The following is a 66066-nucleotide window of genomic DNA, read 5'->3' as shown; positions in this document are numbered from 1 at the left end:
AAGTCACAGTGACCGTAGTGAGCCAAGCAAGACTGCTGTCAGCTCAGAGAAAAGTCAGAGAAAAGGGGACTTTGGAAGGATCAGGGGGTTAGCCTGGGATGAGTTGCCACTGCTTGCTGCTTCCCTGGTTGCATCAAGTCTTGCCAGGATCATTAGGGCTTAGGAGAAAGAGAGGAGAATTACATGGCTGGGAAAGAGGGAAGAAAGGTGTGGGCCTGCTCCAGAGGGAGTCCTATGAGGGCATCCTTTGTCTTAAGAGTTTTTATCTCTCTTTTGTGGACAGGAATCCTAGGGGAGGTCTCAGGGGAGGTTTTCAGCAGAATGTTTATCAGCTTTAATGTGTGTTCTTTAATATCTTGATGTACCAAAATAAGCACATAGAGGAACACAGGGTCATTTTCTGGTCAGTTTCACCTCTATCTTGAATTTGTTTGGCTCTAATTGTTTTTGTTGTTGTTATTTATTCCCCTAACTTCATTCCCCTAACTTGGGTTTGGCTGGCACAAGTGGCACTAATGGCACTAATTGGGTCTCTGTCCTCTAGCTCCCCAACCAGGGTGATTTAAGCTACTCACTCCTGCTTAGGGAGGAGAGGTGTAAACCATTTGCTCTCAAGTGTCCTTAGTTAGGGAAGATAAGATCTTGCAATTTACTTGCTGATTGTCAGTGGCTCAAATTGTTTGGCCCCATTTGTCTAACAATCTGCCTCAGTTTCTTTTTTCCAACTTGTCAAAAATTCTCCTAACATTGAACTATTCTGCCTCAATAAGAACCAAATTAGTAATATCTGAAACTTTGTTGTAAAAAATGCATCAGTTATTGGCAAATACTGATCCCACAGCCATGCAAAGCATGAGAATTTACCTTAAAGCATTGATCCTCTGTCAGCCTGGTTGTCCTCTAGCACACCCCAGTAGTCTCTGTCCCAGAAAACATAAAAATTAATATGTGTCACCAGTGGAATGTCACAGGTAAGCACAGAGTCTAAGGGGACACATTAAGAAGAAAACAAAATGACACTTAGAGAAAATATGCCAGAGAAAGGTGATGCCCAAACCAAATAGTAATGAGTATGGGTGGTTCCCTTGGCTAAAAAGTATTTTCCCTAGCAAAGAAAACCATCAACAAAATGAAAATACAACACGCTGAACAGGAGAACATATCCACCAATGATATACATCTTATAAGGGGTTAATACCCAAAATTTATGAAGAACTTACGCAACTCAACACCAACACCCACCCACCCCCAAAAAACAATCTAGTTGAAAAATTGGCAAAAGACCCAAATAGACACTTCTCCAAAAAGGGCATACAGTTAGCCCATAGACATATGAAAAGATGTTCAACGCCACTAATCATCAGAGAAATGCAATTAAGACCACAATGAGATATCACCTCATACCTGTCAGAAGGGCTATCATCAATAAATCAACGGACAAGCTCTGGCAACATCGTAGTAAAAAGGGAACCTTTGTGCACTGTTGGTGGGAATGCAGACTGGTGCAGCCACTGTGGAAAGCAGCATGGAGTTATCTCAAAAAATTAAAAATGGAATGCCTTGTGACTACTAGAATTCTACTTCTGGGAATATATTCAAAGAAATTGGAAACATTAATTTGAAAGAATATGTGCACATTTATGTTCACTGAAGCATTATTTACAATAGCCAAGATGTGGAAGCAACCCAAGTGCTCATCAGTAGTTGAGTGGATAAAGAAGCTGTGGTACATTTACACAATGGAATACTACTCAGTGGTTAAAAAAAAAGGGGGGGAAATCTTGCCTTTTGCAACAGCATAGATTGACCTGGAATATATTGTGTCAAGTGAAATAAGCTAGTCAGAGAAAGACAAGTAACATATGATTTCACTTGTATGTGGAATCTAATGAACAAAATAAACTAACAAATGAAATAGGAACAGACTCATAGAAACAGACAAAAGGTTGACAGCTGTCAGAGGAGTGAAAGTTTGAGGAGTTGGATGAAAAAGGTGGAGAGATTAAGCAAAAAAACCCCACAAAACCTCATAGATGCTGACAACAGTATGATGACTACCAGAGGGAAAGGAGAATGGTGAGAGGTAAAGAAGGGATAAATGGTGATGGAAGGAGACTTGACTTCTGGTGGTGAACACATAGTACAATATACAGATGATGTGTAGAATTGTACACCTGAAACCTATAGAATTTTATTCACCAATGTCCCCTCAATAAATTCAGTAAAAAAAAGGGGGGAGGACAATTCAGATTAGTCTCAACAGAACAACAAATCTTATTTGCAGGGGAAAATTGCATCATATTAGAAAGTGGTTAAAGTTTTAAAACACTTTCTGTTGTGAAGGTCCTAAGGCTGCAGTACAGACCATCTAATTTTAAAAACAGCCCAGAAAACAAGCTGCTACATGCAGAACAAAAGATAGTATAATAATATCTTGCAGTTTGCAATATTACCAAAGTCCTAGCTCTTGAGAAAGCTGGAAAATTCTAAAATAGATGATAGAAAAATTTATAAACAAAGAATACTCTTCTTACAAAGAGTAAAAAACAACGTGGCTCAAATACAGAGTTGAACTAGATGTATGACTTGGAAAGATTTAACTTTTCAATATTCAATAATTTCACTGTAAATTTAATAAAAAGTCATTTTATTACCCTTAAAAGTGAATATGAATTTGATAGAAAAGAAGGTTTTTAATGGAAAAGAGCAGCATGTGAACATAGTTCATTTAGGCAGAAGCACAGTATGTAAGGGGCAGAGAGAAATAAGAGGGGAGCAGTCACTTCAAAGAGGAATCTTTCCTGCTCTCTGTGAAAAAACTTCCATTGAACTGAACCTAACTATCTATTAAGTGAAAGGAAAATGAGTCTCAACCCTAAATGTTGGAAGAATTGCTCCTACCTACTCCTGAATGATCTTGATGTCTCCATGAGGGTGGAGATCACCCTGCAAGAATCTTCTTTCCCTTTTTATGACTCAGGTGTCCTGCTCCATCCTGGAGTCTTTCCCATACCTTGTACTATGAGGCTGACAAGAGCCTTGTGTTCTTGGAGTTCCTGAGAATGGGCAAAGAACTCGGGAAAACAGGCAGCATTTGGATAATCTGCTTCTTTTCTTGTGCTTTCCCCCTGAGTATAATGCCTGAGATACTGCTGTTCTGCCTTGTAAACAAAGGGGCTTTTTGATTCTGAAAAAGCTGCGTTATACTGCCCCTTTTTCTGGTTATGGGCTACTAAGCTATCAGGGCCCACCCCTCTCTCCCTGTGGAAGAGTGTCTTCTGCAATGTGATTCCTGCCTTAGGCTGGAACAGGCAAGCTTCAAGTGCAGGACAATGATATTGCAATGCTCCAAGGCACTATAAGAATAACAGGGGCTGAAAGCCCAAGGAGTGGATATGGAGGGGTTGAACCTTTCATCTATCTATGAAAAATCTTAATGCACTTACCTATAGTTCCTTTCATTTCTAATGGTTGAAAAATGTTCCATTTAAAGCCAAGTCTTCACTTTTTGCTGATGAGTTTTGTGTACAAATTGTCAATTTTTCTGTTTTAATTTCTGTCTTCCCTGGATCCTGGCATTAGCCTAAGTGTGGGGAAGGTGAAGGTTGAAGTCATTGGATTCTAACCAATCTCTTTATGGAAGGGTATGATATATAACTTCAGTTTCCAGTGGAGATGCTCCAAAATGTGGATTGGTTGATCCAGACACCAGAAGCCTAGCTAGAAGCAGTGCCTGCTAGAGAAAATGGGGAGGAGATAAAACCCTAAGAGAGTAATAAAGACAAAGAGAGAAAATAATACTTAAAAACCCAGGGGAGCTCTGCAATTCAAAGGAAATTTCCCAGATTCTGGTCCTGATAAATTTGAAAAGGAGGCTAACCCTTCATTCAACAAGGAATGACTAGGAATGTTCTTACCTTCATTTATCAACTACCCCAAGCTAGGCCCCTGTAAAAGTACTGGGATAATAAAGTGGGAATGAGAGAAATATGTTGTTTGACCAGCTGTAGGAGTTTCACAGTCATCATCCAACTTTCTACTGCATGACACTCAAAGGAAATGTTTATTTCCCAGGTAACACAGACATAGCGTCTTCTCCCTGAAGACTTACAATGATGTTGGGAATACCTTCCCCGTCTTGTAGGTTGGGAAGTAATAGGAGCCCCAGGAGTATGGTAGGATAGAGGAAGATACCCTGTATCATCTCCAGTTTTTTTCTCCTTATCCCAGCCTTGTACTGTATCCTCTAGTAATAGAATATGCCATTCCACCCAAACACCCAAAAGTTTGTTTAGAATTCTTACCCATTGTTTATATTTTTCCCTTTCCATTCACTCTATTCCCCTGACCAAAAACTTGACTAACTTCTATTCAGACTCAGTTTACTCTGTTGTATACAAGTTCTTCTGAGCAGTTTCCTCTGCTCACTCTACAACCTGACTTTGGCATGTCCTGCTGACCTCAGTCTCAAGGCTTAATCCATTGCATTAAGTTAATTGTATTAATTCTACATTTTTATCTGTAGCCTTTGCCAGACTCTGAATTCCTAGGGCATGAATTATGTTTTGATCTCTGTATTTCTAGCATGAAGCACATGGCTGGCACACATTAGGTGCTTAATAAATTATGTGTGCTAAAATGCTCTGAACCCTGGACATAAAGAGCAGCTGCTCTTGTGAAGTGAACACCAGTTAAATTTTGAGCTGAGAGGAAAAGTACACACTTCTCTCTGGAACTCAAGCTGAATTCCATCCTTTCTAGACATAATCCTTTTTAGAGGGGGGTGGGGAAAAACCCTAAGTGGAAGCATGGGTGAGGCATGATTACAGTCATTACTTTAGGTTATGAGGAAGGAGTGGGAGTGAAGACTGGCAGAATTAGCTGAACTGAGATGAAAACACTAAACCAGAAACTGAAGCTCTTATTTGTTGAGCTATGGGGAGAAGAGGTCTAAGCAAAAAGAGAAACCATGAAATCTGTGAACTAGTAAATCACATTTAAAGCATACATGTTTTTAAACTTTAAAGCAAAATGCACCAGAGCAGTTCTAAGAAGGAAATTCATAGCGATAAATGCCTACCTCAAGGAAAAAAAGTCTCAAGTAAACAACACAACTTTATACCTCAAGAAACTAGAAAAATAACAAATGAAGCCCAAAGTTAATAGAAGAAAGCAAATAACAAACATTAGAGCAGAAATAAGTAGGCATATACCAAAAAGATCATTGAAACTAAGATGGTTCTTTGAAAAGATACGCAAAATTGACAAACTTTTAGTGATATTCACCAAGGAAGAGGACCCGAGTAAATAAAATCAGAAGTAAAAAGGATGTTACAACTCATAGCAGAGAAACACAAAAGATTATAAGAGGCTACTATGAACAATTTTGCCCCCCAAAATTGGACAACCTAGCAAGGATAAATAAATTTCTAGAAACACAGCTTACCAAGAGTGAATCCTGATGATATACACACACAAAAAAAAAATCTGAACAGACCAATTACTAGTAAGGAGATCAAATCAGTAATCAGAAACCTTCCAAGAAACAAAATACTAGGACCCGATGGCTTCACTGGTGAATTCTAACAAATATTCTAAGAAGAATTAATACCAGTTCTTCACAAACTCTTCCAAAAATTGAACAGAAGGAAACTCTTTCAAACTTGTTTACAAGGCCAACATTACCCTGATATCAAAATCAGACAAGGATGCCACAAGAAAGCAAAATTATAGGCCAGTATCCCTGATGAACAGATGCAAAAATTCTCAACAAAATATTAGCCAACCAAATTCAACAAGACATTTAAAATAGAATTTGTTCTAGTGATGCAAGAATGGTACAACATCCTCAAATCAGTCAATGTGACATACATTTACAAAATAAAGGACAAAAATAATGTGATCATCTCAATAGATGCAAAAAAAAAAAGAACAATTGACAAAATTCAACATCCATTTATGTTAAAAACTTTCAACAAATGCAGTATAGAGGCAACATACCACAATATATCAAAGGCCATAAATGGAAAGGCTACAGCTAATTTCATACTCACTGTTAAAAAGTTTTCATCTAATATTAGGAACACACCTTCCTAAACATATCCTTCAACACTTCCTTGACTCGCTCATTGTGCAAGGCATAGATGAATGGATTCAGCAGCGGTGTCACAAATGTTGTTACCAATGTCACTGCCCAATTAGTATCCAAAGAGCCACTCTGTGATGGCCGCACATAGAGAAAAATGGCACTGCCATAGAAGAGGGTCACCACCATCAAGTGGGAAGTACAGGTAGAGAAGGCCTCTTGCTTAAAAAATGGGCAGAAGACTTGAGGAAACAGTTTTTCAAAGAAGATGTACAGATGGCAACGGGTATATGAAAAGATGCTTTGTATCATTAATCATCTAGGAGATGCAAATCAAAACCAAAGTGAGAGATCAAGTCATACCTGTGAAAATGACTCACCAAAAAGACTAGAAATAGCTTTACATGATGGAACATTACACAGCTGAAAGGAAGAGGGAGCTCCTACCCTTCATGACAGCACTGATGGAACTGGAGAGCATTTTGCTAAGTGAAATAAGCCAGGCAGTGAAGGACAAATACCATATGATCTCACCTATAAGTGGAACCTAACCAACAAAACAAACAAGCAAGCAAAATATAACCAGAGACATTGAAATTAAGAACTGACAGTAACCAGAGGGGAGGTGGGAGGGGGTAATGGGGGAGGGGGAGGAGAAAGGTTTTCAGGAACAACTATAAAGGACACATGGACAAAACCAAGGGGAGGTGGGATGAGAGGAGGGAAGTAGGGATGGCTGAGGTGAGGGAGAGTGATTGGGGAAAATGCAGACAAGTGTACTTGAACAACAATTTTAAATTTTTTAATAAAAGATTTTTAAAAAGAAGCATAAATGGTAGGTACAAGATACACAGGGGGAGGATAAGAATAGTATAGAAAATGGAGAACCTGAAGAAATATGTATAAACCATGGACATGAACTAAGGGAGGAATGCTGGTGGGAGGGGGGGTGAAGGGCAGACTAGAATAATGGGGGGGGGTGATGAGACAACTGTAATAACATAATCAATAGAATATATCTGAAACAAAAACCAAAAAAAGGCTAGAAATAGCAAGTGCTGGCGAGGATGTGGAGAAAAGAGAACCTTTGTATACTATACTGGGAGTGTAGTTTGGTGCAGCCATTATTTAAAAAAAAAACAGTATGGGAAGGGTTCCTCAAAAAAATTAAAAATTGAACTACCATGTTGCCCAGCAATTTTGCTTTGGGGTATTTACCTGAAGAAAACAAAAACTTAACTCAAAAACACATATGCACCCATTGTTCATTGCAGCATTATTTAGAATAGCTAAAATATAGAAACTACCTAAGTGTTCACCAATGGTTGAATGGTTAAAGAATATACATAGTATAAAATGAAATATTATTTAGCCATCAAAACATAAAAAGAATGAAATCTTGCTATTTGCAACAATATGAATGGAACTTGAGGAAATTAAGTGAAACAAGTCAGACAAAGACAAATATCATATAATCTCTCATATAAAAAATCCAAAATAAATGAACTAATACATAATCTAGCTTATAAGTACAGAGAACTGATTTGTGGTTACCAGAGGCAGTTGGGGAGCAGGGTGAAGAAATGGATGAACTGTTTTTGTTTATAGTTTTAATGTTTTAAAAATGAAAAAGTGTTTTTAATTTGTTTGAACTATAAGGATTAAGGCTACAACAGAAAGAGATGAGATCAGAGTGAAGTGATTTTTAAGAATCGCATAACCATTTGTCCAGGTGACAATTGTTAGGATATTCAGCTTATAGTACTTTCAAATAGATCATAGGAATATCCTAGTTTTTGCATGAAATAAAGCGTGTATGAAGACATATTTTATCTATTTTTAAATATAAAATATACATTACTCAAAAATAAAAATATAATAAGTTACAGATTAAAAAGTCCTAGTCAGCCTATAACCATCCCCACTACATTCCCTTGCCTAATTAACCATTTTTATTACCTTATTATGCCTCTTTTCCATGATTTTTTAGTATATATTAACAAATGTCAAATAAATGTTATTTATTTACCTGTGACTGTTTTATGCTGTTCTGCACCTTGTTTCTTGCTTTCAGGATATACTAGAAAACTTTTCTGGTTTGTACACAGAGAGCAGAAGGAAACTATTTAAACTATGGAGACTATTTGCTTGACAGATCTGTTTTGAATGGATGGATTGTAACATTCTTGACTTACACTTCAGCTTTAACCATTGTTTGATATCTCTTTAACTTCAGTTTTTCTCATCAGTGAAAATCTCACTGTGGTAGAAATAGGATCCAATATTTAATTATCAATTTGTAAGTAAAATAAGTTATACAAAATGGGATGATATCTGAAATTTGATTTAAAATAGAGTGAGTGGGGTTATAGATCAAATAGCTTAACTAGGCACTGGTAAATCATTGAACTACGCATTGATTATGCTGTGATTCATTATACTACTTTATGTTTAGTACATTTGAAATTTTCCATAATGAAAAAGCCTTGGAAATATATGTAGTGACAATCAGGTATCTATTTAAAGACTTTAAGTTTTTAGAAATACATGATTTCTTCAATAAAATTTAATGAATGTCAGAAGAGTTCCCTAAAGATGGCCACTCTAATTCCACAAAATTAACTATCCAGCCACTGGGGAATGTCAAATACCACGTGGGCTACTCAGCACCAGGAAATGTAAAACTATAATGAACTTCTGACTCCAAGAGGAATTCAACTCTCTCAGCAATATCCAGCTTTTTTATCCTAAAGGAGTGGAGGCAATATACAAACACACAGAATCACAGTTCAAAATAAGGAAATGAGCTTAAAACTATCCATTAAGAGCGAAAGCCTTCCTTTTTCATTATACCAAATTGCTTAACATGATTTTTTTTCCTTTTTTTCCCTTTTCATGTTCTGAATAAGGAAACAATATAGAAAAACAAGACAGAGTGCCATACTAAATCTTTACATAAAAGATTCTTCCAGGAGGGAAAAAAAAGCAAATGGAAATGAATTAAGACAACAGAGAAATTTGACCTCTGGCCAAGATGGAGGCATCGGTAGACATGCTATGCCTCCTCACACAACCAAAAGAAGGACAACAACAATTTAGAAACAAAAAAACAACCAGTAGTGGCAGAAAATTGAACTGTATGGAAGTCTGACAACCAAGGAGTTAAAGAAGAAACATCCATCCAGACCAGTAGGAGAGGCGGAGTTGGGCAGCTGGGTGGAGCAGACTCACCACAAAACGGCAGCTTGTAGACCCCAGGAGCACAGGCCGTGGTTGGCAGATCCCAGCCATGTAGGCGGCAGCGGGCGGACGCAGATTGTGGAAGGCCTTGGCACACAAGGTGGCTGGCAGGCAGGGAGGTCCCACATTTATGTGCAGATAAACCAGGGGAAATTGGGGAGTGAGGCAGACTGAACAACCCAGGGCTCCAGTGCAGGGAAATAAAGCCTTAATACACCAATTGAAAACATCTGTGGGAGTTAAGGTGCCACAAAAAACTCCCAGCCTCACAGGAGAGTTCGTTGGAGAGACCCAAGGGGTCCTAAAATGTACACAAACCCACTCACATGGGAATCAACACCAGAAGGGCCCAGTTTGCTTGGGGGAAGTGGCAGAAGCGACTGAAATCCAGCAGAGAGCAGAACAAGTGCCATTGTTCCCTCTTGGACCCCTCCCCCACATTCTACGTCACAATCCAGCGACATGGGTTGCCCCACCCAGGTGAACACCTCCAGCTCCACCACTCACTATGTAACAGGTGCGTCAAGACAAAAAAAAAAAGGCCCAAAAGAAAGAACAGATCAAAGCTCCAGAAAAAATACAACTAAGCAATGAAGAAGTAGCCAACCTATCAGATGCACATTTCAAAACACTAGGAATCAGGATGCTCACAGAATTGGTTGAATTTGGTCGCAAATTAGATGAAGAAATGAAGGCTATGCTAAGTGAAATAAAGGAAAATGTACTGGGAATCAATAGTGATGGGAAGGAAACTGGGACTCACATCAATGGAGTGGACCAGAAGAAAGAAGGAAACAATCAAACAGAAAAGAATGAAGAAACAAGAATTCAAAAAAATGAGGAGAGGCTTAGGGACCTCCAGGACGTCTTTAAATGTTCCAACATCCAAATTATATGGAGAAGCAACAAGTGGAAAACTTACTTGAACAAATAATAAAGGAGAACTTCCCCATTCTGGCAAAGGAAATAGACTTCCAGGAAGTCCAAGAAGCTCAGAGAGTCCCAAAGAAGTTGGACCCAAGGAGGAACACACCAAGGCACATCGTCCTTACATTAGCCAAGATTAAAATGAATGAGAGAATTCTAGAAGCTGCAAGAGATAAGGGGACAGTCATCTACAAAGGAGTTCCCATCAGACTGTCAGCTGATTTCTCAAAAGAGACCTTACAGGCAAGAAGGGGCTGGAAAGAAGTATTCTAACTCACAAAATCCAAAAACCTATATCCAAGATTGCTCTATCCAGCAAAGCTTTCACTTAGAATGGAAGGGCAGATAAAGTGCTTCTCAGATAAGGTCAAGTTCAAGGAGTTCATCATCACCAAGCCCTTATTATATGAAATGTTAAAGAGACTTATCTAAGAAAAACAAGATTAAAAAACATGTACAGTGAAATGACAGCAAACTCACAGTTATTAACAACCACACCTAAAACAAAAACAAACTAAACAAACAGCTAGAACAGGAACAGAACCACAGAAATGGAGATCACATGGAGAGTTAGCAACGGGACTGGGCGGAGGAGAGAGGGGGAAAAGGTACAGAGAATAAGTAGCTTAGAGAGTAGGTAGAAAATAGACAGGGGGAGGGTAAGAATCGTATGGAAAATGTAGAAGATAAAGAACTTGTAAGTATGACACACGGACAAGAACTAAAGGGGGGATGTGGGTGGGAGGGGTATGCACGGAGCAGGGGAGTGAGGGGGGAAAATGGGACAACTGTAATAGCAAAATCAATAAACTATATTTTAAAAAAGAGAACAGAGAAATAACTGCAAGTCTAAAATAGAAATAGGAGATATCTACTCTGTAGTCTTTAATTCATAGATTTTAACTGACATGATTTTAAACACTCAAAAATTTTTTCTAACTGAATGACATGTTCAGGTCCAAATATAGCTCTAAAAATTACAAAATTACTATACATGTATTAGTTTTTGCAATATATAATTTTTGAAATTAAAAAGATGAAGTTTATTTTTTAATGTGAAACCTGTACTTGAATTTGATGCAAAAATTGAGTCAAACTTGATATAAGCATTTATAAATTTAATTTTCAACTGAAATGAAATGGTTTTTGTCCTTGATATTTATTCTAGTTAAGCAGAATAGGCTTAGTCACACAGGTAAGAAATTGATATTACAACTGAATATCAATGAGTTTCCTCTAAATATTAAAAATTAGAACTGTCCAATGGGCAGATCAGTACATCTCATCTTGTGTGTAGGATCAGACAGTGGCTGAAAGTCAAATCCTCAGACTGAACAGTAAGTAGAAAAAGGGTCCCTCATTCAAACATTTGTTTAGAAAGGGAAGAAAATAGTTTAAGTTTTTCTATAGTTCATCCAGGTTGTTTTCAATAAATGATGATATTCTTACTCAATCTCAAATCCAAGTAGCAGTGGAAACATTTCAAGATTTCCTTTACAATATGATTTCCCCAAAGATTTAGTTTCTTTTTACATTCAAGGATCTTATTACATGAAATCAAAATATTTTCTCTGGGGCCCTCCAGAGAAAATATTTTCTAACCCTGATTTCATGGGATAGAAAGTATCTGCCAAGCAGGCTTTTTTGTTTGTTTGTTTTCTTCTTCTTCTGCAGCCACCTTCATTTTTGAATCACAGGCAAACCTTGTCTTAGTAATTTCTGGAAATTACTATTTCAATTCATCTTTTTTGTTCAAATGCTTCTAAGTTAAAACTCTACTAAGCTAAGAGATTTAACCATGTAACTGGATATTTACATGCTCTCTGTCTAGATTGTCACACAATTTTAAAAAATTATCAAATGGACTGACCTTCGTTTAATAAAGTTGACCATTTTTTAAGCATTATCCAGAAATTTCTACATTTCTTCTTCAGAGCTCTGGACAGTAGGACCTCTCTAGAAGAAAACAGTATGTCCTGAAGGGGCATTTTATTTTTTACAAGTGTCCAAGCCTCACCTGGAGACACCACAGAGGGGACACTATCATTACAGACACCAAGGAATTGGCCCCAAGATACACCATTTGTTTTCAAATATGAAGGCAGAATATTATTTTTTATGTATAAATCTTTCATTGATTTTTTAAGGTCTGATTTGATTGCTCAAAGTAATTTCTTGCTTTTTTTAAAGAGCAAAGAGAGGGACAGAAACCTCTGTGGGAGAGAGACTGGTTTCCTCTGTAGGCGCCCGACCAAGGCCAAACCCTAACCCGCCATCTAGGCAGGTGCCCAGATCTGAACCAAACCTGCTACTTTTCACTTTGCCAGACCTGGACCAACCAAGTAACACTGCTCTAGGCTCTTTTCTTTATGTAGATATAAATTTTCTTCCTAATAAGTTAGGGAAATATGATGACAGAAGGCATTTTGGATGATAAAAGCCCTCATACATGCAGAATCCTATCCCTTTGATTTCTGACCTTTTCCTTGTTTAGATCATCCAGTAATTTCATAAGAATGTGCAGGAAGTAAAATTTGGAGACTTTGTAGTTTTTGTGGCAATCTTTTTGTAATTTTTACAGAAAAATGTAATTATCGAAATCTTAAGTTTATCAGACATTTTAGAAAGTCTGAAAATGTATTCTACACAACTACTTAACTGAGAGTTTGGTTATAGAATTCTATGTTAGACAATATTTTCCTTTAAAATTTTGAAGCATTTTATTGCGGGCCTTTTAGTTTTCAGAGTTGTTGTTGAGAAGTTCTAAGCCTTTATGAAAATCTTGAAGTCAATGGAGTAAAAACTCAGCCTTAGAATCAAACACCTGGAGAATTTAAGACATCTATAGGGGTATATCTCAGTCCACACACTTCATACATTCTAAACAGGTCCCACTCAAGAGCCTATTTCAGGTGATCCAAAAGTTGTTTGGGGGTACCAGATTTGGGCTTTCAAGGTACCGATTTGTGATCCTCTTCTCTTCAGCTGTTCCCGCTTCAAGGACCTGCACCTGACCTGACCAGTCTCAGCCTTGGCCCAGCAGTGAAACTGCCCTTCTCTGACCTGTTTTCTTGGGAGCGGGACCTCAGCCTCCAACTCCTGTGTCACAATCACCGAATTCTGCGTGACCCCGGTCCCTGGCAACCCCTCCGTGGCTCAGCAGAGGGGCGGGTCCTGTGAGGAGCTCGCTTCCCTTCAGGGGCAGTTGGGAGCTCCCGGAGGTGGTTGCTTTCCAACCTCTGGGACAGCCAATGCCCGGTGCAACCCCGGGTGCATCCTTTTCCTCGCCCTGTCCTAATTCTGCCTTCTTCTTTCCCTCTTAATTGTTCTCTTTCCATTTTGTGGCTCTCTGGTGTCTCAGCTTCGTCTGAAAAGTGCAGGAATCCTTGGCTTCGACCATCTTCCCGGTAGGAGCTGGACGTCGCCCCAGCCCCAGCTCAGGACTCCCATAGGTTTAGTAGCAGAGTCGCTGCAACATGATGGAGGTCAGGGTTAATTCAAGGGTTAATGAAATTTAGCAACTCTAACCCCACCTACCCCCTCACCCCCATCGGTGCTGACTACTTTCAAACCACTATTTCCAGTCTCAACTCCCCAACCTGAATTACAGGCCCATGTAATCAACTTCTGTGGACCTCTCACCTGCTGGTTCCTCAGACACTGCAAACTCAACTTGTCCCAAGGCAAATACATCACCCTTTCTACAACCTTGATGCTCTTCCATGTTCCCCATCTTCATAAATGGCAGCAACAGTGGCTATACCAGGTCCTTTCCCAAGATTCTCCCCTGGTGGTGTACATACTCTGTCATACTATAACAGGGTGCAGACAAGAGGGGACCCCCAAATGGGGATTTGTAATGGGGGCCAGAACTCGAGGTGTCCAGGAAATATTAGAAAAATATACAGGATACCCTCACCCCCACCCCCCACAAGGCTAAGATGGGGGATAGGACACATGGAGCTGGGCCATTGGGAACTGTGTTGCATAGCAACAGCTTTGCAGCTAACCTCTGGCATGGTCCTTTAACTGGTTTCATAGATATGTTAAATAGCTGCTTTCATACATATGTTAAATAGCTCTGTTTCATAGATATGTTAAATAGCTGTGGCCATGCTTTGAGCCAGGGGGATGAAAGTGACTTCCACTCAAGATGTAACTGGGGGGCAGCTCCCCCTGGTTATAGTGCCTGCTTGAGAGCTTGGAGAAGATTGACTCCACCCCATGGGGCCATACCCCAGACTTACGGTGGCAGCCTAGTAAAGCTGGAAGAATACAGGAATGCTGGCAGGTGTAAATGATTGTAGGAGGAGTCAGAAATGGGGCTGCAGAAGATTGGCATGGGGATTTAAACCCAAGTTCAGCAGCCATGCGGAGGAGAATCATGTGGCTTTGGTAGAGTAGAGACCCCGTGGCTTTGGGGTGCTTGCTTTTGCCACATGGCTTAGGAAGCAGGAGAGAATTGGACTGGAAGAAAAGGGGTGAAAGGACTCTTGCTGGTGGGCCATGAGAAGATGCCATATAGCTTTGGATTAACGGGAGAGCATGCTGGTGACATAGCTGATGGTGCCAGGAGCCTGAACCACTGACTTATACTTCTTTTCCTGAGATACGGTACCCCAGACTAGGGCAGGGGGAGAAGGAAGGACTGTGTGCATCTGTGGGTATTCTAAAGGATTTTAGTATTTTAATGAAGACATTAAGTCACTACTCTAGGTCTATAGAGACTTTAAATAAATATTTCCTTTCCTTTCACAAATTACTGGCACTGAGAGATGTCTTTCCTCTGGCAGTGGGCATAGCAAACCTAGTGGGAGTCCTTTCGGGAACAGTATATCTTCCCCTGCCCAGGTCTGTTCTGTAACAGTACTAATCCAATCCTTTTCATCTCCAGCCCTAGAGGTCTCATCAATTATCACCTGGTCCATAGTGCTCTGTGCTTCCAGCCTGATCCTCAACCCACTTTTTTCACACTGGGGGGAACTAGCAAAATTTATCGAACAGGCTGATTGGATCGAGTTGCTTTCTGGCTCTAATAAAAAAACAACAACTTTGAAGTAGCTCCACGTGCTAAGAAACAAATCTGTGCAACACCTTTGAGTGAGAATGGAACAGTGACCTGAGGGTTCTTATAGAAACCAAACTATACATTCCCCTGCTCTATCAGCTGAGCTTTCAAAAGATGCATACTGCAGGTTTTAGGAAAATTTTTGTTCACCACAGACAGGAACATTTTTTGAAAAGATGCTTGGAAAGGCTTTCATCTCGCACTCATTAGAGGGGTACAGATATCAGTGTCCATTCAATCATCAGCCACCCAAATTGGTGAGAAACAACATTGTTCAAAGACACCATAGATTTGAAAAGCTTCAACAGTGGTGAAAAAGGCCCAGGTGAGGTCGAACTCTGGAAGCTCATGGGTATAGTGAGCTTCCAGAGTGACTGAGGGGTCAGTATCCTTACTAAGGGCCTTTAATTGCAATGATCATCCCTTGTCAATAGTCTTCACCTAGTGCTGCTTCCTCTCTTGCTTGCTTGCTTATTGTTCTGATCTGGTGAAAATGATGGAGGAAACAACCTTCGGCCCTGAAGGAGTAGAAGAGCTGTTTGCCCAGCCAACCTGGGTCAGAGCTCAGCACCTACATGCAATCCCCACTGCAGTCTTGCCCACGTACCGTAGGCTAGTGGGTCACTCAACAGTCCCCTGGAGGTGTCTTCTTGCAGAAGGTACAAGTTTAATAGGCCTCTAAGGAGTGATTGAGATATTAACTTTGACTTCTGCAGGGAGAGCATAAGAGAGGCAGGATTTGTTGATTTGACCTAAAAGGCTTTTTGCAAAATTTTCAGGAATTAACCCCCTCAGGGTCAAATGGCATCCTGAACCAGAAAGTCCCCATATTAATACACATGTGAATGCCAATCCCAATAACATCCTGAACCAGAAAATCCCCAGAAGAGCTGCTGCACTGATTACTTTTAAGGGTATCCACTGATCCTGCCAGTGGCAGTTTCTCTGGGGCTTCCAGTACTGCCTTCTCCAGGGGCTCAACGGGAGGCTCTCTAGAACCCCAAAGACCCACAAACCAAAGTGCTATGAGCTCTGATGTTGCCTGGACAGGTGTTCCTCTGATGCTGCATTCTCTTCCTGCTTTTCTTCAACCTTAAAACCATACCCACCCAGGATTTGATCTTGTCCTTTTCACCTCCAGCATGAGCATTGTTGACCTTAAGTCACAGGGAAAGAAGCTGCCCACTCCTCAAAGGAGTCAGCTCTGCCCGAGGGCTCCATACCCCATGCTCCACTATTTCCACTCTTTGGCTATGCTCCCACTTTCACTAGTTCTCAAATATACTTTGCCGGCCCATGAGGTCTCAGCTCCTTCTGAAGACCAGATCTGACCCACAGTCTCTACATATCATGCCTGACAGAAGTGAAAGACCTTCAGAATTTGAATAGATTTTCAATGGAAATTTCTCAATTTCCCTTTCCTGCCAAATCTGAGGAAAAGACAAACTCTTCATCAAAGATATATGCTTTTTGTCTCTTGGCATTGACAATATTTCTGCCTTCATCAGCTCTGACCCAAGGCAAGAAGCTAAAAAAAGTATGTGCAATGAAAATGACAATGAGAGTAGAAGTAAATGGAGTGGAAGTGAACATGGAAGTATACAATATTGTCAACTTTTTTTCTGGTCATCACTCTACCAAAATAATAAGCATATTAAGTGATAAAGCCATGGTATCTTCTTTGAACTCACAAAGATTCTAGAGAAATCTTCCCTTTGCTTCTGGGGTGCACAGCAATTGGATCCACAGGAATATGCTGAGGTAAGAAAAAATTGCGTGCACAAACCTGATCTTTGCTTCCTGCTAGTTATGGACTTTGTGTGCTCTAGTGATACCATATATAGTGACACACAAAATCAGCAATCTCCTGGTTTCCGTTTATTTTTTTAATATTGTTCTGTGTCCACTCCATTTGCCAGATCACAGATTACCACCCCTGTTCTAAATCTCCACTAACTCCAGTGTATTGACTCTACCTGAAGACCTCCCATATTTTCTACATATTTTCTGGCTCATATTGTAAGTATTTGTTTCCATCTCCATGTCTCCTACAAACAAAAAAATATTTTAAGGCAAGACTTATCTTTTAATATCTACATCCCTGGCATAATTCAAGGGGCAGATTAGATGTTTATTATATGGTTTTGTCTAATACACACGTGATTGCCAATCCCATAGAACAGAAGCTCTTTTGAGTCAACACTGTCTGGGTCCATGAGTGGGAAGAGGATGCAGAACTTACGAGGTCCCTTACTATGTCATAAAACATGACTTCCAATGGAATGTGTTTTCATTCTGTAGTGGATAGAGGGAGTGTAGATAAGTGTCAGAGTCTTCTAAAGATGGTGTATGAGAGGTGTAATCTTAGACTATACCTGCCTCTGTTCATAATTCTAAGAGCACATTTCTTAGTAGTTAGGGAAAAAACTCTGAACATAGTGGTTGATGTAAGGAACCAGTACATGCAGATACAATTTTGCAATGTCCAAAAAGACCATCATTGGTGGAAGAAAGCAGTGGGTGCATAAAAGTGGAGAAGAGTCAGGGACTGGCTGGCTGGGTCTGTGCGTGAGGTAGGTGAGCACCTGGGACTATTTTTCACTGAAGGCTATGTGTGTGTGGCATATAGGAAGAAGCAGCGTGTTCACTAGCAACAGCACACTCACAGGGTGGCAGCACACAGGATTTTCCTGGATTTGTCCTGTGCTACTGAAGATTTGCAAAAGTAACAGGAACTTCCTTCAAGGGAAATTGAACTAGCAACCTAAGGATCTGGAGAACATGTGACGCTGTCGAATAAGCTATGGAAGGGCACACGGCAACTGCCCTGGGGCATGACATTTTCTGGAAGTAAAGGAGGTGGGCACACTGAAGTACCCCAGGCCCAGCAATGCCTTGGGGTGCTGGAGCACACACCAGGGCTTGGGAGTGGCTTCACATTTAGGGTGTGGAAGCAATTTTCCAGATGCCACAGCCAAAGCTGTCCCCAGTTGTCTTATTTCCCCTGCTGCACTCCTTTTCACAGGGAAAGAAATAAAGGCTAATGTCCATGGCTAGAAAGGGGGTAAGAGGGTGAATGGAGGTGGGCAGCATTGGTGAAAAGCTGCTTATATCAGTTCCAGGAGGGCTTGCAGAGCAAAGGCAAGGGAGAACCCACTTGAATAGGCACCAAGGGGTGCCACATTTTGGCACCCCTTGTGTCTGGTGGAGCACCTCAGAAAGTGCTGCTTCTAAGTACCTAGCCCTCCTCTTCCCCTGCTTCTAATGTTCCTCTACTGCTTTCCAACCCATCCTGCTGCCCATCATGACCTAAGCTCATTCTTCAGGTACAGGGTGGCTTATTAGAAAGTGATGGAGAAAAAAATATCAGGCCAAGTGGGCAGAGAACACCAATAGGTATCTAGTCTTCCTGGCAGTCTGGGAGCTTGACTCTCCTCCTCCGTCCACCTACCTGGTTTCTTTGGGCAGAGGCCACTTGTCCCTGAAGTGGCCCAAGGTTCTGTGGCTTCCTAGAGAGGCACTTGAGAAAAGGAGAGGGGCAAGAACAGTGGCGGCTAAATACTACCACTTACCCTTGCTCTATGTCCTTTACAGACGTTTCATATCTCACCTGGTATGTGCTGTTTACCCCAAGAGCGCTCACCCACTTACAGAGACAGGGCAAGCCATACTCAAGATCCCTACTTTTGAGTGAGTGTGTCACCAACTCCAATAGGATCCTCCTGAAAATCACCTGTTTCATTGAGGCTCTGGAGTCTGTTTGGGTCCACAAGGCCAAACCATTGCTGTTGAAGGGGTTCAGAACAGGTATCCCCACACAATGTGCTACTTTGGTTCATGAATTATTTTAAGCTGATGGCAATCCAAACCCTGCAGAAGAAACCCACAAGAAACTTTTACCTGTCCCTTAATCTAAATTAGAAGCCTTGCCCATAATAAGAGCTTTCACCAGAAAGAATTTTTTATGTCCCATCTATAGGGCAGAACAAGGTTCTAATTACTGAACATGTGTTCATCTCATCCTGAGAATGACCTTCCTCCGCTCTTAAGTCCCAAGGTGGCTTACTGAATCCTTTTCTCAGAATGCCAGATATACCTCATTTATTCTTCTGTCAAATAAGTATGTGGAGTCTCTGAGTCTGTCATGCATAGGGAGTTCCCATATTATGTAATAATTAAATTTGGTTATATTCTTCTTGTTAATGTGTCTCATGTCAATTTGATTATGAGACCACCTGAAAGAACCTTGGAGGGTAGAGAAAAGTTTCTTTCTCCCAACAGGGACTGGAGACTTTCCAGAGGCACCAATTGCTCCGTAGCTATGGAGAGTTCCCAGCCTTGAATGTCACCATATAAGGAGACCAGCTGACATGAACCAGACAGAACCTTAGGCCTTCCTTGGATTCTATGCCTGAATGAATATGGAAGTTCAAATCCTTGGCAATGTAGCTTTTTGTTCTACAGGAGAATGGAGTGACACAATCAAGGGAAGGCTTCTTGGTTGTGATTTGTCATGCCTCTGTGGGTGAGTAAGCCATCTTGGGGTGGCAAGCACACATCAGATGAGATCTGAAATGTTTGTAAAGGATCTGGAGCCAGAGCAAGTGGTCCTATCAGAACAGCAATGCTCTCTGGCCTTCTCCATTTGTCTCCAGTACCTGTCCAGGAAGCCACAGAACCTTGGGCTTCTTCAGCTGCAGCCTCTGTCCAATGAATGTAACTTGGGAAGCTGTGATGCACCTTGCAGGTCTGGAATTTCCAGAAGTAATAACCTGTTGACTCCAAGCATCATATGGAGTCATGTGTTCAGGCCTTGTTTGGGCCTTGTTCAGACCCAGCTGTTTCTCTGTGCTCTAAAATCTAGAGTTGCAATTGTTTGCACATAATGGACAAGTCTCAAAGCTAGATCTATTTTAGTGACTTATGAACCTCTCAATTTAGAACCTCTTTCAAATGGTGCTGCTAGTGCAGTTGTGTGCTCAAAAGTTTGTGCATGGTAAATCAGGGATTGTGTGTTCAAATCCAAATGGGGCTGAATTGTGTGTAAACTGCCCAGTGCTTCCACCTTCTTCATTACATTCTCCTGCTGAGAACCCAAAAGCATGAAGTAACCTTATTCAAAGAGAGTTTGCAATTTAGAATTTTGGGTTGAAAAAAGTCACTTTAGTACTCTTGCCTTAATATAATGAAGCAGACTGATTTAGGTTGGTAATACTTGGCTCACAATTATTATTTTTTTAATATTTATGGTATAGAAAGCCAGGGTCATCAGTGCAAATGTAAACAAAATTATTTTCTTCCCTTAAGAGAAATGCATGAAATGGAGAGAAGAAACTAAATTATAATATTTAATTAAAAGGTTAAGTACCGGTAGCCAACTCATACTCAGAAGAACTCAGAAGAGTCAGCTGTTACCATAGTTAAGGGCTTGCTTAATACAGATGAAGAATTAAAAGCTACAAGAGCATGTGGTAAAACAGTGTGTTTTGGCACCTTATCTAAAGTCTTTTCATTGTCTGAGGCAATCACTTATAGTAACTATATTTGCTAGCTTATTAAAACTTAAGTGGAATATTTAAAGTGTTAAAAGAAAAAAAAAAATCCCATGAGGCCCTGGCCCGGGGTGGCTCGGTTGATTGGAGTGCCATCATGTAACTAAAAGTTTGCAGGTTAGATCCTCCGTCTGGGTATGTAAGATGCCTGGTCAACTGATTTATGTTTCTCTCTCCCCTCCTCTCTTACTTCCCCTTTTCTCTCTCCCTCCCTCTCTCTCTAAAAGCAATAAAAAATATCCTCAGGTAGGGATTAAAAAACAAATCCAACCAGCCTAGAATTCTGTATCCAGCAAAGCATCTTCAAAAGTGATAGTGAAATAAAGACATTCTCAGACAAACATAAATTTCAAGGAATCCATAGCACATAGAATTGTCCTGCAATAAATGGTAAAAGTTCTCCAGAGAGGCTCTCTTTGTAGGCTAGAAACTCAGATCTGTATAAAGAAAGAGTGTTAGAAAAAGAATAAATAAAGATCTATTATTTTTCCTCTACTTAATTGCTCTAATGGATAGTTTGCTTATAATAATACTTTAAACTTATATCTTAAGCTTACCTAGTTATGTATGTCAATAATATCTCAATAAAACTTGGAAAAATTCCTTCTGAAAAGTAATCAAATTGAACCTTTAAATTAAAATTACAATTTATAATTGACTCAGGCAGTAGATTTAATAACTGATTAAACATAGCTGTAGAAAGAATGACTGGATTATGAGTAAGAGCATGTAATTCAGAATGTAACATGGAAAGACGGAATGTAGAAGAGAGGTTAAAAAATAGAGGACAAGTTGTGAGTCTACTATGTTTAATTTCAATTTTATAAATGGAGAGGAGAAAAAGGACAAAAACAGCAGTTGAAAAAAATAATGCCTGAGAATTTTCCAGAACTGAAGAAAGACAACAATCTACAGATTTAAGAAACCCCATACCCAAGAATCTAACACCTTAACCATTGGAAAAACATGGTATTTCCCTATAGGATCATTTATTCCTTTTTTGCACTTCTCAACTGAAATCTTCCCTTGGATACATCTGATTGGTAAAACCTAGGTCACATGCCCACTCCCAGCTCCAGGTGGGAAAGCAACTTTTCTAGGACCTAATATGTGAATATGTGAAATTACCAAATGTAAGGAAAATGTTTTTAAAAATGTTAATTCAGAATTTTCCTCATCACACCTCTGCTGTTTTCTCCTTGTATGTTTTTTCTTCAAGCACACGTAACTCTTAGCTCTAACTCAATGGATGATCGACATCAATGTTTTCAACCAGTGTGCTGCAAGGATTTTTTAAACACGCAATACCTGTCTATGTAGTCAGGGGCAGTGACCTCTTTTCCCTTAGTTATTAAAAAACAAAAACAAATAAACAAAAACAGCCAACACAACAATAGATGTTTGTGTGAATAAATCAAATGTAAACCTAATTTTTTTGCCAGATCAGGAAAAAAAAAAATCACTGCTCTATGTCATCTGAGCTAACCTTGACCTATCAATCTATGGAACTCTAGACGGAAGAGTATTTTAACTATTGTACAATTCCCATAAACTCCTCCCTCCTCACCTCAAATTCAGCCCATCTAAATCTTAGCACCCCTTTGCCCTCTCCAGATACCCATCTTCCCTTTAAGATGTTTTTCCCTGCAACTATCATCCTGCTTCTTCAGGCTATATTTGAGAAATCTCCCCAAATTTCTCCTCTTTATTGTGTGTTATTTCCTCTTTATTCATATCTAACTTCAGCAGAATCTGTCCCATATCTCTTTTATTCATGTTTCCCCTTCTGAGTGTATAAATGTTACCCCTTTGAAGCTTTATTTTGGAGCATTTGCACCATGGCCAATATCTCATGTTCCCTTGACACTAGTTTCTCTTTCCTTCATTCTTCATATCCATGCCTAGTGAGTTTCCATTTTCAATTTTTCAAATGGCAAAACTTCATTCTAGAAATACCTTTGTCTCCTACTTACCTGTCTTCTTATGTTCCCTCACTTTCAGGAAGGCAGTGGGCTGCCTTGGTCCTTTAAACACCTCCAGGAGTCTGTCAGATTTTATCCTCCCAACTTTTCTACCAGAAATCAGTCCACCCCCCGCCTTGTGCCTTAATCTATTTTCAGAGTGCTGCTCAAACCCATCCGCTCCAGAAGGCCTCTATCTGTGATTACTACAAGTTCGTGATCCTCAGCAGACTCCACTGCCCCCTTACACCACCATAGCTACTTTTTATTATTCTCTTTCATGAAAACTAAAGTTCATTTATTCCCTAAAACTATGACAGTGCCTTCCAGGTAAAGACCATATCTGGGTGCGTAGTTCCTAGTGCAGAGCCTAGCACAAACTTGGAATTCAGTGTTTATTGAATAAAGAAATGAATTAAATGAATGCCTGCTCTGGTGCTGAGACTCGATCTGTTACTAAGGGTCCCTACATCTAAGGAACTAAAGGAGGGTGGTTGCAGGTCGGTGGACATCTTGAGTCAAGTACAAAACTGAGTGCAGATACCCAAGTTTCAGCTAAGAGACCCGTGGTAGGCAACTTCTCTCTTCTATCAACTTCCCTTCTTAGTTTTGACAATATGTAGCTTGGGGGGGGGGGGGGGGGGGGGCGGGGGGGCGGGGAGAAGCTTTCACTGTGTTAGATTGTGTTGGGTCAGGCATATTTTTCTGGACTTAAAATAGTGGCTGTCTCTGTCACTGACCCCCATATTGCGCTATTCCCAGGAAAAGCCTGCAAACGGAATTTCAATGGTTGGGAAACATCAAAACGACATTCAGATTTCGTTTGCTTCCAACATTCAGATATTGCAGTAAAGACGCAACATAAAATTTTTCCTTCACTACCAAGAACAAAACATTTCAAGTGCAGGGCCCTATAGCTCAGGGGTTAGAGCACTGGTCTTGTAAACCAGGGGTCGCGAGTTCAAATCTCGCTGGGGCCTTCAAGGTGTTTACTACTGTTTTTAATTCTTCTCACTACTACCCTCTCTCCTATAACTTTAACCCACCCGGATAGTCGCGTCTGACCGGGCAGATCCGCTCATGAGCCTGGATGGTCGCCCAGCCCAAGCCGGAATGAGGACTGTGGAGAAAGACAATGGGGTCGAACTCTCACCAAGCGCCGCGGGCAGGTTTATGGAACCCAGAGCCAGGCCCTCCTGCCCGCGTCGGCCTTCCCAGTTACGCGGTTGGGGGCGGTTCTCCTGTTTCGGTGGTTTTCCAACACTTCAGTACCTCGGTGCGGGGGATTCGGGCTGAGACTCGGATGGCCATGGTATTGACTCAGAGATCGTGGCTTCCTCTTTTGGAAAACCTTAAAATGGTTTCACCAAAAGTAGAAACACTGGGCTTACCCGCATACTTTGTATTCCACGCCCTCTCCGGGCCCAAGTCTGCAAACGTGTAAGCTGAGAGGGGCTGGGGCGGCCGGCGCCGGTGCGCACGGCCCCGAGGCCTGGGCAGGAAGAAGGGAAATGAGACCCGCGCCCCTCGCCCTGGCTCGGAGGCTCGGAGCAGCCTGGGGAGAATGTTTCCCACTGCCTCGGTCCCCCGTTCCCCAAACCCCAAACGGCCGCTCCCACTCCAGGCACACGCCGTGCCGAGGAAGCCACGGCCTAGCGCGCTCCGTGCAAACAATGCCCTCCCCGCGGCCTGCTTCCCCTCCTTCCCCGTCTCTGCGGAGCGAAGACCCCTGCACCCTCGGGGTGCACGGGTTCTGGCAGTGCCTGTGATGGCGGTGCCTGTGACGAGCATGGGCTGGCCCTGTGTGGACGTCCCTCGGTGAAGCAGCAGAAGCCAGCTCTAGAAGGGCTGTCCCCAAAACTGTGCTGCAGGAAGTTCTCACAAGATGGTTACTCCGCGGTATCCAACTACGGGAGGGCGAAGAGTAGCTTCGCACCCTGTTTAGCTCTGACCTGAACAGGGAATTCCACAGATGCAATCTTCGCACTCCCTTCGATAGCTCAGCTGGTAGAGCGGAGGACTGTAGAGGGGCCCTTCCCAGTCATCCTTAGGTCGCTGGTTCGATTCCGGCTCGAAGGAGGAGCTGCTCTTTTGGGCTGTTCCGGTCCATGGCGTGAACCACGGGTCTGCCTGGCAGGCTCGGTTAGGCAGTAATTCGGGACTCACCGGCCTGCTGGGGAGGCTCTGCGATACCTTCTGTAAGATGCGCCCTGTTTTTTCGCTTCTGGTTGATCCTAGGTTGCTGCCTGAGGACCAGACGTCGGAGGCCAAGGACCACTTGTTGGTACAGAGTATTTTACATATGCGTGTACGTGCTCGGCCATCTTCGGGGCATTCATTTGCAGAACAAATCCCTTAAGTGTGACCTGCAGCCTGAGTGTGGGACCCCGTTATACACACACATCCGTGGAGAAAGAGAGACTTTCCATTTGTTTAGCCGTTTGTGTATTCTTATCGTTCCATGAAGGGATGTCGAGCCGCAGCAGGAAGGAGCGCTGGCACGTGACGGGAATGGGGATGAGCCGGGGAGAGAGACTCCTAAAGCGAGAATCCGTCTGAGCGGAGGCGGGGAGAACTGCGCTCACCAGGGAAACCGTGGAGGGTCTGGAACAGTGCCCCCCAGGCCGCGCGCCCCCAACCGGCTCCGGCTCCGGCGCCAGGCTGGTCCCTCGGATCCCGTGCCCGCGCCGGGAGGTAGACAGACCTCCCGCGCGTTTGTCCGGGGCTCGGACTGAACGGCTTTGAGAACGGGTTCGTCTGGCCCTCCGGCTCCCGCCCGTTTCCCTCCAGACCCGAGCTCGCGGCCAGACCGTCCGGCAGGGCTCGCACCTCCAGCGGGGCCTGGCCCCGAAAGGCCGCCCCCCGCCCCCCGGTGGGGAGCCTGGGCGGGTCCTGTATGTGGGTCGGAGAGAATGAATGAGGACAGGGCCGGAGTTCGCGTGAGAGTTCATAACGATGGGAATAAAAGTTAGAGAAGGCGAGAAACATCAACGCTCACCACAAAGGGAGAAAAACGCCGGGGTAGCCTGGCGGGGAAAACGAAATTCAGAGGAAATAGATGCAGACATTTTCTTGTCCTGGCTCGTTGGTCTAGGGGTATGATTCTCGCTTTGGGTGCGAGAGGTCCCGGGTTCAAATCCCGGACGAGCCCAAGTTTTTTTATTGGGTTTTTTGTTGTTGTTGTTTTGTTTTTTTTATTCCTTTAGGATCTACCGAAAAAACTTCTGTTCCACACAGGTTTTCTCCTGTTCCAAACTGTTCTGCAACGCGAGGCAGATGGGAGCTGATAACCTGGAGAAACCAAATTGCCTGGCTTCCTGTACTGTAGGGCCCCTGGGAGCACTGGCCCGGGTCCCACCAAGTTTCTGGGGTCGGAGCAGGCCGAGCCTTCACTGCTGTTGGGTCTCGAACCAGCTCTCCAGGGACTCTTCTGGGCGGGGCGGGGCGGGGCAGGGGCGCCCCTGCTGGCTTGGGGCTGGGGCTGGGGCTGCCCGGGCTGGGGCCAGGGAGGCGGTCCGGCCGGAGGGGCCTCCTCCGCGAAGCAGGGCGCGGTCGCAGCCGCCCCGGGACTCACTCGCCCGCGCTCTCCCCTCCTCGCCGAAGCTCCAACCGGTTGGTGTCCACGCACGACACTGACCCCACGCAGATCCAAAGCAGGAGTCAAAACAACACTTTGCGTTTTCCACCATCATCATACAAAGGACGAAGAAGCGGGTGAGAACAGAAACTTCTCTTTCCACTGTCCTGCACTTTTCCGTAACTTTGTTCCAAGGTCCAGAGGGGTTCATACTTCTTTACTTCTCCTCCTCCGTGTCGGCAACTTGACTAGGGGCGCTTGGGGCGGGGGAGTCCCTTCTCAGCGGAGACAGTGTGGGTCTCTTTTGGGAGAAGTGTTTGGAACAGGACTAGAGGGGCTGAGGAACGGGGAGGAAGGTAAAAATGTAGTCAGGTTAGTGACTCTACATTCCCACCCATGTTTACTTCCCGCACCGGGGCAGAGATGGCAACACGAATGCCTACTGCCCAGAACGTAGAATTCGAGGGGACCACTGCACAGGCGAAACCAACCAACTTGCTCACACTAAAGACTCTTTACTTGGTACTCAGGGTGATTGGCGGATTTGTTCAGTTTTTCCGGGTGGAAATGACATTTGGGGACTGGTGTTTTCATTTTATGTTCGGTCACCTCTGTCTCCTCATTCTTAACCCACACACAACCCATCCACAGCCAGTGGTGTGAAATCCTTGGAGACACTGACAACAGCCTTTTCTTTAAGCTTTCTTAATGGAACATTGGAATCCTCAGTTTTCCGACTCTGAGACAACACATCAAATGATAACAGCATAGGGGCATAACAGGACATCTTTGTTTCCGAAGGACAGTAAACAAAGTTTCAGCACCTTTGTGGGGACTAGGAAAATCTTAAATTAGCGGAGACCCTCCCTTTGTATCTTTAATAACCTTATATTCAAGTCACAAGTTTCATCACTAGAAACCCAAGCACTGTAATTATCTGTATGCCAACAGGTGGCCAACTTCCGGGAAACAGCCTCAGGTATTCGAAGAGCTATTTGACTTCACAACTACTAACTAATTAGTTCAGAATTATAATTGTGTTATTCTTTATTTCAAGCAACTTTATTTTTTACACATAAAATATTTTTGCAATTTATGGAAATATTCAGAGTAGGTTTCCTTTAAATAGCAACTTTCACAGGCACCTTTAAAATTAACTTTTATTTTCTAGAAATTAGTAGTATAAAATATGAAAGCTGCGTGGTGCATTGGAAAGCTTCTACTCCTAATGCATCTAGTCCTAGTAATACTAGATGTTCCTTGGGCCATACATGTTCTCTTCCTCTGTTCCTCAGTTTCCTTATCTGTAAAATGAGGGGTTAACAGATAGTCTCTCAGGTCCCTCTCCCTGTTTTTCTTTTTTTTATACCCTCCCAAGGACATTGATTTTTAGACAGAGTGGAGAGGGAGAGAAACATCATTTGGTTGCTTCTGGCTTGCACCTGGTGTCGGGACTCACCTAGGCATGTGCTCCAACTGGGATCGAACATGAAATCCTTTGGTTTACAGGACCATGTTCCAACCAACTGAGTCACGCTAGCCAGGGCTGTCCCTTATTCTATTAACAGCATGGAGTGGCCAGGTATTACATCCAAATTCATTTTTTAAAAAAAGTACTCCAATAATAAGAACTATCATTTGGCAAAGAGGTTAGGAAAATCCATCCCAGGAAAAGAGAAGTGTCTCTAACTCTTGTTGAAAGTGCAGATGTCAGGTTAGGGGCAGGCAAAGGTAAAAGGCTTGTCAAGTTATTGTTGGAAGTATTTAGCAGTGTGATGCATAAAGTAGATGGCTAAGAAAGTGGACCAAAGCAGACTGGCAAAAACCCTCTTTAGGAGATTTTGTTATACTGTAGTTGAGCAAAAAGCAATCTCTCTAAACAGTTATTCTCAGAGAACACTTCAAAACATCTGGGAAAGAGAGAGTGGGCACAAAGCCCAGAGTTTGTTGAAAAGTGAATAATTAATTTTTGTTCTATTTGGAAATAGAGCCATGTCAGCAGGCCTTTGTCCTCATTCCCCTCTATAAATACTGTTTCCCCTTCCTGGAAGGGGAAGCATGATCCTTCTTTTCACGTGAACTACATCCTCTTTTAACCATTACTTCTGTTACTGAGTAAGTTTCATGCGTGTAAACCCAAACTATTTAAGAGTTGTAAAGAAATTTAGAGATTAACTCCTTCCCTCCATCACTGAACTTTATAATTAGTCTTCAGGACAGAATGAAGCATATGTATAAAGGGGGAAAGTACACCAGCAGTAGGGTCCTTAGAAGGAGAACCCGAGTGTCCCATGTCTACGTGCAGGGAGACATTGGCTTGAAGAAGCGACACAGAAAAACCTTTTAGAAAAAGGGGAATAACTTTCAAGTTCAAGCTGTCAGAACACTTTTTAAGTATATGAGTATATTTTTTAATTGGCAGTTGCTTCACAGCTATTAAAATTACCGACAAATTGTAATGTTCATTAATCATAGACTATAAGTTCTTACTGTATTTTGAAACACAGATGAGTAAGCACCGAGATGCATTTTAATAAAATTGTAAAACTTTTTCCTCCAAAACTTTATTTTCTGTTTCATCATAACCTCATTGTGCCAAGCTGAAAATAAAAACAATTCGAATGAAAACAACCGTTCACCATTCTCCTGACTCTACGTCGTCAACTTTGTAGGCAGGTTGTGAATTCTCCCGAGGTTGTTAAGTGAAACCACAGAGGCAGAGAAGGGACGTGGCTCTGTTCAGAGACTGGAGGCTGCTCCCAGCATCACTGTGTAACTCTAAAATCCGAGGCTGGTCTGTTTGTGTGAGTTGGTGCTTGAACTAGTGTTTCAGGCCATGAGACTGTGTGTGTGTGTGTGTGTGCTGTTGGAATGAAGTACCTTATCTCTGTTGCTAGGCAATTTATTAGAGGAGGGTCTGGTTGAGCAACTTGTTTTGATCCCCAAAGGCTGTGGGAGTTGACTGCTGATTCAGTCTTCTTGGACTAAGGCAATCAGGGTGTTGCAATGGGCCTGGCAGCCATTTTCCCTAACAAATGACTAATGGACTCAACTTTTTTAGAACTCACCAATTCAGTGTCCATTTAAAAAGTGCTGTGTGATTCATTTATAATGGGTACCACTCTCAAAGAGCTTGTCTGCCCACAGAAGGAAAGTGAGCATTTGGGTGCTCTGCTAGATGTCAGTAGAGGCTCCACTCTATGGACCCCATGTCCTATTCTCTTTGCTCTTAAAAGACATTGAACTTAGATGTTTGGCAGAACAAATGTACTGGCTAGAGATGTGCCTGTTTCTTTCCTTTCCAGAGGCTTCAGTAACCCTGACACACCAGGTCCTGAGGGAGAGGCCGTTTATGGCGATTTGCTTGGTCCTCTTCTCACTATCCCCAACATTTTCCCCTTTAGCTCAGGATTTGGCTGGGGATACAAGGAAGAAGGGAGAGGATGGGGAGGGGAGGAATGAAGCCCAGGCAGGACAGTCTGTCCCAACACAACTGAGAGTAGTTAAAGTTTCTTTTGTGAGGGGTTGTCCATGCTGCCCATTGTCACAGAAAGGGACTGGGACTGGACCGAGGCAGGTCTGCCCTGTCATGGCCTGGGATGTGTGGGTTCTTGACTTTGTGCAGGAAAAAATTCAAGATATGAGTTGAGGTGATTTTGAGAGTATGTTTATTAAAGTTTGGTACAGTGAAACAAAGGAAGGGCTTAGAATAAAAGCAGCAAGACTACAGTAACAGAAGTGAGCCGAGGCAGGGCTGCCTTTGTCTCATGCAAAGTTAGGCAAGGGAAGAGCCCTCAGAGCTTAGGAGAAGAAAGCAAAACTGCATGTTTGAGGAAAGGGAGGGGGGATGTGCTCAAACAGGGTTGTGCACCGGGTCCTTTGTCCTGATGGCTTTATCTGTTTTCTGGAGGCTGGAATTTTAGGGGAGTTATCAATCAGAATATTCATCAGCTTTTTAGGTGTGTCTTTTAACATGCTGATGCATCAAAATGAGCGTATAGTGGGGTTTGGGATCATTTTCTTGTCAGTTTATCTTGGATTTATCTGGCTTTAACTGGGGTTTTTGTTATTCATTCTCCTGACTTGATCCATTCTTGGCTTTGGCTGACACTAATGGCATTAGCTAGATCTCTGTCATCTGTCTCCCTGACTAGGGTGATTGCTGTTCACTGTCCGGTCAGGGAGGAGAAATGTAAACCATCTGCCCCTAGTATCCTTGGTTGGGAAGGGTAGGGTCTTGTGATTTATTAGCTGGCTGTCAATACTCAGCCATTTGTTTAACTGTTTTGTCTCCATTTCCCTCATTTCCACTTGCGGGGCAATTTTTACTAACCTACCTCACCCACTTTTTTTCCACCTTAAATTCTCAGGCCCTTCCAGTTACCAAAAAAACTGTTCTTAAGGTAGGCTCTAGAGCACATGCCCAAGCATGTGTAACTCACTGACAGCTGTGAAAGAGTCCATCTCTCCTAAGAGAGATTGCACTGGGATGGGGACCAACACCTCAGAAATGAAGGTATCTCAGTGAGTTTTAAGGACTTACCAGTAAGCTAGAAGCAGAGGTTTTCTAGGACTCTTGGAAGCCTTTCTGCTCTACCTGCTTTTATTGGTAACTGTTACCAAACCCAGTTGTGTTGGTGAGTCTTAAAGAGAAGTCAGGAAAGTTTTCAAGGTTGGATCTCCAAAGTGAGGTCAGAGAATGCACTCCTGGACCATGAGGGATAAGAAAAAAACTTGGGTCCTAGGTGTCAGTCACTGTTTTAGAAACTAAGACTGTAGAAATTAATAAGATAATGATTCTTCTCTCAAAGGGTTCTATCTAATAGAGAGACAGTGAGATCAATTAACATCAAAGGAGTGATGGTTATCAGTGTTGCAGTTCTGGTGGAGATAATCCATTTTGCTATGAGGAACAGCAGATTGAATGCTCAGGCTTAGTCTCTTGTGAACAGCTGAGGATGAAAGGAAGGAAAAGCTCAGGAAATATGGCAAAAATATTTCTGAAGTTAGTAGCTAGAAGGTTGAGGTCAGGGGCAATGGGTACTAATAGCTGTCACCTAACTTTCTTTAGAAGTGCTTTCCTGGTTCCATGAAATCTGTGTAATAACCTACTTATTGGCTTGGCATCCTTTCATGAACCAAATTATGTGGGTAATTAGAAGGTACAAAGGAACAGCATCCTTCTGGGAGACCCCATGTACTCCGCAGGCTTCTTCCAAGGCAGTTCTTAGAGCTGGCCCATAGATCAGAAACAACATCTTTGGGATCCAGATCATTATATGTGAACACTGAAACCTCAGTCCTGTCATGGGCAAGAGCAAGAACCACAGACATCAAAAAAAAAGGGTGGCTTTGGGACAAAGGGCCATACTTGTATGTATCAAACTTTGCCTCCCACTGGGTTAATATTTGACATAGTCATGCCCAGGGAAAAGGTGAAGGACTTTCTTTGTTTGTCCGAGAGCAGTGTTCTTGGTTTCCATAGCTCTGCCAGGACTGGGGATTTTTGGAAGTAGTCTCCCCACCCAGTTCATTTCATCACTATATAATCAGAACCAGAGTGGGGCCTCTGGCTTCACACAGCTGCAACCCGTCTCCAGGAACAAACAGTTGGAGGCCATCCCAGAAGCCATCTTCAGTTGGAGGGAAACTTCCAGAGTTTTGTAAGATTCTCACCCCTGAGCAATATGTTGCTCTATTTGTTTTTATATATAGTATACTATTTCTAGCCATCTGTCCACTTCAGTGAAGTTATTTTTCCCCCTTTAAATCTTCTGGGCCCAAGCTGATGAATTAAGGAAATGAAACGAATCAGATTCTAAAGTTTAAAATGAAAACAAATTTCTTTTGGAATAGCCTATATGTGGATGAAGGGAAATTAGTGAGACTGGGGGCAAGTGGAGGTTGAGGAGGGATTCTTGAATTGGAATAAAATACCCAAAGATCTGGGGAAGTCATTTGCTGAAGGGTGTCTGGATGCCCCTGCTGGACACAGGAATTAAATGTGGTGGAGCAAGAAAAGAAACCAAAAATATGCCTTTAGCTCTGTTTTCTTGTAACCTTCACTACTAATTTTTCTTCTTAAAAAACATTTTGATTGCTTTTTAAGAGCCAAGTAGAACACATTCCAAGATCAAATGAAGGTACACTGGCAGGCTGAAGGAAAGAAAGAAGAAAAAGAGATAAAGGGAGGAATATGTATTGTATGTTTTGCTTTTGATTTGGGAGTATTGCCCTATAATATATAAAAGTGTGAAGCTACATTTATGGAAATTATAACCATAGTTACTAATCATAGACTATCAAGTTAACTGCCAGACACACAAAGTTGGATGGATCTCCTGAACACAAAACATTGCCTGTGGAGAGAGGAAGAGAGTGTTAATTCTTGCAATGACTAAAGGATTGGTTTGAGGCAGATGATAAAGTTTGTCTAATGTCAGTTGGGACGAATTTCACTGACGAAAAGCTGGCTGACAGTTATGTGCTTAAATATGGGAAGACACGTGTGAATGAGTTTGACCACCAGATGTGATGCCCGCACCCTTGGCCTGGACAGGTTCACTTCCACACCACAGATTATCTATCTCATACTTGTTTTCTCTCAAATTTACTTTACCTCTTTTTGGGATATTTAGGTTTGAATATATGAGTAAGGAAGTTGTATGTCATGGAGATATTAAATACTGGTGGCCATGGTCTGTACTGGTTGGGATTTGATTTCTGGATGTCTTGGAGGAGTTAATATTACAGTAAGCCTGAGCAAAATTTAGCTGAGTTTTAACAAAATGAATGTGCAAATTCTGCAGATTAAAAACAAAGATTCTCCTTTACCTCTCCAGACTGGGATGTGAGACCTTTAACCTCCAACCAGCAAGTGGCTTTGCAGGATGTGAATCCCCTGTGTAGCATTAGTCCAGTGACTAAGCTAGAGTTGGTCTGTGGGCTTGGCTTATCCACTGAGCTTTAAGAAATGATACATCTCAGTGAGATTGGGTCACAGATCTTCTTATCATCTATTTCTTTCACCTGGTGCCTTCTGCCACCAACTAAACTTATACAAACTTGTCTCTTTAATTCCACTCAACTCTGGCTAGTAAAACAAGAAAAGATTCTCCTATGCTTAATGAGAATCATGGAATTTCAGGCATTAGAATTAGCAACTCTCTCATTTTACAGATGAACAAACTTAAGCCTGGAGAGGAAAATCAAGTCAATCATTTAAAAAATATGTTGAAGGTCTATTGTGAGGCAGGCACTCTGATTCAAAGTGAGTAATAAGGGCTCTGCCTTCCTGTAACTTATCAGTAGGAAATACCGACAAGTGAACAGGTAATTGTTTGTCTAAGAGCACGTGGATAAAGGCTTGGAAATGGCACCCATTAAAACCGACAACAGGTGTATCGTGTGTGTGTGTGTGTGTGTGTGTGTGTGTGTGTGTGTGTGTGTGATATCCTTATAGGCAGATCCTGAGCTTTGTGACTTTTGCTTTGACACTCATATCTAGTGGGGTGTCATTGGTCTTCAGATGTAAAGCAAAGAGTGTTTAGACAGAAACTCTAGACAGGCCTGCCAGCTCAGACTCCCTTCTGTGACAATATCCCCACAACCTGTACAACTCTGGCACCTCCTACAAGGACCCAGGGCCTGCTCTACAGCATAAAAGTCATTGGCAACATTTCTATCCACCACTGCCACCTAGTGACCCTTTTGGCTACTACCAGCTCTGGTTCTACTTTCTGATTTTAAAATATATATATATATATATAGTTTATTGGTTGTGCTATTACAGTTGTCCCATTCTACTTCCTGGTTGAATCTGGGATTCTGGCCCCAAGGCAGAGAGGTGTTGACTCTGTGACCTCGAAGGTCCTGTTTGTTCCATCTTGGGAGCCTGCAATTTTACAATTGCTTTTGACATTAGAAGGCAATATTTGTCTATCACAGAGGAAGAGACTGAATTGAATCCAAATCAATAAAACTTTGATGAGGTCTTCAAAAAAGTAACACTACAAGCCTAGTGCTGGAACCCATAGCATTTTTAAGTGCTATAAAAAGATTTCACCTGAAAATAACATTTATTGACCTATACAGAAGAAAAGCACAAAATAAAAATTAATAATTTAATGTTTATGAGAATGTGCCATTTGTTTCTAAATTTAGGATTTATATGAATTACATTCTACTTAGGCATAACTTGAAGGTCATATTTTTCTCCCATTGGAAGAATATGTGTAATGATTGCTAAAAGCCATAGGTAATCAAAAAGTAAATGAGTCATTAATAGACAAAAAAAATTGAAAAACAAAATTATAAAACAGTTTCAAATATATAGTGAAAAGTCATTTTCATTATTGGATGTGGGAACAGTCACACATATTTGATATAATGTGGGGTAAAACTATAATGGTTTTTAAAGGCTCTGAATATTCTTTAAAATTTTCTCCAAAGAACTAAAAGTATAGTCAGAAACTACTTACTACAAACATCAAATATTTTTTAATTCTTAAATCTTCAAATTTCTTGTCATAAAGTTTTCAAGTTCATAAGAAATTTGTTTTCTATTTTGTTATAATCTATACTTGTTTAATTCTATAATATTTTCATACCTATCATTGGGTGTGTTTGAACATTTGTGACACACTACCCCTAGGAAGTGTGAGTTCTACACTTCAGACTGAAAGTCCTTAAGAGATGACGGCAGCAATTCTCTTCTCTTCCTTATTCTTTTGAGGAAAATGTTAAGAAATCATAATAGCAAATTCTAAGGGCTTTGACTTGAAGAAAATTTCTGAGGAGGTTGTATTATTTGTTTTTTATCACATAGTAACATCATTTGCCTGTTGTGTAACAGTCTGTGTATATTTTCAGGAAAAACTAGAAAATATTCTCTAAAAATAATCCCTATTGTTCCCAAGGTGAGAAGTTCCTAAGAATAAGCTTGAATTTCTCATCGCCTGTAAAAGTTGACCCCATATCCACTTCCAAGCATTACATCGATTCCTTTACTCTCCTCTCAGTTTTTTTAATGGTATATAATAATTACATATTTGATCACAAGCCACCTAATTCTTTAGGAATTGGGTCTGTCTCCCTTCTCCTTAGGGTTAGGCAAACAACTGCTCTCCTCATAGCCAGTTGACTTACTGACTTCAATACCTGGAATTCTGTCTTCAACAGTCCTTAGACTGACCCTTCCCTGGGCTCAGATTTCCCTAAAAGTGCCTCTTTTTCATAACTCTTACCTCCTATCTTACTGTCTCGTCTTAGTGAACTGGAGTGCCTGTCCCTTCCCCATGGATGCTACATCTCCTTTTAGGGAGGCATTTGGTGTATTTTCATAGTCTATGTGTTCCAGGATCTAACAGTGTCTGGTACCCTGTAGGGAGGGGCTTATGTAATGCTTGTTACTAAATTAATTAATAACTGTATTAAAGAGTATGAATGGATATTGTGATGCTATAACTAATAGAAAGGTAAGTACTCAGTAAATCTTAAGGGATAAGGCTGAATGGTTGGGGCTGGAAGCCGTGTTCCGGAAACTTAGATTGCTTTTCCAAAGGAATGGATTGACAAGAAAGATGAGATTAATGAAGAAGAGAAAAGATATAATTAGGTGACTGGGGACACCTGACTCATGATGCTCTGTTAGAAAAGTCCCTGTCCTTTTAGCCTAATTTGCTCTACCATACCTCCTTTGCCCTTGGCAGGCACCTTTGTTGGAAGAAATGATGATAGGCCTGGGTCCCCTGTTGTTGGTCTTCCTGCTGGGTCTGAGTCTGACCCCATCCACCCTGGCTCAGGATGACTACAGGTACAGACACTTCCTGACCCAGCACTATGATTCCAAACCAAGTGGCCGGGATGACAAATACTGCAACATCATGATGGCCAGACGAAACATGGATTCACCCTGCAAAGACACCAACACCTTTATTCATGGCAGCAAGAAAGATATCAAGGCGATCTGTGATGATAAGAATGGGGTGCCTTACAGAGAAACTTTCAGACAAAGCAAGTCTTCTTTCCAGATCACCACTTGCAAGCATATAGGACAGTCCTCCTGGCCTCCCTGCCGGTACAGAGCTAATAAAGGGCACAGAGTCATTGTTGTTGCCTGTGAACGTGGCTTTCCTGTCCACTTTGATGAGTCCTTTATCCGTTCATAAGAAGCAGGCCACTGGCCCAGAGTGGGCTCTGCTCTCCATTCCTTGCATTTCTCCTACACACTGCAGAACCGTGGCAGCAACATTCATTGCCAGGGGCCCAGGAAATGAACGGCCTGGATCTTTTGTTTTCAGTTTTACAATATGTTAATAAATAAAAATGTCTCTGAAATCAGTAAGAATCAAAATCTTCTCACCAATTCTTGGCCTGTTGATTTTTTCCTATTTTCTCAATGCCTCCCTGAGAGGATTGGATGGAATGCAAGTGTGTTTTTTCCCTTCTCGGTCATTAGAGTAGACTTTACCTTTCTGTGAATTTAAGGATGTTAAATATATTTTATAGAGAGAGCCAGGAAAATCCCAGTGCTTGCGGTTGCTAAGCAGAATTTTCAGGAGGGGCAAATTGTTTTTTGCTGTCAAATAAGCCAATATTACTTTTACAGATGTTAAACTTTGAGGAGTAGAGTTTAATCAGATTAGTTAATCTCTCTTTCTCTCACTCTCTCTCACAGACACATACACAATCCTGCATAAATACCAAAATTCATTCCTGATAGCTACCTCTTCTCTTAGGCAGGAGGTTATTTTGAGATGCTTTGAATAGATTGCTCCCAGGGTATTCTCATGATTCCTTTATATAAAGATTAAAAAATTGATCGCATTGTTTTTTCTTTAATCTTTTACTTTATCCACCAATGTCTGGCAACTATGAGGTCTTTAGGAATTTATGGAAAGATTCCAAGCTTATCCCTTATTCTTATTCAACTAGATTTGTTTCCAAATAAACACAAACTTAGGTAAGCAGACACCTCTTTTTGAAATATACTAATCAATTCACAGATTTAGTGGTAACTTCTTTCTACCTAATTTCTATCAACAGATGCCAGGATATTTTATTTAGAAAGTGCTTGTTAATAAATTAGAATTATAAATCGCTAGTTTTGCTGTCCCGTGAATCTATGACTATGTTGGTCACAGTATTCCATATGGTGGCCTCTCCTGCTGTCTACACTGCCCTGAAATGGGCCAAAAGCCCTGCCTCCTCAATAACCAGGTTATAGCCCTGGCTGGTGTGGCTCAGTTGGTCAGAGCATTGTCCTGTAACTGAAAGGTTGCAGGTTCTATTCCTTGCCAGGGTACATACCTAGGTTGTGGGTTTGGACCCCACTCCAGGTGTATATGGGATGCTTCTCTCTCACGTCAATGTTTTTCTCTCTCCAAAAGCAATGGGGGGAAAAAAGATCCTCACGTGAGAAAAAACCCACCCAGGTTATATATCAGCGTCCAGGTGCCACCTGGAAGAGCACCCAGTATTTAAATTTATGGAAGAAGAGTTGGAGAAGTAGGTTACTAGTGCACACTCAGCACACGAATCTTTCTACCTTGAGTAAGTCTATTTCAAAATTGAAATCACTATCATTTCCTGAAAAAGTAGGGAGAAACATTTTCCAAACCTCTTTTACTAGAAAATTTGCCATATTGTAAAATCTCAAAAACCTCTTAGGAAGTGAGAAAGTTGCAGTTTTTGGTGAAATATTTGGACCCTTTGGCATGTTCTCCAACCAGTACCATCTCCTTGATGCGAGGCAAGGTGACTTCCATACAGATCATTGACCCACCTGAGGTGTTGATGGGGAAGGCCAAAGGTATGAACCATTATTATATGGAGTATGCCATAGCTGTGAAAATGCATGTCTTCTCCAAACACCTGCTGACAGTACTATCATTGCATACTCTGCTCTAGTGTTAGGGCAAATCACTTGGCAGTGGGATGGGGCTGCTTCCCGACCTGCTGATGGAACTAGCTGCTGGGTAGCCAATCCTAGTACTTCTTGCTCTGGGTCTCTTGTTCCTTCACAACTAAAAGAATGAAATGTCATGTGATGGGCAAGTCAGTTTTTATCTCAAGTGAATTATTTGAGGAACTGAAGTCCTGGTCAGCTGTGCTTTGTTGACCTTTTCAAGGAAAAGAGAAGAAAAACCTGAATATGCCAAGTCCTTTCAAGAATGGTGACATGGAAGGAAGAAAATTCCACTCAAACACAAAGAAGAAAATCTGTAGGGACACAGCATAAATTCTAGTAATTGAGATATTTCAACTTAAAAAACAGCCTTCGGACTTTGAAAGAATGCAGGTACTCTATGAAATAAAGGGCAGGAGAGCAATAACATTCGCAACTTGGTGTAGTCATTCAATATTTTATCCAATTTGAAGGAAGCAAAGGAAACCAAGAAATATGGAAATTATAAAAATTATAATTGCCAACATTTACCGAGCATTTACTATGTATTAGGCATTATGATATGCACTTAACATTCACTTTATCACTTATTCTTTATAACATCCCTAAAAGGTATTTTTATACTCACTTTCTTATGAGGAAATATGCTGAGACAGGTTAATTTCTCCCAGATCTTACAGTTATGTGGCAGAATTAAGTTTTTGGGATCATAGTATCAAAAGAAGTTCTTACTGAGAATCATTGCAGTACAGTGGAGAAAGACTTTGGGACAAGCTCTGACTGAAAAGGATGCATTGGGATGATTTGGGTATCATTGCATTTTCTCTTGTAGCTACAGCCTTGAGATGTACCAATTGATGTCTACATTTAGCTTCCATTCACAAATACTTGTCCATGTCTTGTTAAATCACTTCATTAGTATGGCCAAGGCCATGGACTTACCATTGCATGAATAATTTAAGTCTTCTCTATAGCCAGTTATTTTTCTAAATTATAACTTGGATACAAGGAAGCACAATGAGAAAAAATCAGATAGAACTGTACAAAATTAAAGGGGCAAGAATAACCATGCAAAGTTACATTTGGGAAAAACAACTCAAAGCACATTGTTGTGATGATGCCCAAGTGCTAAGTATACCTTCAGAAGTCCTGTGCATGAGTCTTAGAAGAGGAGTAAATCAAGCATCATTTCTCCTTGCTACTCTTCTTCCCACACCATTCGCTTCTCTCTCTAACTCCACATCTCATATATACAGCTGCAGGCACTGGAATGTGACAGACCATTGAGTTTCCTGTGCTCAAGCAAGAGTGGCTGTGAATATAGAAGGTAGCATTTAAAAGAATAAAGTTATGTTTGATACTCGTATGCATGTCCCTCATGAGCCATTTCAGTCACTCAGTCAGTGTGATCTGCCATCATGAAGCAGCATCTTTGAAAGGATGGTAGTACCCATATACATCAAACCAAGAGTTCAACGATGGCCAGCCCTTGAACTGCATATGTGAGAAGAGGCCTGTATGACTCTCAAAAAATTGTCCTTTCTGTTTTGAGTTGCTCACTTCCTATTGAATTAGAGATGATTTTCTTTGTTTGAATGCAGTGATTTTCAACTGGTGTGCTGCAAGAATTTTTAAAATATGATGTTTAGTCAGGGATACTGACCTCTTTTCCCTTAGATTGTAAAAAAAAACTTTGATAATAGTCAACACAACAATAGCCATCTGGTGTGAACAAATCAGAATTATACCTATTTTTTGTCAGACCAGAAAACATTTTTTGGTAGAATTTTAGTAGTTACTTTATGTGTGCCATGAGATGAAAAAGGTTGAAAATCACTGCTGTAGTGAGTCAGTCCTGCCTCATTGACAGTAGATACACAGTTCATGAGTTCCTGCCAAAACCAGGAGTGACAGCCAGATGGCAGCATCGAGCTAGTTAGTGTTGGTGAGGGATTTCCACTTCCACTCCCACCCTATTCTATCCCTGATTAAACTCTGTTGCTAGAGAGAAGCAACTCTGAACATAAGATGTCTTTAATATCCTGGGGAGTGGAATGATTGAGACAATAGAAGATGTGGAGAAAGCACAGGTTTTAGAGTCAGATAGGTCTCAATTCCTTTCTTCACTCCGTCAACAAAAATAATATTCTCAAAGCAGGGATATCCAACCTGCAGCCACTGGCCAGATACATTCCAGAATGACTGTAAATATGGCCCAACACAACATCATAAATTTACTTAAAACATTATGAGATTGTTTTTGTGATTACATGTGACAATGTATTTAAGGTGTGGCCCAAGACAACTTTCCTTCTCCCAGTGTGGCCCAGAGATGCCAAATGGTTGGACACCCCTGCTAAGTCAATGCTTCCTTTGTTGTGGCTCTGAAAGTTTTTGTTTTTTTATTTTTTAACTCTGTAAAACATGTTTATTTTCCACTGCCAAAAGTGCCAACAAAATGATTCTGCACCCAGAGAAGACAGAAAACTACCATCAGCTATTGACAACACAGAGCATCAAGGGTAGATGCACGGCAGTGGAATATATCACCAGGGCCTAGTTTTTAGGTTGTGCACAAAAACAGCAAGGAAAAAAGACAGTCCAAGTCCTCTTTTGTGGAAATTGTGCTGTTGAGATTTGTTTGGTTGTTTCGAGATTTTATTTATTTATTTTTAGAGAGAGGGGAAGGGAGGGAGAAAGAGAGGGAGAAAAACATCAATATATGCTTGCCTCTTGTGCATCCCCTGCTGGGGACCTGCCCTGTAACCCACGCATGTGCCCTTACTGGGAATCGAACTGGCAACCCTTTGATTCACAGGCCAGAGCTCAATCTGCTGAGCCACACCAGCCAGGGTGAGATTTGTTTCTTTTAAAAAAAATTTTTTAATCAATTCCACAGCCTGGGAAACACCTTCAGTCTCTATACCCATTTTATTTCATTTGTTAATTAGGTCATTCATTTCATTTATTAGTTCATTCGACAGATATTTATTATCTGCAAAAGCTGCAGCTGGGTACTCTGTTTTAGACTTTGTTTTTTACAGGCTTAGCAAGATTTCCAAAAGGACCTGATGTTAATACCCTTAAAAGAATAGCCACATGGTTGAAAAAGGTGAAGGAATCAAGAAGTACAAATTGCCAGTTTTAAAAATAGTCATGGGGACATCAAGTAAGCATTAGGAATCTAGTAAAAAAAAACATTGTAATAATTACATATGGTGTCAGATGGGTACTGGACTTAAGAGTGATAACTTCATAAGGTATATACGTGTCTAATCACTATGTTGTACACCGAAAGCTAATGTAATATACATCAACTATAGTTGAAAAAAAATTTAGTTTAAAAAAGAGTAGACACATGAAGTAGACACAGAAAAGGCTAAACCCAAGCATTATTCTTTCCTTTTTCTGCAACTTCCTCAATTTACAAATATCAGGAATTAAAATCAGTTTATAAACTTTCCTTGACACACCCTCAGTCCATCCAAAATTTTGGGATTCAGAGTCTCCAGGGAACCAAACACTCTCCAAAGGTCACATGACTAGAGAACTCCCTCAAGAGACAGAGAACTTCAGTTTTATTTAGATCTGCCTTTTCTTCCTTTTCACACCCTGACCATACAGGATGTACACCTGTACATCCACCCTGTCAGTCTCTGCCATGAGACTTTGTGCTCGCTGTAGCAACTTCTCTCCACAAAAGAGAAAGGCTCCTCCTTTCAGAGAAGATCATGTTTGCAAACTTTTCACTCTTGGGGAAGCAGTGGTGAGAAAAATTGTGAGAAAAGAAGAGTGGGGAGGAAAGTGTAGAGCTTGTCATTCTCAAAATCTTTCTGGTGCTCATTTGTTACCTTCCTTTCTTCTTCCCTTTGGTTTCTCTCTAGGCATCTCCAAGGCAGTGATGGCTCTCCAGAAGACCCTTTCATTGCTTCTGCTCTTGTTGCTGACCCTGCTGGGGCTGGGGCTGGTGCAGCCCTCCTATGGCCAGGATCGCATGTACCACCGATTCCTGCGGCAACATGTGGACCCCGATAGGGCAGGTGGCAACGATGGCTACTGTAACATGATGATGCAGAGACGGAGGATGACTTCACATCATTGCAAGCAATTCAACACTTTCATCCATGAGGACATCTGGAACATTCGTAGTATCTGCAGCACCACCAATATCCAGTGCAAGAACGGCAAGATGAACTGCCATGAGGGTGTAGTGAACGTCACAGACTGCAAGGAGACAGGAAGTTCCAAGGCCCCTAACTGCAGATATAGGGCCATGACCAGCACTAGGCGTATTGTCATTGCCTGTGAGGGTAACCCAGAGGTGCCTGTGCACTTTGACAGATAGATGGTACCGTGCAGGGGTTAGGGCCCAGTGGTTGAGTAGCAATGAGTAATGTATTTGAGCTTTCCCAGTCTCTGTCTCCTCTGCTTACATCTACTTATTTTTGTTTATGTACCCCACTTTGTTAAATGCATCAAAGAGAAATGGAGACATATACCTAAAATGAGACTGGAGTTTTCTGTAATAAACATTTCAGTAAAATCTTCTGCTTCCTTTTATAATACTGGTCAGCATAGCTCTCTCAGATCCTACCCTCTGGAATTTAGTCATATGTATTTATGTAGCATTTCAAATATTTCCAGGTGCTTGCACCTCAGTTATCTCATTTTAATACCACAGCACCCCTGTGATGCTGATGGTGCTATGTATAGGAGCCCAAAGTTAAGGGATTTGCTGAAGACCATGAAGTTAGTGAAAAAGCTGAAGCAAAAAATCCACTTCAACTAGCTACTAATAGAGAGCTTTTTCTACTTTATCATAAAAAGTGTTTCAAAAGTATCTGCTTTTTGATATTCCCAAAAGTCAGCTGTTGGGGGAAGCATTAAAATTTTGCAAACATGTGCTGATAAATGAGAGTTCTATCTGTTTGATTTGGCAACCCTGTTATGTTTGGGTCTAATAAGATCAAGAAATGATGTGGGACAACTGTGACTAGACAGCAATAAAAATAAGAAGTTCAAGAAATGATACAAAGATTTTTTTCTCTTTTCCCAAACTTGTGAATCACTGTAGTAAGTCAGAATATTAACAACATACTAGATTGTTAACACTCGGTCACTCTTCACAAATGAAAGATTTTTCATGTTTTCTTTGTAATAAAGAACTCAAACTGCAGGTATCTGTGAAAATGGTGCTATGGTTCTTGTGTGGGGAATTTTCCCCTCTATCCTCTTTTAATTCTTCTATCATTTATAAACACACACCAACACCTTAATATCCTCAGAAACTCTGGTCCACGACTAACGCCTATCTGTTCAATGAACATGACACAGAAACATTTGTGTCATTTACTAAAGACAATTCTCACATCTCTCCCTTTCAATACAGTCAGACCTCGGTACTCATTGGCTTCAGAACTCGTCAAACCCTACACTCGTCACATTTTGACAAGAGAAAAATGTTTCAGCACTCAGTGCTTGCTCCATAGTCATGGCACTGACTAGAATTTGTATGAGTCATGATGCTGCCCCTCAATCGAAAATGCTCAGTCACTCATTGCTTGCTTGGTACTTGTCACAAGTTCTAGAACAAATTGACAACAAGTACCAAGGTACCATCGGATTTTGAAACAAATTGAGTAACAGAGATATATGGAAACAGGTAACTAAAAAGGAAAGTGTGTGTGTGTGTGTGTGTGTGTGTGTGTGGTAGAGTATGTGTGTGTATATGAAGGAAATAAACTGAAAACATTTGAATTACAGCAGATACACATTGTTTATATTTAATATGTGCAACCTGATTCAGTACAGATACACATTGTGAAATAATCACTGCAGTCAAGTTAATTAGCATATCTACTTTCTCAAATGGTTACCAAAAGTGATTCCATTTTCAACTGTTTTGGACTCTATTTGTTTATTTTTAATCCTCACTTGAGGCTATGTTTATTGATTTTTTTTAGAGAAATAGGTAGAGAGACAGAAGGAGAGAGAGAGACTTCAATGTGAGAAAGAAATATCAATTGGTTGCCTCCCCTACATGCCTAGACTGGGTACCCTGACAGGGAATCAAACCTACAACCTTCAGGTGTACAGGATGATGCACCAACCAACTGAGCCACCCACCCAGAGCAAAGACTTCATTCTTTTTAATACTACTGAGCATCACAGCTTAGCTTAGCCAGTTTCTATTGAATGCATATTGCTTTTGCATCATTGTAAAGTCAAAAAATCATAAGCCTGAAACATCCTGACTGAAATTGTGAGTCACTTTGGCTAAGTCATGTCATCAAACTAAAACTTAATAACTAACCAAATTTCAGTTTCAGCCTTTTCCAGAGATGAAATTTTAAACTAATCAATCTGCAAGTTTCCTGGTCAGCACTGATGAGGTAATCTACCTGTTAAGTTCCCCTGCCTTCCCCTAAATGAAGGTAAGCTTGCTTAAAATAACCCACTCCTTTTAACTTCTTAGTCCCATTCTTCTGCCTATAAAAACCTTCCATTTCATACAACTCATCAAAGCACCTCTCTAGTTGCTAAATGGGATGCTGCCCTGATTCCTGAATTGCTTAATACAGCCAATTAGATCATCAAATTTACTTGGTTGAATTTTGTTTTTTAACACATGCCCCCAGGGCCTTGCCATCTCTTTGTATCCAGAAGACTGCTTTTGATGTATGATACCTTTGCTCCAGGCTAATTTCAGAGTGAACCCAAGTGTTCTAGATGAGAAGATAGAGAAACAGGTTCACATAGTGAGACTGCCCCTCTCCCACACCACCACTGCCACTCAGTTGGAACACTGCAAACTCCTCATCTATTCTTTACCACTGCAAACTTCTTAGCTCTACGAAAAAAGAAAGGACACAGACCCTCTACTCTTTAGATCACATACTGACCCCCACTGCGACCAGTGCCGTGAGTATTGAATCTGAATAGGGCAAAATTAGAAGGATTGGTACTAAGGATGATTGGGGGGAAAGGTTCAGGAACACTAGTAGGGGTTTGATTGAACTTCTGGGTGGCAGAGTTGAAAAGGCAAAGTGATCAAAACTTGTAAAAAGCAAAGACCTGAATTCAACTCAGCATTAATCTCACTGATACACACCTTCCTTCCTCCCCAATCTTTTCAAGCATAATACATTGGAGCAGCTTGAATTCTGGTCTTCTCATCCTATTTTGGCTATTTGAGCTAGGGATAGGGTGCCACAAAGGAGCATGTGCCTATTTCTTGTTCTGTGCCTGATGTAGCACTTGAGATCCTCAAAAGTGCTCTCACACAAATCTCATTAAACTCTCACAGGTCTGTAGGGGAGCTATTATTAGGCTTATTTGAAGACACCAATTCTGAGAGAGATGATAATAATTAGAGTTTCTGTAGGGCCAGGTAACTTCTCATGGTAAATGAGGACAAAGCTGATTTAAAGTGGAGACTTTCTCGAATGTCTCTAAGCACTGATTTTGACCAGAGTAGCTCCTGTGAAGGCAATTTCAATCTTGATACTTGGTTGATTAGAATATTTCAAAACTGGAATTTCTTTATGATGGTTTTCTTTTTTAAAGATATATATTTTATTGATTTTGCTATTACAGTTGACTCAAATTTTCCCCTTTTGCCCCCTCTGCCCAGTACCCACCTTCCCTCCTACAATCCTCCCCTTAGTTCATGTCCATTGGTCATGCATATAAGTTCTTTGGCTTCTCCATGGCCTATACTACACCCCCCTGTATATTTTGTACCTACAAATTATGCTTCTTTTTTTTTAAAGATTTCATTTATTTATCTTTAGAGGGGAAGGTAAGGAGAGAGGGAGGGAAACATCAATGTATGGTTACCTTTATGTGTCCCCTGCTGGGAACTGGCCTGCAGGGAACCGGCCTGCAACCCAGGTATGTGCCCGGACTGGGAATTGAACCACGATTGTTTGGTTCGCAGGCCTGCGCTCAATCCACTGAGCTGCAACAGCCAGGGCTCCAAATTATGCTTTTTAATCCCATTTCCCCCATTCTCCTTCTCACCCTCCCAACTGATAACCCTCCATCTGATCTCCATGTCTATGATTCTGTTCCTGTTCTCATTGTTTGCTTATTTTTTTAGATTTAGTTGTTGATAGTTGTGAATTTGTTGTCATTTTGATGTTCATAGTTTTTATCTTTTTCTTAAATAAGTCCTTTCACCATTTCATGCAATAATGGCTTGGTAATGAAGAACTCCTGCCCTTCAGTTCTTTTGGTTCCCAGGTCTACACTCAATCCACTGAGCTATTCCAGCCAGGGCTTGCCCTTCAATTCTAAGTGATAGCTTTAGTGGATACAGTAATCTAGGTTGTAGGTCCTTAGTTTTCATCACTTTGAATACTTCCTGCCTGTCCTTTCTTGTCTGCAAAGTTTCTTTTGAGAAATGAGCTGAGTATCTTATGGGAACTCCTTTGTAGGTAACTCTCCGCTTTTCCCTTGCTGCTTTTAAGATTTTCTGTTTATCTTTAACCTTTAATTTTAATTATGATGTGTCTTGGTGTGTTCCTCTTTGGGTCCAACTTGTTTAGAATTCTGTATACTTTCTGAACTTGTATGTCTATTTGCTTCACCAAATTAAGAAAATTTTATTATTTTTTTCAAGTAAGTTTTTCTTGTTCTTCCTCTTCTTCTTCTGACATCACTATGACTTGCATGTTGGTATGTTTGGAGATGTCCCAGAGGCTCCTTAGCCAATTCTTGGTTTTTTAATTCTTTTTTTTTCTTGCTGTTCTGGTTGAATGCTTATTCCTTTCTTATGTTCCACATTGTTGATTTGAATCCCAGCATCTTCCCCTTCACTGATCATTCCCTGTAGGTTTATCTTTATTTCACTTAGTGTAATCTTCATTTCTTTCTTTATGTTGTTGTCACATTCAATGAGTTCTTTGAGCATCCTGATCACCAGTGTTTTGAACTCCACATTTGATAGGTTGATTATCTCCATTTCATTTAGTTCTTTTTCTGGGGTTTTGTCCCATTCTTTCATTTGGGCCTTATTTCTTTGTCTTCTCTATTTGGCAGCCTCCCTGTCTTTGTTTCCACGTATTAGGTAGTGCTGCTTTGACTCCCTGTTTTAGTAGTGTGGCCTATTGTTGAAAAGGCACCCATCTGGATGAAAGTAACTTCTCTGAATCCTTAATTGCAGATTTCCATACAGCTCAATTTCCTGACAACTCTGGATGTTATTTGTTTTGAAATCTAGTCGTAATTCTTTCTCTGGTTCTACAAGGAGGCAAAGCAAGTCTACTTATGTCTCCATCTTGACTGGAACTATGATGTTATTTTTAATGGTAAATCAAGGTCATTCATCAGGATGATAATTAGAGAAATAACCTTTGAGAAAGAAAGTGGGTAGTCAAAAGTGATGTTTCCCACAGACTTTAGGGTATTGTAATAAGGAAGTCAAGATTAGATAACCACCATCTACAGAGTCAGTTTAACTGCAGCCTGGGATTTCAGGGAACTAAAGCCTTCCTGCTTGGAAAATGTATCCCAACTCTTTATTTGTCTTCTACATTTTCTTGAAATGTCATTCTTGAAATGACAACCCTTTCTACTTCACAGACATAAAACTGAAAGTACCATTCTCTTTCAGACACACTATTTTATGAGAACCCATCTTTACTGTAAAACAGAGCTAGCTAGAACACTCATTGGTTTGGATAGAAGAGAGGGCAGAAAGGAGGTATTTGGAGTTCTCAAAATAAATGTCATCTTGTTTTACAATTTTGTGCTTGTCTTACTCAGGCTGTAGCATATTTCCAGTTCTTATACATTTTATTAACTAATGAGACTTATCTTCCAGCCTGGAACCAAATGGTAAAGTTGGGCCTACATGCCTACATTGGCATGGAAGGAATTTTAAGGTGGAGCTCAGCTCTTAGGACATTGTTGTAGTAAATACTTTGCTCTTTCTCTCGTGTTGACCCACAGGTAACCCTGGTGACTAAGATGCCATCCTGTCTAAAGGTCCTAGGTCCCCTCTTGTTCCTGCTGTTCTCTGTGTGGGGACTCCTTGTAAACAGTCAGCAGCTTTCCTGGAGGGAATTCATGAAACAGCACCACCTGAGCACAAACTTGAAATTCAGTGAGTACAAATGCAATGATCTCATGAAGGAAAGAGAAGCTCCAAAAGACCAGAACTATCAGATCTTCATCTATACCTTTTGGTACAAAATCGAGCACATATGCATCAGGAACTGGAGAGATCGCTACAGAAATATATATATATGGGCCCAGCATCCCTTCAAAATACTCAAGTGCTACCCAGGAAATAACAAAAAGAGCTACAAAGAGCACAGGAGCTACAGCTACATTGAATTTCATTGTAGTATGAATGGGTTTGTTGATAGCATAGAGGACACCCGGTTGTTAGATATTATCAGCAACTAGAAAGTCTACACACAGCTCCAGGTTTTAGAGTTAATGCTTCCCAAGTTGTGATGGGCCTGCCCACATCAATAATCCTTACTAATCCCCACTTTGCGTTTATGTGCCAATGTTTTCCAACTACTTAAAGTTATGTGTCACGTGGTTTCATGTGATACCTATAACTTCACCATGTTGATTCTCTGTCTGGAATATACTTCTACACTCATTTATCTGCATTACTCCATTTTTCCTTTTTTCTTTTGTCAAGACTCAGCTCACATGGCATCTCTTTTTGACTAATCCAAGAATTTTGCTTATATTGACTCCTTATATCTACCCAAGCTGAATGATCTTTTTTCCTAAATAAATTATATCATTCCAATATGTGTGACTTTTATATATGCTATATGTGCACAGTATGTGTTGTGATTGGTGTAAGTGTTAGAGGTATGCGTGATATATATTATGCTTGGATGTGACTTGTGCTGTATGTAGGTTTAAGATGAGACTTATGTTTGTAATATGCTTATGTGTATGATAAGAATGTAAATATTTATGTACTCAGCTAAGGAAAAGTTGTGACGTAGGCATTGATTGTGTCGACATGCTGAATTTCACTCAGACTGGGGGGTGTGAGCAAAGCTGATTGAGTATAACATGTGGTATGGTCCTGGCTCATAGTGCTCAGTCAACATTAGTTTTCTTCCTTTTCCATCCTTTGGCTTGATACTTTAATTTAGACTTTGATAAAGCCAAAATCACAAGTGCCCATCAATTATCTACTCTTCCTGGCTTCAGAAGATAGAAGTTTCTAATGTAAAAAATACAGTAGAATGCCATCTATATGAAAGCTATAAGTTCCTAGAATTATAAAGCATCTTCTCCATCAGCTATAGAAGGACAGAGGTGCCTACTGAACTCATTTGTTAAGACTATCTCTAAGCCCTGGCTGGTGTAGCTCAGTGAATTGAGCGCAGGCCTACGGACCAAACAATCGAGGTTTGATTCCCAGTCAGGGCACATGCCTGGGTTGCAGGCCGGTTCCCTGCAGGCCAGTTCCCAGCAGGGGACACATAAAGGCAACCATACATTGATGTTTCCCTCCCTCTCTCCTTCCCTTCCCCTCTAAAGATAAATAAATAAAATCTTTAATAAAAAAAAAAGACTATCTCTAAGAAGGCGAATGCATTTTAGCTGGGTTAAGGCATTATGTTTCCTGAAGAATAATATATAATATAGAAGACATCAGCACAGTCCAGTTTATCTGATAATAATCATTTTCACTTGGCAGAGATATAAGGTGGGATTGGAGAACTTTAAAACAAAATCTTCTCATGAATGAAGCTCAAGACTTAAATTTTGTTGGAGGGAAGAGGAAGTAAATTGGAGGAGGAAATGTCAAGGACACAGGTAATCAGAGTCATCTAGATTTCTGTTTGCTAAATGGTGGTGAAAGATACAGAGTAAGAGAAATATTTGCTTCATACAATTTTGCCTAAGGCAGGCATGGGGAGAAGAAATACCCAACATTAAAGTACAGTGCTTGTGTTCTTCAGCCTCCTGCATTGCTGAATGACTCCAGCCTTGAAACAATTAAAGAAAAACCCATGGTACTGAAACCAGAAAAGGCATTTATGTTGCCTGTCTCTACCAGAACCAATAAGTTGAGAAAAAGAATGAATCTTTGTGGGTGTTTTATTCGGATGCTGGCAATATGAGAAGACAGTGGAGTTATGTACCTTAAAATTCACCTTAACATCTCATCTCAAGCTGACCTTTTTATAGGAAGGAGGAAATGGTAGGTAAGGAGTTTGGGAAAAGGTTAATCAGATAAAAGTTGCAATCCCACAGCAATTTTCCTAATATTTCTTTATCTGCTGATCAACAACTTTTTGTCTTCCTAGAACACAAAGGCTTAGATAGAACCCCTTGAGCACAAAGGTAGAATTGCTTGTGACTCTTGAAGTCACATAGGTGATGTCTTCCAGTTCCTGGAATAACAGTCTTCCATATGCATTAATCACTTAAGCCTATTAACTATAACTGAAGCTTTTAGCTTTAACTCTTGAGTTCCTCTTTCAGTACCAACACTCGAATTAGGTGACTGGAACACCTTCCTGAAACTCAAGCCTCAATGAGTAGCCAGTGAATGTAGCTTGGTCACTGTGTTCCAAGGGCAGCTTCTCAGCCTTGCAGTTTTTCAGGGTACCTGGGGATGGGCAGACACCTGAGAGATGATGGCCTATACCAACCATACTCACAAGAAATTAGTGTTAACCCAGTTCTTCATCAATGATCACTTTTCATATGGGGAATACTGATTGTTCTTCTCACTTGATAAATGCTGCTTCAAAATGTAGTAGCATACAAGGGATGATGGGAAGGGGGTGAGTGGAGGTGGAAGAGGGTATGGGGGGGATGCACGACAATAGCAACAATACAATAAAAAAGAAAAAAATGTAGTAGCTTATTTGGGGATGACATATTCTGGTCTCTTAGAGTCATATTTTGGAGCAGTCTATTCTGATCTCCTGTAGTAAGTGTAAACAAATACCTCACTTTAAAAACTTTTTAAAAGTTGCTTTTATTAAATGGTTAAAATGGTGGCTCAAAACAGTATAAGAAGAAAATGGATTTAAGTATATATTTAGTATAAATAGCCTGTGTGGGTTTTTTTTTAGCTTTCTTATATCCACTTAGCCCCATTTAGATAGCTGCATATTCACTTCCCTTAGAGAACAGCCCTTTCCCTTTCCATGTGCAGTTTGGTGAGGCTGTCCATCAAGGTTCCCAATCTCCTCTACAGAGCCAGGTGATGGTCATGAGAGTCAAGCTAAGCTAACTGAACACTCTTGTAGAGCACCAGAATAGACCGCCATAAAGTACACTTCTTTGGCTTAAGAATTATTTTGAGAAAGACCAAAGAAAGAGCTCTGAAAACAGAGTATAAATTACCCTTTTGTGGTTGAAAAAGTGAGTACTATGGAAAGTAACCTCATAGGGTGATGTAATCATAAATTCATAACTGGGCAGATCAAGGTAGATAGTCAGCCCGAGGCATTAACTTTTTAGTAAAAAGTCACTTAAGTAAGCCCTGTCCTTTGGCATGTGTGTGTGCCTACCTTTGAAATAAGCAGTGACCACCCTTCAGAGGGCACATAATTTTGTTAACTATCATGTAATCCAATCCCTACATTGTCTTCTCCTACCTCTTCCTTACTTTCCTTCCTTAATTTCAAATGCATGAATTAAGTTGTTATTCTCCACAGTATTTGAGATCCGGCTCCCCCAGCATATGTTGTCAGTTTGGCTCAAATAAACTCATAAAAAAAATTCTCTACACTTTTGTAGAGTAAATTTAGTTACAAAGGAAATTTCTATTTGTAAGGGTGTTTCCCTCTGTACCAGGAAGAAAAAGATGACTTTAAGTCACAAAAAACTCTTATTAAAGGAGAAGTCAGAGTTACATCTATGTAATGAAATTTACCCCAGTTTACTGTGCTTTTCCTGGTCACCTTTCCATAATTTGCCTCTCCCACACTCTTCTTCCTTTCTTTTAGCTATGATGGTATGTAAGCCCAAGTTCTAGTCATCCCTTTGAGTTACTCATCTCTGAGTTTATCTCATGTATAGTATGAAATATTCATGTTAATAATTCTGTTAGTTTTTCTCATTAATCTGTCTTTTGTTACAGAGGCTTTAGCTGAGAACTGATAAAGACAGAAGAAAAAGATTTTTTTCCTCTACACCATCCTTAGAATCTGAGTTTCAAGTATTGATGCAGTATTAGAATATAAATTTGAACTGAATTTATATCCATCAGGCCCTGATCTCCAGTTACCCTTTATTGGGTTTCAGCTATTTGGAAACACCAATTCTTCTGCTATATTTCATAAGTAATCTCTCCCAGATTCTTTCAATAAATTCTAACCCTACTCCCACCACTATTTCATTTCCCCCTTAACTTAGCTCAAAATTGTTTGGATTGCTTGCAACCAGAAACTCTAATGAGTAAACTCTGTCCACAACATTTGTGGTCTTCATGATCACCAGTATGGTTATGCCATCCAAATTTTGGGATTTTCCAGGTACACCAGGTGCATATCCTACAAGAAATGTCAACTTTCTTTAGTAAAGCACATAACCTCCTCCATAATATGATTTCTGCCTGCTTTTCTAGGCTCATCTCCTATCATTCACTTCACTTTTCTCTCAACAGTAGTCATACACAGCCAATTACAGTTCCAGGAATATGCCATACACATTTCAGCCACTGAAACTTCTTTCTTAGTTGTTGCTACCGCCCTACATTTATAACTCAGTTTAGTTTTATGACCACTGAGAATCCTATAGGCTCCAATTCATGGTAATCCCTCCCATCTGTTAAAAAAACAAAATTCAACTGAATAAATTTGAAGACCTAATGAGCTTTATTAAGTGATTCGTGAAAGGGGCAGCATCCAATCTAGCGACTAGAAGGTTCCTCTAAGGGAATGCACAAAAGGGAAGGTTTTACAAGAAATAGTCTGGGGCAAGAAAGCTATTAATGAAAGAAAAGATTATTTGGGGGCTGGGACATCTTTTCTTGGGGGTGGGGAGAAAAGGGAGAGGGCTTTTTTTAATGTAGATTGTCTCTTCTTTCTATGGAGGATGGAGAGAGCCTCCTGGACAGATTACCTTACTGGGACTTGACCAGAAAATTTCATACTGGTCGAATAAGATTACTTACTGAACAAGTTGAAAGTGAAATTAGGTCAGGTATTAAACCTACGTTTGGTGCCTGGGTTGTGAGCCAAGCCCCTGGTTGGAGGCATGGGAGAGGCAACTGATCAATGTTTCTTGAGCACTTTGATGTTTCTCCCTTCATTCCCCTCTCTCTAAAAAACATGTAAATAAAATCTTTTAAAACATTTTTTAAGAAAGAAACAAAAAAGAACACACCATAGACCCATGATGATGTCACTTGTATTAAAAGTCTATAATACAAAACTAAGATTCTTCCTATGATTTATAAAATAAGAAAACATTTTCTTTGACTTTCTTTGGATCCCTGGCTGATTCTGAAAATTAGGCTGACAAAGACAGATCAATTGGAAAAAGTCTATGAATTTTATTAAATTTTTACATGTACATGGGAGCCTTCATGAAGGAATGAAGGCCCAAACAAATGACCAGAGCAGGAACATTTTATACCTTTCGGGGGAAAAAAAGGGGGGGTTTGGTCTATAGGTAGCAAATGGTAAAGATAAGTAAGAGTTAGTTTGCAGATTCTTCTGGTGCCCTCTCTGGGCTGATTAAGTGTCTATCTTCAGTAAAAGAATTTATTTCCTGCCTTTAGGCTGAAAAGGGGTCCGAGGGTGGTGTTTTTTTCCTGCATTTTCTGATTCTTAATTGCCTTCAACACAAAATTATTTTATGTCTTTTTATATCGAAGAGCTATATTTTGGGGTAACAAAGTCTGGTTTCCTTCAGCATAAACATAAAATATCTGTCCATTTACTTGAACCTACTTTTATTTTTTTCTATCAGAGTTTTATAGCTTTCCTCATAGTGATCTTGTGCATATTTTATTTGCTTGATACCTAAGTATTTCCTTTTTCTTGGGTGCTAATGTTAATGTTTGTCTTTTTTTTTGTAATTTCAAATTTCAAATGTTCATTGTTGATATTTAAGAAAGCAACTGATTTTGGTACATTAACCTTATCTCCTGTAAATTTGTTATAAACAAACATCATTTTTTATCCTGTAGATAATCAGAGCCATTAAAAGCATTAGACAGGAGTGTTTCGCTATAATACTTATGCTAAGGGATACTAATCTGCAAGTAATATGTAGAATGGTTTGGAAGGAAAAGAGGCTAGAGGTAGAGAGTTCATGTAGAAGGCTTTCCTATAACTCTCCACCATACACTAAGGGAACTGTATTACTGTTACAGAATGAACCCAGCAGAGGGAGAGGCTGCAAAATACTGTTACCAAAACAAGCCCTCTCCCCTAGGGTCCTTCTGTCCCAGGTCCGTCTTTGCCCGCCAACAGGTGTTAGAAATTTTGGCTCTCAATGCCAGAGTTTGGTTAAAAGGAAAGGAACTATTTATTCAAAAGTCACAGATTTAGAGTAATGGTGAAATATCACCATTAAAAATTCAAAGGTTCCTTTAAAAAACCCACTAACACATATACAGTCCTGCCTTCCCCCCTTTGCCCAGTCAGGCCAGTCAAGGGTACCATATCTCAGGAAAAGAAATACAAGTCCATGCTCAGCCAGACTCCTGGTTCCCCCCAGTAATCCATGCTGGGCTGGGCAGGCCTCCCACAGTTCCCAGCACCATTAGCTGTGTCACTTGTTCTTAATCCAAAACCACATGGCAACTTCTTATGGCCCACCAACAAGAGTCCTCTCACCCTATTTCTTCCTGCATGGTCTCTCACGGTCCCCCTTGCATTCTTTTCAAACTTCTAAGAGACAGCTCTGCATGGTTGCTACATATCGCTTCCCTGCTTCCTAAGCCACATGGTCAAGGGAGCCCCCTCTCTGCTCCCAAAACTGCGTGATTAGACCTCAGCATAACTGCTGCACCTCGGTTTAAATCTTGGCACAGCTCTTCCTCTGTAAGCCCATTCCCAGGTCCTCCCACAATTGGCTACACCTGCCAGCACTCCTGTGTTTTGTTTTGTTTTTTTTCCAGCCTTTCTGGGCTGCCATAGTAAGTCTGGGCAGGCATGGCCCCATGGCATGGAGCCAACCATCTACAAGCTCTCACACAGGCATTGTAACCAGGGGGAGCTGCCCCCCAGTTATGTCTGGGTAAAAGCTATGCATATTTTCTGGCTCCATTCAGGCTTTAAGACTAGTCTGCTGTTATTGATATATAAAATAGCTGTTAACTGAATGGTTGGTGGTGGTATGAAGCTGGCCTGTTGTTATTGATATGTAGAATAATCCTCGGATGGCCCTGCTCCATGTGTCCCATTCTCCAGCCAGACTTGTGTGGGGGAAGATATTCTATATTCTGGGACACTCCAAGTTGTGGAACTCATTGCAAATCTCTTTTGGGGTGGGGGGAGCCTGGATGCACACTGTTATAGTACCAATGGGAAGGTAAGAACAAATTCAATAGGCTGTTGCAGGAAAATGAAGCAACCAGACACCAAGGGTTTCTGGAGTACGAGGTTTATTAACGTGAACGGGCCCAGAGGAGTCAGTCTCCAAATTCTGAACCCCGAACAAAGGATTCTTGAGGTTTATATAGACTTCGGGGTAGTAAAGCAAGATACAGAAGCAGGAATGTGGAAGTTAGTCCTAGCTATGAGGAGAAAGTAAAGTACAAAGGCTAAATTCGAAGGTTAGTTTTTAACAGCAGGGGTGCTAATCTCAGCCCTAACCAATGCACCATTGTTAACTTATCCCAGACAGCCCCATCATTCTCCCCAGGGCGCCTGGGGCCTGGGCAAATAAAGGTTAAACAAAGGTTCTTCAAAGCTTCCCATATCAGACAAATACCCTAAATTTTCCCTTCTCCTTCATGTGTATGGGTCTTTTCACACAGAGTTCCTTCTTAAGGATGCCCTTACCGTTCTCTTGACCTAACTTCTAATTAATTCTCAAAACTCAGTTCAGGTGTCATGCCCTCCAATGACCCCTCCTCTCTACTATCTCCTCTCGGTCCCCTGTCATTTCTCCCATCAGAGCTGTAATTGCTATTTATATTTATTAATGTATAATGTATTTGGCTATTTAGCTGTCTCTTTCATTAGATCATAAGCTCCTGAATCTGAGTAGCCCAGAATCTGCTCTAATAAATGTACATATAAATAAATAATTCATTTACATGTCATTGGAACTCACAACATGACCAAGTATGTGGCAGCTATACTGCCACACATACATGTGGTCTATTTTTCTCTTAAGAAACAGAAATCATAGAATGTTTTAGAAACCGAAACTTCTGATTGTTGAGGTCCAAAACAGATGTTGAAAAGGGACAATCCCGAACAAGCCCCAGATAAAGTTAGGCTGACCAGGAACAGGGAAATTTTTACTTCCTAAAAGGGATAACCGCCAACTACACAAAGAGCCTTTTGAATTTCCCTAATAAGCCAATGGCAATCAGCTGTTTAGAGCTAGCCAATAGCTAACAGCCACATCTGCTTCTGTTCAAAGCTTGCTTACATACCCCTACATGAGTAGGACATAGCTGTAAGCGCCAGCACGGCTCTCATCTGCAGCTCTCCTGAGCATAGTGTCCTCAGACACTCAGAGAGCTCGCCCCTGGGCAGGTAAAACTTGGCCAATAAAGTAACATCTTGAAAATTCTGAAAGTCTCTGAACTTCTGTTTCTCGTGACGGCGGATGCAACATTTTGGAGGCCCCAGCGAGATTTCCCTTGGGGAGTTTCGGATCGGAGATGAGTAGGACGGCTCGAGCTGAGTAAGTAAATGCGAGGATCCTCTTTCGGTTTCTGAGCTCCGGAGCAAGGCAGCCTGAGGTGGTAGGTGGAGGCGCTGGTAGTCCACCCAGGAATCCCAGGGTCAGGACACCGACCTTGGGATCTGGTTTCAGTTCAGTTCTGAGAAAGTGTGACCGGTCACATCAGGTTTTGTTTCCCTCTGCACTGCGCTGCGCTGCGAACCAGAGTTAGGCTTTATGTGGAGAGACTGTATTGTATGTGTTGTTTGCCTTTGTGGCTACCCTTATTGTTACCATTCTCGTTTCCGAGCTCCCTGAGGTTTTTCGGCGTGCACAAATGGGTCAGCGAGAATCCGTGCCTGGCTCTCCACTAGATTGCTTGCTGAACAACTTCTCAGACTTTCAGAGACGAGCGAGGGGATATGGTGGGCCACCGCCAGACCCCAAGTTCCTCCGGACCCTGAGCGAACTTGAATGGCCGACCTTTGATGTTGGTTGGCCGACCGAGGGCACTTTTGATTTGCCGTCCTCTTCTCTGTTTGAGCCACTGTCTACCGAGTCCCCCACCCTGATCAATTTGTGTATATTGATGTCTGGGTAGATATCGCCACGGAGCGCCCAGGTTATATTAGACAATGTACACAGGGAAATCGGAGGGGGAGGAGAGCCCTCTGCCCTGCTGCAGGAAACGGCCAGCGAGGAGGGAACCGAGGGCCTTGCCAAGATCCGGCCACAAAACAGTCGCCGGCCAGACCTCGACTTTACCCAGTCCTGCCCGGGCAGCCCGACGAGCCCTCAGACCCAGTTAATATACCTCCGCCATATCATCGCAGGGAGAAGCCAGACTCCACGAGGCAGGACAGTAGTGGGCCCAACAGTCCCCCGCACACACGAGGGGGAGCACAATATGGCGGAGGAGGAGGAGGAACGGCACCGGCGGGAACGGCCGCCATTTTACCTCCGCAGGAAGGTGCCGCCATTTTGCCCCCCCCCCCCGGAAGTGCAACCAGGGCCCCAGGCACCACCCTGGTTGATATATGTTCCTTTTTCTACTAGTGATCTTTATCATTGGAAACATCAGAATCCACCCTTCTCTGAAAAACCCCAGGGTTTAATCTCCCTCCTCGAGACCATCTTTCCGACCCATCAACCCACCTGGGATGACTGTCAACAGATTTTGCAGACCCTCTTCACATCGGAAGAAAGGGAGAGAATTAATCGAGAGGCGGCAAAAGCCATAATGGGGGAGGAAGTAGACACAGCCGCAGGGAGATTTGAGGGAGAGAATAGGAGTAAGTTATTAGAAATAGCACAGAAAGTATACATAAATAGGGAGGATCCAGAGGTAGGTAGAGCTAAAGAGGTTGCTAGGATCCCGCTTGCCGCCCAGAAGACCCCCCGAGAACAAGAACAGAGGAGGACAGCCAAGGGGCCATAACGGGGCAGCGAATAGGCAAAGACCAATGTGCCTACTGCAAGGAGAGAGGACACTGGAAGAGGGACTGTCCAAAGAAGAGAGCAGATGGCCATAAGCAGGGACAGGCTCCTGAGGTCCTGCTCCAAACCTTAGACTGACGGGGCCAGGGCTCCATTCCCGTTGGCTCCCAGCAGCCCATGGTCACCCTAACGGTAGAAGGTAAGCCAATAGACTTCCTGGTCGACACGGGAGCCACCTTCTCGGTCCTCAAACAACCCCAAGGACCAAAATAGTTGGGGCAACGGGCAAAGCGGAGGCCTACCCATGGGCTACAACAAGGGTAACTAACTTAGGCCGAGGCACCATTACCCACTCCTTCCTTGTCATTCCTGACTGCCCCTACCCATTGCTAGGAAGAGATTTATTGCAGAAGCTCCAGGCCACCATCACCTTTGGACGTGAAGAAAGCCCCTCAAAGAGTGAGGAGGAGGAGAAGGAGGTCAGCCTGGAAATAACTGTCCCACCGACTGAAGAATACCTACTTGCCACCGTCCAAGGAGGTAAGGAGGAAAAGGTGGGGGTTTCGGATGCCTTAATCACCAGAGTACCTGGAGTCTGGGCAGAAACTAATCAACCAGAATTGGCCGCCCACCAACCACCAGTCCTGGTGCAGTTACTGAGCACCGCCAGCCCAGTCAGGATCAGGCAGTATCCAGTTCCGCCTCGCGCTAGACAAGGTATTGCGCGACACCTGCGCCGCCTGCTGGAGGCGGGCGTACTCCGGGAGTGTCAATCAGCCTGGAATACCCCATTGCTCCCTGTCCAGAAACCAGGGACCCAGGACTACCGCCCCGTGCAGGACTTGCGAGAAGTAAATGCACGGGTAGAGACAATCCACCCTATGGTGCCTAACCCGTATACCCTGCTTAGCTCTCTGCCCCCAACCCATACCTATTACTCAGTTTTGGACTTAAAGGATGCCTTTTTCTGCATCCCACTGGCACCCCAAAGTCAAGAGATCTTTGCTTTCGAGTGGAACGCACTAAGCAAAGACTTGCAGGCTTTTCGTTTGGCCCATCCATCTACCAGACCTTGAGAGGATGGGATACCGAGTTTCTGCCAGGAAAGCCCAAATCGTGACACAAACTGTAAGTTATTTGGGGTATAACCTGCAAGGGGGGCAGAGAACCCTATCCTCTCAGCGAATCTCAGGCAGTCCTGCAGATCCCTGAGCCCACTGCCAAGAGGCAAGTGCGGGAATTCCTGGGCGCAGTAGGATACTGCAGGTTATGGATTCTAGGCTTTGTAGAGCTGGCCAGACCACTACATGACCTGACTAGAGGGAAGGAGGAACAGTTTATATGGACAGACAAGGAGAAACAGGCGTTCCAAGCCATCAAGGAGGCACTGGTAGCTGCCCCTGCTCTAGCCCTGCCAGACATGGCCAAGCCTTTCCAGTTATTCGTAGCTGAGAGGAGGGGAGTTGCCTTAGGAGTACTCAGTCAAGAGCTGGGACTATGGAAGAGGCCAGTGGCCTACCTGTCCAAGAAGCTTGACCCTGTAGCCTCAGGATGGCCAACGTGTCTACGGGCCCTTGCAGCCACCTCCATTCTGGTCAAGGAGGCCAGTAAGTTGACTTTAGGTCAAGATATACAAGTGATTGGTGAACATTACATAGAACAAGTGCTCTGAGCGCGTCCCTGATAGATGGCTATCCAATGCCCGATTGACTCAATATCAGGCGCAACTGCTCAACCCACCATCTATGAAGTTCCTCAAGACAACGGCCTTAAACCCAGCCACCCTACTGCCAGTACCCGATTCTACCTTGGTCCACAGCTGCAAACAGATATTGGACACAGTGGTTGGCTCTCGCCCAGATCTAAGAGACCAGGCATATGAAAGGGCTGACCTGACCCTGTATACGGACGGCAGCAGTTTTATTAAGGATGGACAGCGGTGTGCAGGGGCCGCAGTGACCACAGAAGATAAGGTCCTGTGGCAAAAAGGATTACCAGCCGGAACCTCTGCACAGAGGGCCGAGTTGATTGGACTAACTAAGGCCTTGCAGATGGCAGAGGGAAAGGTAGCTAACATCTACACTGACAGCCGCTATGCATTCGCCACCACCCACATCCATGGGGCCATTTACAAAGAGAGAGGCCTTTTGACAGCAGGAGGAAAAGACATTAAGAATCGTGGTGAGATTCTTGCCCTTTTGGACGCCATTTGGTTGCCCACCAAAGTTGCCATCATACATTGTAAAGGACACCAGAAAGGGGATTCCCCTGTTATAAAAGGCAACAATCTAGCAGACTCAGCAGCTAGGGAGGCGGCTACCCAGGTACAGGGAAGCCTCCTCCCCTTACTACCTCAACCAGCACTACCTCCGGATCCTGTGTACACCCCAGAGGAATGGCAAGAAGGGATGAAGCTTAAGGGACAGAAAAATCAGCAGGGGTGGATAGAACTTCCTGATACTAGACTTTATCTACCCCAGGGGATAGTCAGAGAAACAAAAGGCTACCTCCCCTCGTGAGATACAGAGGAAAAACACCAGGAGAGCTATGGGAAATAGACTTTACTGAAATGACCTCGGGAAAATCAGGATATAAGTATCTGTTAGTACTAATAGACACTTTCTCAGGCTGGGCAGAAGCTTTTCCAACTAAAGGGGAGATGGCCTCCATAGTTTGCAAAATCCTAGTAAGGGAAATAGTGCCAAGATACAGTATCCCAGTAGCCCTGGGATCAGACAATGGCCCAGCATTCATCTCAAAGGTCTCACAAGAGTTAGCCACTAGGTTAGGAATTTCATGGAAGCTGCACTGCATATATAGACCCCAGAGCTCAGGCCAGGTAGAAAGAATGAATAGGACTCTCAAAGAAACTTTAATAAAATTAAGATTGGAGACTGGTGAGAACTGGGTAGAGCTACTCCCCTTCACCCTATTTAGACTAAGATGTACCCCATACCTGGATAAGTGGACACTTTATGAAATCATGTTTGGCCAGTCTGTTCCCCTTATTCCTCATCTTGCTAGAGAGGAGATAGAAGTGTCTAACCATAACTTCCTCAAGTCCCTGCAGGCGCTGCAACAAATTCAGGCTGAGGTGAGAAGACTGCGAGGCCAACAGCACCAACCCCAGCGGCCGGCACACAGAAACCTGAGCCACCTGATCCTGGACAGTGGGTGTGGATTCTTAACCACAGGTGGGAGAACTTAGAGCCGCAGTGGACTGGACCCTTCCAGGTACTGTTAAGCACCCCCACTGCTGTTCGTGTGGCTGAGAAACCATACTGGATACACGTTTCTCATATAAAGCCAGCAGAAGACCCAGGTGAGACGTCCAGAGAATGGCGTGCCAAGAGGAACCCAGACGAACCCTTAAAGCTCACTCTCTCACGTGTTTAGGACTACTGTTCCTCGGTTGGGTGTCAGGTAAAGAACGGCTGATGGAACAGTAGTTGCTACTAACTACATGTGGGCAGAGGCAGAAGGTAAACCCGTCACTCTAAAGACTGATCTGTCTAAACCGTTTGGTGATTCTGTCTGTGACTCTACCCTAGGCTATAGGGGCAGTGAAGGACATAAGGGACCACTCGGAGGAGAAACTGTGATGGCCTTAGGAAAAGGCCCTGCTTGTGATGCATCTCAGAAGAACAAGAACTTATACTACTCAGGAGCATATGGGTGTCCAGAACCACCCAGCAAATGGACAAGGGACTGCGGAGGGGCTAGTGACTATTATTGTAAAAGCTGGGGTTGTGAAACGATAGTCTCAAGGGGACATTGGACCCCAGGGGGAGGAATCGAAAGACCTCCCCTTGGCTGACAAATATCCGCTATAGTAGGTCCCCTCTTACTGTTTATATTAATACTAACTCTAGGACCCTTACTTCTTAACAAACTCCTTGCATTTATCATGGTTTTGTCCCAACCTCATACAATCCTACCCATAGATGAGGAATCAAGGGTTTGATCCACGACCAAAAGAAATGGGGGAATGTTGAGGTCCAAAACAGATGTTGAAAAGGGACAATCCCGAACAAGCCCCGGATAAAGTTAGGCTGACCAGGAACAGGGAAATTTTTACTTCCTAAAAGGGCTAACCGCCAACTACACAAAGAGCCTTTTGAATTTCCCTAATAAGCCAATGGCAATCAGCTGTTTAGAGCTAGCCAATAGCTAACAGCCACATCTGCTTCTGTTCAAAGCTTGCTTGCATACCCCTACATAAGGACATAGCTGTAAGCGCCGGGGCGCGGCTCTCATCTGCAGCTCTCCTGAGCATAGTGTCCTCGGACACTCAGAGAGCTCGCCCCTGGGCAGGTAAAACTTGGCCAATAAAGTAACATCTTGAAAATTCTGAAAGTCTCTGAACCTCTGTTTCTCGTGAAGGCGGATGCAACACAGATCAGGAAGAAAGCACTCAGGCCATATCAGGAAGTGACCAGTTCCTCAAAACTGAGTTTTTAGCCACCCTGTTTTTTTTTTTTAAATAAGCTTATTCTTCCTCTTCCTGTAGTGATGTTGACACTATTTTAAACAGAAAGTCTGAAGACCTAGCATCTCATCCTCACCGCTCACAAGAAGTTTATCTTCCAGGCCCTACTTTCGGGCTCTGCTCTCTTCCCTTGCTGCAGGCAGGAAGCTGTGACTCCGGGTGGGCAGCAATAGCTACAAAAGCCTCTGAGCCTGAGGCTAACTACTGCTTCTGTTTTCAGCCAAAGCCCCAGTGTAGAGACCAGGTAAGAGGAGCCTCAGGGCTAGGGAGACTAGAGCAGTGAAGATGGCTGGGAGGCCTAGGTCTAATAGGTAGAGGGTAAACAGTTCAGGACTGAAGAGGGGAGAGATAAGATTTCTGACAGGGGGCCATCAAACACAGTACAGGGTGAAAAGATGAATTAGATCTGCCAATCAGAGGAAAGGTCTTCTTACTTCAGATTCCTCTTCACTGGGCTTCAGGTTCATCACAGAATTGTAAGACTCAAGTGAGAAAGATGGTTAGAAAAAAAAAAAAAGCTATGATCTTAAATGGCCCAATGCAAATCTAAATGGTTATAAATAATAATGTTGCTTTTATTGCTTTTACTGCTACAATTGTTTTCCCTCTTCCTACACAGAAAAGATGGTGGTACATCTCCTGGTACACTTTCCTCTCCTCCTACTGCTGCTGGGACTATGGGAGCCAGTGTGTCCACTTTATCCTTTGCCTAAGAATCTCACCAGGGCTCAGTGGTTTGAAATTCAGCATATACGGCCAAGCCCTGTCCAATGCAACAACGCAATGCGTGGTGTCAATAATTATACTCAGCACTGTAAGCCTCAAAACACCTTTCTGCATGACTCCTTCCAGAACGTGGCTGCTACCTGTAACTTGTCTACGATTTTCTGCAAGAATGGCCGGAAAAATTGTCACCAGAGTTCAAAGCCTGTCAAAATGACTAATTGCAATCATACTTCAGGGAAGTATCCTAACTGCAGCTACAAAGATGCTGCCCAGTACAACTTGTATATTATTGCCTGTGATCCTCCTCAGAAGAGTGACCCTCCCTATCCTTTGGTTCCTGTACACTTAGATTAAGATTTTTTTAAGTTTTCATCACTTCCTCTCACTTGTTACAGGCTCTCTTATGATCTCTTCACATTTTGTTGACTTCCCTGGCTTCCACTGAAGAAAAGAAAAAGTTTTGGTTGAATTAGAGTGCCAAGGGCACCAGACCAGATTTGGGACAAAAAGAAATAGGGTTCTTTTCTGCTTTGAAGCTCTGTGTTTCCAAGGATGGCAATAAGGAAAAGGGCAAAGAAGGACACAGGCCTCCATATTTTTAAGCTTGGAACTTTTGCCAAGCTTTGTTGCACTTCATTAACATCAATAAAGCCACTTTCTGTTGCATTCTAATGAGTGTGAGTAAGAGTGTTTGAGAACTCTTTTGTTATCAGGACAGAGACTGAGGCAAGTCTGCCTTGGTGTGGTCTGGAAATAGGCCATGGTGTCACAGGAAAAGAATTTCAGGGACACTTACATAGGAGTTTAGTAATAGTGGCAAGATTTATAGGAGCAAAAAGTAAAGAGTGACAGTACATGCCCAGAGAGGCAGAAAGAGCAGGCAGGCTATAGGACAGTGACTGTGAACTCAGGAAAAGTTACAGAGGGGAAAGGAGAGTACTCTGCTGCCACTCTCTGCTGCCCTGGTTGCAAGTCCTGGGGGACCCTTAGAATTTAGGAAAAAGTAGGTAAAACAAAAAGTGCCCAAGAGAAGGTAGGGGACGAGCACACTGGGTTCTTCATCTAGCTTCCATGTATTTCCTTGGATTCGGGGAAAAGCAGGCTTCCTTTCAGACTATTTGGTCTATTTCCTGGATTCTCCAGGACCTTACCCTTGTCCAATCCAGTTCTCACCCTGACCTTCCCAGGCTAATGCCTTCCCCCTTGCACGGTCATCATTTTGGCTCCTACTGAGCATGCCCCACACTTTTGCTTCATACTTGGCTTCTACCACACATGTACTTAGTAAGAGAAATACTGTGCAAAATAGAGACAGACTCATAGAGAGCAAGATGATAGCTAAGGGGGAAGGATTGGGGGTGGAGGGATTGAGTAAAAAGGAAAAGGGCTCATAGACATGGACAACAGTATAGTAATTGTGGTGGGGAGGGGGTTGTAAAAGAACTAAATGATAATGAAAAAATACAATTAAAATTTTGGGTTAGCAACAGGGGAGTGGGAGGAGGAGAAGGGGGAAGAAGGTACAGAAAATAAGTAGCATAGACAGTAGATAGAAAATAGATAGGGGGGAGGGTAAGAATAGTAGGGGAAATACAGAATCTAAAGAATTTGAGACACGTGTTCATGAACTAAAGGGGGAAATGGTGGGGGAGGGGTATGCAGGGTGGAGGGGAATGGAGGGGGGAATAGAACAAATGTAATGGCATAATCAATAAAGTTTTTAAAAAAATTTTGGAAAAAAAACAGAAATTCCCCTGTACCATCATGGCTTCTACCATTCATGCACTCAGTAAAAAGAATCCCCCCTCACCATATTCTCTCTCCCTTTAGTAATCTAACTGAATGCCAGTTACCCTCTGGGGTGGCTATAAAGCTATTTTTCCTGCCTACCCAACTAGGCAGGATATTTGGTACCATTTGGCAGGATGATGGCAGTTACTCCCCAGGATAACTGTTCCATTTGTTTTGTCATTTTTTGGTAATTAGCTAACTAACTGCTTACTCTAACACTTTCACAACATTGCCAGCCTAGAGAGATCTAAGCTTGCATTTGCCAGTTTTCCAAGAGAACTATTTTGAACCTGGGTATAGAGGAGGACAATAATTTTTCCCCTATTCTTCTAGATTGTTGGCTAAGAGCTCTCTGTAATGAAAAGATGGTATGAGAAAATAATTTTAATTACATATGTACATATGGGAGCTCCACAAAGCTATGGGACCCAAAAGGTAGTATTACTGAATCAAGTGTGGTTTGGCTGCCTGCCACCATAAAGAGGCAAATTCTAGAGGCAGATGCTA

General features: G+C 42.0%; 4 protein-coding genes and 3 non-coding genes across 10 annotated transcripts; all 7 read left to right on the top strand.

The window, feature by feature from the left end:
• The first annotated feature begins 23740 nt into the window (after positions 1-23740).
• Positions 23741-23813, top strand: TRNAT-UGU (transfer RNA threonine (anticodon UGU)). The gene has a single exon. It is a non-coding gene; the product is annotated as a tRNA-Thr (tRNA).
• Positions 23814-24822: 1009 nt separating this feature from the next.
• Positions 24823-24912, top strand: TRNAY-GUA (transfer RNA tyrosine (anticodon GUA)). Its single transcript is given in 2 exon segments — positions 24823-24859; positions 24877-24912. It is a non-coding gene; the product is annotated as a tRNA-Tyr (tRNA).
• A 1000-nt stretch (positions 24913-25912) lies between these two features.
• On the top strand, positions 25913-25984 carry TRNAP-UGG (transfer RNA proline (anticodon UGG)). The gene has a single exon. It is a non-coding gene; the product is annotated as a tRNA-Pro (tRNA).
• Positions 25985-26454: 470 nt separating this feature from the next.
• ANG (angiogenin) lies at positions 26455-36751 on the top strand. Of its 2 annotated transcripts, none has more exons than XM_037128400.2 (2): positions 26455-26547; positions 36121-36751. In XM_037128400.2, exon 2 carries the CDS (start codon positions 36139-36141, stop codon positions 36577-36579), a length of 441 nt encoding a protein of 146 aa, XP_036984295.2. In that variant the 5' UTR covers positions 26455-26547; positions 36121-36138; the 3' UTR covers positions 36580-36751. The 2 variants fall into 2 exon arrangements, with proteins under 2 accessions (XP_036984295.2, XP_036984296.2); XM_037128401.2 differs by lacking the exon at positions 26455-26547 and adding an exon at positions 31990-32073.
• Positions 26461-43498, top strand: RNASE4 (ribonuclease A family member 4). Of its 2 annotated transcripts, none has more exons than XM_037128402.2 (2): positions 26461-26547; positions 42203-43498. In XM_037128402.2, exon 2 carries the CDS (start codon positions 42220-42222, stop codon positions 42661-42663), a length of 444 nt encoding a protein of 147 aa, XP_036984297.1. In that variant the 5' UTR covers positions 26461-26547; positions 42203-42219; the 3' UTR covers positions 42664-43498. The 2 variants fall into 2 exon arrangements, with proteins under 2 accessions (XP_036984297.1, XP_036984298.1); XM_037128403.2 differs by lacking the exon at positions 26461-26547 and adding an exon at positions 31990-32073.
• A 4765-nt stretch (positions 43499-48263) lies between these two features.
• EDDM3B (epididymal protein 3B) lies at positions 48264-48994 on the top strand. The gene has a single exon (XM_037128390.2). The coding sequence runs from the start codon at positions 48291-48293 to the stop codon at positions 48729-48731; it is 441 nt and encodes a 146-aa protein (XP_036984285.2). The 5' UTR covers positions 48264-48290; the 3' UTR covers positions 48732-48994.
• An 8060-nt stretch (positions 48995-57054) lies between these two features.
• RNASE6 (ribonuclease A family member k6) lies at positions 57055-64440 on the top strand. 2 transcript variants are annotated; one of them, XM_053660778.1, is made up of 4 exons: positions 57055-57137; positions 58947-59093; positions 63064-63286; positions 63662-64440. In XM_053660778.1, exon 4 carries the CDS (start codon positions 63667-63669, stop codon positions 64120-64122), a length of 456 nt encoding a protein of 151 aa, XP_053516753.1. In that variant the 5' UTR covers positions 57055-57137; positions 58947-59093; positions 63064-63286; positions 63662-63666; the 3' UTR covers positions 64123-64440. The 2 variants fall into 2 exon arrangements, with proteins under 2 accessions (XP_053516753.1, XP_053516754.1); XM_053660779.1 differs by having other exon boundaries at positions 57070-57137; positions 58964-59093.
• The last annotated feature ends 1626 nt before the right edge of the window (positions 64441-66066 follow it).

Source organism: Artibeus jamaicensis, unplaced genomic scaffold (genome assembly GCF_021234435.1).
Source record: "Artibeus jamaicensis isolate MK-2021 breed Jamaican fruit bat unplaced genomic scaffold, CSHL_Jam_final scaffold_854, whole genome shotgun sequence".
In the NCBI taxonomy this organism is placed as follows: Eukaryota; Metazoa; Chordata; class Mammalia; order Chiroptera; family Phyllostomidae; genus Artibeus; species Artibeus jamaicensis.
The sequence above is the reverse complement of the archived record's forward strand: the minus strand, read 5'-3'. Positions and strand labels throughout refer to the sequence as shown.

What these genes read in the sequence shown, in the direction of transcription:
- RNASE4 (XM_037128402.2), top strand. Translation starts at nt 42,220, where the DNA reads ATGGCTCTCCAGAAGACCCTTTCATTGCTTCTGCTCTTGTTGCTGACC.
- ANG (XM_037128400.2), top strand. Translation starts at nt 36,139, where the DNA reads ATGATGATAGGCCTGGGTCCCCTGTTGTTGGTCTTCCTGCTGGGTCTG.
- EDDM3B (XM_037128390.2), top strand. Translation starts at nt 48,291, where the DNA reads ATGCCATCCTGTCTAAAGGTCCTAGGTCCCCTCTTGTTCCTGCTGTTC.
- RNASE6 (XM_053660778.1), top strand. Translation starts at nt 63,667, where the DNA reads ATGGTGGTACATCTCCTGGTACACTTTCCTCTCCTCCTACTGCTGCTG.